Raw genomic sequence first — 71252 nt, forward strand, 5'->3', positions numbered from 1 at the left:
TCTTTCTCCATTCCTCTTTCTTCCTGCTTCCCTCCTTCAGGATCCCACCTTGCTTTGCTGCTCCCAAACACTGTCCAGGTCATTCCCAGTGTGGAAGAATCTGGCATCAGTTCTGCTGTCACCTTTGGCTAGACGCTGCACCTCCTTCTTTCTTCTCTTCCTCTGCTGTAGACATGCTTTTTTCCTTTGGTAATTCCAGCTTTTCTATTTTGGGAGAAAGGTGGGCTATATGGGAATCCACATCAGTTGTGAGCAGGTTTGGGGTGAGTTGTCGACCATAGGCATCTTTGACAGTGGCCACAAACTAGTTTCAGTAGTGTATTCTCATGGTTGCCAACAGGAAAGTGGGCCCATTGGCACTGGTGATGCATTCGTTTGTTCGCGGCAGTGGTGTTAGGGAGAGAGGGAGAGAAGAAAGAAAGGATATTGTGGACAGTAGCAGCAAGTTCAGGAGGATCAGCAGCAGCCAGTCATGTGCAGAGCACGCCGGCAGTGGCGCCAAGAAAGAATCTTGACCTGTCCAGATAGAGTATACTCTCTCAGGACTTATGGCTCAGGACTTATGGATAGTTGGTGTCCAAGCCATGTTTGTCTCAGTCTTGTGTTAGCTGTAGAGCACGAGTCGTGTTGTTAGTATTCTATGGCAGGGACTTCTCTAGATAATTAGAGAGGGTTCACTTGGTGTTAGACAAGAAAAAATTAAGTCTGTCTCCCTCTTCTAGTACCCTAATTCCCTTCAGGCCATGTCATCTCTCCATCCTCTGCACAGCAATCATCCTGAACCAAGGTTCACGGCAGGGGACTTGTTGTGTATGCTGATGTGTCTCACAAGTGGCATCCACAGGAGCGTTATATGTATGTGCCATGTTTGCTCAAACCACGGAGTTTTGCGTAAGGTCAAACCTTGTATTGAATGTCGAGACGTTTATCCCCTTTCCGATCCTGGAAAGGTTAAACAACCACAACCACATCGTGTGTATGTGATCAAGCGCTCAATTGAAGCAACATGCTATTTTCTTCTAATTACATACCAATAAAATCCCTCTCCTCTTTGGTGTATTAATACAACTTGACAAATCTACTTATTTTAGTTTATTGTCTTTACATTGGGTTTGTATCATGTTTCCCGAAGTTTTGGAATTCAATGCTTGTGAATTTAATCTGTACTTTTCTCCTGGCAGTTTCCATGGAAAGAAGTTTTCCTTTTACCCGTGCAGTGGCATGCTTTAGCCCTTGGTTTGTTTGCATCGATAATAGCTCCATTTGGAGGATTTTTCGCAAGTGGCTTCAAGAGGGCTTTTAAAATAAAGGTACATACTGCTTTGTTATTTTTCCATCTTTCAGGAATATTGAAGTATTGACTATACTGTTTCATTCCATATATGTACGAATTTTATAGGATTTTGGTGACAGTATACCTGGGCATGGTGGAATCACTGATCGAATGGATTGTCAAGTAAGTTGAACCTGAAGGAACTTCTTTATGATTCAATATTCTGGCCTGTGTAGTTTAGCTGAATTTTTTTATGTTGCCGTGCATTTTCGCAGATGGTTATGGCAGTTTTTGCATACATATATCTCCAATCATTTATCTCGCCCCACAATTTCTCTGTTGATGCAATCTTGGATCAGGTCAGTGTTGTGTCTTGTTTCCATATGCTCTTATCATCCTTGGTGATTCTCATCCATCACCTATACTTTTGTCCATCCAGATTCTAAGAAACCTAAGCTACGAGGAGCAGAAATCCTTATACCAGCAACTTGGGGAGATGATCCTTGAAAGGCAATTTATTCAAAGCTGAGAAGTTTCTTGCTTATAAAGCACAACCCAACGATGTGTGTGGTTCATTATGTAGCTCTAGCTTCATGTACAGCATCATAGCTCCACTGTACCGTGATAGAGTGATATGTCCTTATCCAAACCGTTGTACAGAATGGAGTGTGGATGGGGTTTAGGTTCGTGATTTGCTCTCCAGTTATCCTCTGTACCGATTCCCTCATTTTCAGTTAGCATCTGTGATCTTGTAAAAATGGAGCTGGACAAGCTTATCCGTGTATATGACTTGGCTGGCCTCGCGTCAAATATTTGGGGTATGCGAGAAAACAGGGCAATCAGGTTTCCGTTTTGTACCTTATTTGTTGATATGATTCTGTCATAATCCTTTTCGTAGCATGCTAGTGTTCACTTGTATGAGAAGAGTAAAGTTTGATCTGACTCAAGTTAAAGGAAGAGCTGGATAACTTTTTTTTTTTTTTTTTTTTTTGAACAAGAACGGCCTCGAAAGGCCTGGAAGCATTAATTAAAAGCGGTGGGTACAGAAATTACAGCAATGCCCTTTTACATCTCTAGCCCTAAAAAACCTGAAATTTGAAGAAAATACATTGCACTTTACAGAAAGGACCCTAGCAAGAAATCTGGAAAAGCAATCAGGTGCTCGGTCCCCTTCTCCACCGGTCGCCGGCGACCTCGAGGCGCAAGACGTCGAGGTCAGAGAGGAAGTAGCTCGGGGCGCTCTCCAATCCGACGAAGAACTACCACCGATGGCCATGTCAACACCACCGGGGACGAACCACTTGGGGGTGTAGCCACGGCGAGCTCCGACGCTGTGTAGCAGAGGGCCTCCAGAGGAGGTTGGGCTTCTGGTCGAGGGCCGCCCTTCGGCCATCGAACACGGGGGCGAGGCATCGATGCCAGCAAATGTCCCCCAAGGAAGAACTCGCCAGACAGCACGGCAGCGCAACAGCATGCCAAGATCAACCAAAGCTTCCAAATAGCACCACCGAGGCATTTTATTGCAGCAAGAAGGGGTGGGGAAAACAAGAGCAAGACCAGCCAAGAACAGATCTCGCCATGGACGCGGCAGCAAGGTGGTAGCATGAGATCCACCGATGCTTTTCTCAGTTCCAAGAATCAGAGATTGAAGAACAAGAGAAATAGCATCACCAGATCCGGATCTGCCCACCTTTTTATTCGCCGGGGAGAAGCTACAAACTATAGAACCTAAAACTAGAAGAAGCCAGACCTCTCTCCCACCCACCGTCAGCCACCATGGCCGCCGGCGGCGAGGGGGAGAGAGGCCGGCGGGAGGAGCAAGGAGAGAAAGGCTCAAAGAGAGCAAACTCCACACAGGTACTGTAGCACAACGAGAGCTGGGTGGGGGGTAGATTTTCCGAGCTGGATAACTTGTTTGAATCTATTCGATGTTGAGCTAGTTTAGAACTTTTTTTTTTGTATTCCAAGCCAATTTTTTATCTAGTTAGATCATATCAACACCATAAAAACAACATAAACATCGTTCCAATAAAAACAATGAAAATAATGGTGATATTTTTTTCAAAGTAACTTGGCCTATTCTCTCAATTTTAACACTTCCGAGAGAAACTTCAGCCGAAAACAGTTAGAACCAAGTATCTTGTTTTTTTGCGGGTAGAACCAAGTATTTTGTTAGTGACTAAATAAATTTGCCTTGTACACCTACTAGATTTGTTTGCATATAGAAGAAAGAAAAAACCCTACCCACATCATAGCATATAAGGTAACAAATTATCCTAATTCCTTTTAATATACTCACATCATCATTACACTACTGTACATAATCATAATATACTCACATTATCATTCCTAATTCCTTTTTGGGCCAGCAAAGGCCGTTTCTTCATCCAGCGTTCCCGGGCCGAACCCAAATGGGGTTGGCGGGTGCACCGGCAGGACGGGCGCAACGGCTAGTAAAGACGCGACCCCACCTGCTAGCCACAATGACACGTCGTCCTTGACACCTCGCTCAAGCTTTAAGTTTATTTCTTGCAGGTTATATCTTCTCTTTATGTGTTCTTTTAGCAACTCTTCTCTTTACTTGTGGTTCGGAATATATATAGAGAATATTCTCTTTTATTCGATTTTGCCTACAATTGCTGGCAGGAAGTAAGCGGAAACTTTCGAAAAGGAAACAGAGCAACCATATCCTATTTCCAGTGATGCGAACTCCTTGTGTCACCCCAGGAGCCGCAGATTACTCGCACCTTCCCCAGAATGAAGCCCAAACGAACTAGTACTGTAATGACATTCCGGAATTCACAAACTCATAACTCTTGGACGATGTGTTGGTTAAGCAATGCAGCTTCATCAGAGTTCGTATGGCTGTACTTGCCTAGTAAAGTTTCCTTTTTTTCTTTGGACACGACACGACACGACAGTACTGGTACTGGTAGCAGGGCTTGAGATTATCAGCGTGACTCACTGTAGCTGGGCTGGAGGCCTCTATCTAGTCCAATAAGTCCAGCTTGCACAAGCGACAAGTGGCGCCCTATAAATAGGTAGCCAGCCCCCACCCACACACACGAGACACTCAAGAACCCCCCACCGCCGTCTCAAGAATTAAGCAAAGCTCTTTCTTTCCGTCAGGTTGATCAGAAAAGTACAGTTCTTCCTCACGAGAGGAGGTGCGCGCCTGCCCTTTCCTTTCCCCTCTCTATCCCTATCTCTTTTAGAATGCGGTTTAATTGGGTTCCTCTCCGGATTTCCTTCCAGCAGTAGTGCCCTTGCTGGATTGTGGAGCGGATAGGCCGGATAATTTTTCTGATCGGAACTTGGTTGTTACATATATTTGGGGATAAAGGCCCGTCCTTTCTTGGAATCTCCGTGATTAGGTCTCGCCGCTCGCGTCAGGATTTCGTCGATCGTCTTAGCCGCAGCGAGATCGGGTCGTCCCCCGCTGGGGTTTGCCGGTTTTGATCTGTCGCCGCTGTTGCAGGGAGGGAGGGCGAGAAGGCAGGGGGAGAACGAGGGTTTCTTGTTTGGTAAGGGGGTTGGAGGAGATGGCGCGCAATGCGGTGGACAAGGCGACGTCCATCGACGCGCAGCTGCGGATGCTGGCGCCCAAGAAGCTCTCCGACGACGACAAGCTGGTGGAGTACGACGCGCTCCTCCTCGACCGCTTCCTCGACATCCTCCAGGACCTCCAGGGGACGGACATCAGGGAGAGGGTAAATTAATGATCTTCTCGATTCGTCCCTGTTAACTTATTTTTTGCGTCTTTCTTTCAGTTACCTGTTGATTGATTTAGGTGGTAATTGAATGCCATGGCCCTTATTTTCATATCTAGTACTGCATTGCACGTTGTGCGCAATTAATCAAGCTAAAGATGGTAATTCCGTCTCTCGAAGTTCCACTGATCCTGTTCTTAGCAAGTTTGTGTCTCTCTGTGTTCCACAGTTCCACTGATCCTGTTCTTAGCAAGTCTGTGCCCTAAATTTGGTAATGTTGCAGTTGACAAAACATAGTGCAAGTCCTTTAACACTGGGGATCTACAATTTAGTTATATCCTGTACCATATTCCTGGACTAGTATTCTCTGTACAGAGCTATTATTGTGTCTTAGCCTTTTTTAGTACATGACCATGATTTTCAAAATTTGGGCTATGCGCGCCAAGACGTATGGCTTGTGACGTAACGTATTGTAGAAACATGCCCCGATGTTTTACGCAACGCCTCTTTATATGTCTTTTCAGAACCCGCCAAGTCAACGTTGTAAAATCTTTGACCGCTAATTAGGGTTTCGCTGATCCTGTTCTTAACATGTTTGCGCCCTAAAGTTGGTGCCGTTGCAGCTAAGAAAACATACTGCCAAGTGTGGCTATCTACAATTTAGCTATCCAGTACCACATTCCTGGTCTAGTATATATTCTCTTTACAGATTTATTGTGTTTTAGCCTTTTTTTAGTACGTTACCAGGATGTTCCAAAATTAGCGGTACACCATGACGTATGGCTCGTGCCGTAACGTATTTGTAGAAGAATGTCTCTTTGTTTTACGCGACAGATCTTCGTATTTCTTTTCAGAACACGCCAAGTTAACGTTGTAAAATCTTTGACTACTAATTAGGCCTGTGTCGGTTCCGTAGATCCTGTTCGTAACATGTTTGCGCCCTAAAGTTGGTACTGTTGCAGCTAACAAAACATACTGCCAAGTCCGGGGATCTACAATTTAGCTATCCAGTACCATATTCCTGGTCTAGCATATATTCTCTTTGCAGAGTTATTGTGTTTTAGCCTTTTTTAGTACATTACTAGGATGTTCCAAAATTAGGGGTACGCCACGACTTATGGCTCGTGCCATAACGTATTATAGAAGAATGTCTCTTTGTTTTACGCGACAGATCTTCGTATTTCTTTTCAGAACACGCCAAGTTAACGTTGTAAAATCTTTGACTACTAATTAGGCCTGTGTCGGTTCCGTAGATCCTATTCCTAACATGTTTGCGCCCTAAAGTTGGTACTGTTGCAGCTAACAAAACATACTGCCAAGTCTGGGGATCTACAATTTAGCTATCGAGTACCATATTCCTGGTCTAGCATATATTCACTTTGCAGAGTTATTGTGTTTTAGCCTTTTTTAGTACATTGCTAGGATGTTCCAAAATTAGGGGTACGCCACGACTTATGGCTCGTGCCATAACGTATTGTAGAAGAATGTCTCTTTGTTTTACGCGACAGATCTTCGTATTTCTTTTCAGAACACGCCAAGTTAACGTTGTAAAATCTTTGACTACTAATTAGGCTTGTGTCGGTTCCGTAGATCCTGTTCCTAACAAGTTTGCGCCCTAAAGTTGGTACTGTTGCAGCTAACAAAACATACTGCCAAGTCTGGGGATCTACAATTTAGCTATCCAGTACCATATTCCTGGTCTAGCATATATTCTCTTTGCAGAGTTAATTGTGTTTTAGCATCTTTTAGTACATTACCAGGATGTTCCAAAAATTAGAGGTACGCCACGACTTATGGCTCGTGCCGTAACGTATTGTAGAAAAATGTCCCTTTGTTTTACGCGACAGATATCTGTATTTCTTTTCAGAACACGCCAAGTTAACGTTGTAAAATCTTTGACTACTAATTAGGCCTATGTCGGTTCCGCAGATCCTGTTCTTAACATGTTTGCACCCTAAAGTTGGTACTGTTGCAGCTAACAAAACATATTGCCAAGTATGGGGATCTACAATTTAGCTATCCAGTACCATATTCCTGGTCTAGCATATATTCTCTTTGCAGAGTTATTGTGTTTTAGCATTTTTTAGTACATTACCAGGATGTTACAAAATTAGCGGTATGCCACGACGTATGGCTCGTGCCGTAACATATTGTAGAAGCATGTCCCTTTGTTTTACGCAACAGCTCTTTATATTTCTTTTCAGAACACGCCAAGTCAATTTTGTAAAATCTTTGACTACTAATTAGGGATGTGTGGGTTCCACTGATCCTGTTCTGAACATGTTTGTACCCTAGAGTTGGTACTGTTGCAGTTAACAAAACATACTGCCAAGTGTGGGGATCTACAATTTAGCTATCCAGTACCATATTCCTGGTCTAGTATATATTCTCTTTACAGAGTTATTCTGTTTTACCCTTTTTGCAAGTATATTACCATGATGTTCCAAAATTAGGGGTATGCCACAGCGCACTTCTCGTGCTGTAACATATTATAGAAGCATGTCTTTTTAGAACATGCCAAGTCAGCGTTTTAAATCTTTGACCGCTAATATACAGAAAAATATTTGGATCTGCCAAGTGTCTAAACCATCACTAGTTTCATAAAAAAATAATTATATTTTGAATTAAGCTTATTGATGTGTAATTAGAGAAAGTAGTGGTATTTATCGGATGTTTCGTACTATTACTAAAGTAATAAAGAGCCGCATGCATCGATTGATGCAGAGGCTGGGGATGTCCCCTTATCTAAAAAAAGGTATTTATCGGAGACTATGTCCATGTCCAAAACGATAAACATAATAGCACAGAGGTAGTACCAATCTTTTGTCACTGATTAGAGTTAACTTGCGGGTATGATGTGTTCCATCTTTCTAGCACTTGACGGATCCTGTTCTTAACATGTTCGTGCCCTAAAGTTGGTAATGCTGTAGTTAACAGAACATAGCGCAAAGTCCTATAACACTGGGGATCTACAATATTTTTATCCAACTGTCCATTACCATATTCCTGGACTACTATTCTCTACAGAGTTACGGTTTTTTTAGCCTTTTTTTTGTAGACATTAACATGATGCTCAAAAGTTAGGGGTATGCCACGACTTGTGGCTAATGTCGTACTATGTTGTAGAAATATGTACCTTAGTTTTACGCAACACCTCTTTATATGTATTTTTAGAACATGCCAAGTCAATGTTTTAAATCTTTGACCGCTATACATAGAAATATGTGGATCTGGCAAATATCTATATGATCACTAGTTTCATATAAAATCATTATATTTAAATTAAATTTATTAATGTGTAACTAAAGAAAGTAATGGTCAAATCCTATTTATTGGAGACTGTCCATGTCCGAAAATACATGGATGTGATGTACTCCCTCTGTCCCAAGAAGGATGTCTTAGATTTGTATAAATTCGGATGTATCTAGACACTAAATAGTGCCTAAATTCATCGAATTCAGACAAATCAGAGACATCCTTTTCAGGACAATGGAGTATTAATTCGTGGATATGATGTGTTGCATCTTTTTAACAATGGATGATATTTCAAACTCCAGCTTGCACTATGTTGATGTATGATGTTCAACTACATTGCTGTACCAACAGAGACAACTGCTCTGTTAGACTGTACTATAAGCCTGTGGTTTGCTTTCCTTGTCGAGTATTTTGGACATCTTTTAGCTTAATGTGATATCAGGGTGAAAGTTTGATGGATGACTTGATCAGATGTTTGTCAGTCACTTTCTTGTGGATGGCTCGATGTCTGTCGATCACTTTTATTGCTATCTGTAGTTCAGTTCAGTCTGGGTCTAGTGGTGTCTGCACTTTGTTCTTTCTTTCCTTTTGAACGTTGTATAGTATTGAAGTCCATACCTGCTAGCACGGCGTCATTATTTTCTTATTGCTATTTTACTTAATTTATGACAAAGCATATAACTTACCAAAACGTTTTCCAATTTAGTTTTGGAATGCAATGAAGTTTCTTTCACTTACTAAAAAATCCTAAATGAGTTTGCACTTATATTGGTGGATGCAGGTCCAAGAATGCTATGAGTTAGCTGCTGAGTATGAAAATAAGCTTGACCCTAAGCAGCTAGATGAGATTGGGAATCTGCTAACCCGCTTGGATCCTGGAGACTCTATTGTGATAGCCAAGTCATTATCCCACATGCTTATCCTGGCAAACTTGGCTGAGGAAGTCCAGATTGCGTACCGCAGGAGAATAAAACTGAAGAAGGGTGATTTTGCAGACGAAAATTCTGCGACGACAGAATCAGATATTGAGGAGACCTTTAAAAGGCTCGTTGGTGAGCTGAAGAAGTCTCCGCTGGAAGTGTTCGATGCACTCAAGAATCAAACTGTTGACCTGGTATTGACAGCACATCCAACTCAGTCAGTTAGGAGGTCATTGCTCCAAAAACATGGCAGGTAGTTTCTGTATTTCTAAATCCCTGTTGATACTAAGACGATATTTGTGAAATAAAATTGTTGCTCGTTGTGTCACTGCACCCTTGCATGGTTTTCGATATAATATGTGTGCGCGGTGCCAAAGAAATGTATGATACTAATATGCATGTATTGATGGCTATTAAGTTTTTCACTTCTATTTGCAGGATAAGGGACTGTTTAACCAAGCTTTATGCAAAAGATATAACTCCAGATGAGAAGCAGGAACTGGATGAGGCGCTTCAGAGAGAGGTAATTTCTGTGAACTTGTGTAGGCATGTTGCAACCTTGGTGACTTTCACTAATCAATTAAGACTTTGATTTCCATTAAACATTACGTGATCATGATTCTGATTTCGTATATCATTTCTTATCTGCAGATTCAAGCTGCCTTTAGAACTGATGAAATCCGACGAGCACCTCCTACTCCACAGGACGAAATGCGTGCTGGAATGAGTTACTTTCATGAGACAATATGGAAGGGTGTACCCAAGTTCTTGCGGAGGGTAGATACTGCTCTTAAGAACATTGGCATAAATGAGCGAGTGCCTTATAATGCCCCTCTTATTCAGTTCTCTTCTTGGATGGGTGGAGATCGAGATGGTATATGACAGCTCTTATATCCTGTTTGCAAGATATTGTTTTTATGTTGCAAATATTGTTCTAACATTGATGTGGATGGCAGGGAATCCAAGAGTCACACCGGAGGTTACAAGGGATGTATGCCTGTTAGCTAGAATGATGGCTGCCAATTTGTACTATGCACAGATAGAGGATCTAATGTTTGAGGTAAAACCTAAAAATACTTCTTAATGCAGTGTTGTATTAGTGTGTTGTGGTCTCAGAGGATACTTTTTTTTTGTTACCTGCAGTTATCTATGTGGCGTTGCAGTGATGAACTACGTGTAAAAGCTGACAAGTTACACCGTTCCTCGAAGAAAGACACGACAAAATACTATATAGGTACTTATTTGATATTCTACAATGAGAAAACTGAATATAACCCTTTGCATGTTCTGTTATAAGCAGTCTTGATTATCGTTGATTATCAAGTGTTTGATCAAATTAGTTAATAGCCACAAACTTTAACACATTCTTATGCATGTTACCATTAGTTATCGATGTGAATTCTCTTATAAGTAGGATATTTTTGCACAATGTTTGTCAGAACCTGGATACGAGTAGAAGACAATAGAAATGTGATCCATATACTTGATTAATATGAGAGTTAAGATGGAACTAATTTAGAGCCTACTGCATAAATATTGGTCCCAACAATTTTTGTATTAGTTTTATTGTGTACTCCGTCCCATTATATTGTGAGACGGAGGTAATAGTTTTCTGAATTAGGTGAAACCAAGTGCGTACTAACATGCTTGTCTTGAATGCAGAGTTCTGGAAGCAAGTTCCTCCAAATGAACCCTATCGTGTGATACTGAGTGATGTCAGAGATAAATTGTACAATACACGTGAGCGATCACGCCATTTATTAACCAGTGGGTTTTCTGAAATTCCCGACGAAGCAATCTTCACTGATGTTGAGCAGGTATCTAAAACTGAAGTGCGAGTTATTTAAATATGCCATGCTTAAATACATGCATTTTGTTACTAGCTTATACTTTCAACACCGTAAATATACTGGAGGTCAAACTTCTCCAGGATATGTAGTACAGTAGCTGTTTCCTTTATCTAATATGAGTTGGTATTTTTCTTCCTTTTCAGTTCTTGGAGCCTCTTGAGCTCTGTTACAGATCCCTCTGTGCATGTGGTGATCACGCTATTGCAGATGGCAGTCTTCTTGATTTCTTACGTCAAGTGTCAACATTTGGACTATCCCTTGTTAGACTAGATATCAGGCAAGAATCTGAAAGACACACTGATGTTATGGATGCCATAACTGATTACCTTGGAGTTGGATCATATCGTGAATGGCCAGAGGAAAAACGCCAAGAATGGCTACTGTCTGAACTCAATGGAAAGAGGCCGTTATTTGGTCCTGATCTTCCCAAGACGAATGAAATTGCTGAGGTTTTAGATACGTTTCATGTGCTAGCTGAACTTCCCTCTGATAGCTTTGGTGCTTATGTGATATCCATGGCAACAGCTCCTTCAGATGTTCTAGCAGTTGAGCTTCTGCAGCGTGAATGCCATGTGAAGAAGCCACTGAGAGTTGTGCCATTGTTTGAAAAACTAGCAGATCTGGAAGGTGCACCAGCAGCTCTAGCTCAGCTTTTCTCAGTTGAGTGGTACAGAAATAGAATCAACGGAAAGCAAGAAGTGATGATTGGGTATTCAGATTCTGGGAAGGATGCTGGCCGTTTCTCTGCTGGTTGGCAACTGTACAAAGCTCAAGAGGAGCTTATTAAGGTTGCGAAGACGTTTGGGGTTAAGTTGACTATGTTTCATGGACGAGGGGGTACTGTTGGAAGAGGTGGTGGCCCTACCCATCTTGCTATACTGTCACAACCTCCAGATACTGTCCACGGATCACTTCGGGTAACTGTTCAAGGTGAAGTCATTGAGCAGTCCTTCGGAGAGGAGCATTTGTGTTTTAGAACGCTTCAACGTTTTACAGCTGCTACTCTTGAACATGGTATGCATCCACCAATCCCACCTAAACCAGAGTGGCGCGCTTTGATGGATGAAATGGCTGTCGTTGCCACAGAGGAATACCGTTCCATTGTTTTCCAAGAACCAAGATTTGTTGAGTATTTCCGCCTTGTAAGTCTCCATTTACTCTTATTTGTATTCCTTTTTAGGTGCCTTTTTTATAAATTTATTTTTGCTTCGTCATGTTCTATGATATATGATTTTTAATAGAGCACTGTAGGTTCTACTTAGCGCACAAAGTTTCACTTGCAAATTAGGAACTCAGCTAGCTACTAATAAAAGTTAATCTGTAAACCATTTCAGTGAACTTATTTATAGTGTTACCATCATTAGCTACAAAAATAGGAAAACTAAGTGTGGTGACAGTCCTTCAAAATTCCTAGGCTAGTTGTTATTCTAGGGGTCTGCATAAAGTGTTTTGCACTTTCTCTGTCAAACAGGCAACACCAGAGCTCGAGTATGGTAGGATGAATATTGGAAGCAGGCCATCAAAACGTAAGCCAAGCGGAGGAATCGAATCATTGCGTGCAATTCCTTGGATATTTGCTTGGACACAGACTAGATTCCACCTGCCAGTGTGGCTTGGTTTTGGTGCAGCCTTCAAGCATGTCCTGCAAAAGGACATTCGTAATCTTCAAACCCTTCAGCAGATGTACAACGAGTGGCCGTTTTTCAGGGTTACCATAGACCTGGTTGAGATGGTGTTTGCCAAGGGTGATCCAGGTATAGCAGCTCTGTACGACAAGCTGCTGGTTTCTGATGATCTGTGGTCGTTTGGGGCGCGTCTTAGGGCAAATTATGAAGAGACAAAGCAGCTTCTTCTACAGGTGATTCTCTAACACTTTTACTAAATCTGGTCCTGATCACTGAATTCTCACTATATCTTGTGCCTCACCGCAATGTGACTGTAAAACTCAGGTTGCTGGCCACAAAGACCTCCTGGAGGGCGACCCTCACCTGAGGCAGAGGCTGCACATCCGTGAATCATACATCACGGCGCTGAATGTCTGCCAGGCCTACACGCTGAAGCGCATCAGGGACCCTAGCTTCCAGTCGTGCCCCGGACCTCATCTGTCCAAGGAGATCATGGAGCCCGGGGAGTTGGCGAAGGTCAGCACCACAAGCGAGTTCGCCCCAGGTGGCCTCGAGGACACCCTCATCCTGACCATGAAGGGCATCGCCGCCGGGATGCAGAACACCGGCTGAAGCGCAGACCCGAATGCTGTTTATGCTGTGCGAGCTGATGCGCATGGCGTGTTTGTAGTACTAGTGGCGGTGGTGTTATGAGATGACGCTCTTGTTGGTGCATCGTCGTCGTTTATATTGTCTGAAGTCTGAACCAGTGGTTGCTAGTACTTAACCCAGATCGACATTGCATGCGTTTGGGGTGTCTGAAGTCTGAACTTTCATTCGCAAAAAAGAAAAAAGAAAAACTATGTTGAACTTAACTTCTTTGCATGCGTTCACTAGCAATCAGCATCTGTTCATGGTGAGTTTGACGTCGTGAGTGCTCTGACCGTGCTGTTTGGTTAGAGGATGAGAGCGTTGGCTACCCAAATGTTCCTGTACTACCAACGCAGCATTGCTTGATCACCGCACTTTCGGGTCTCAGTTTGTAGGAGTAAATTCTACTGACGGGAAGAAAACCCGCTCCCTTTTCTGTGGTTAGCACTTAGCAGGACTACAAGATTGCAGTATGGCTCCCTGAACTCCAAACATGAGTCCATTGTTTCCGCGAAATTATTCATCCTGCCCCGTCCGTCCTTGCAGGCCACAGCATTTGGGGAGTCCGGAAATCCCGTGCTTTCCATCATAAACACTCATGTCGCCCATGATCCTTTCTATGAAATGAAAATATATACTCCAGAAGACAGCTCGATCAAGTGGCACATACGGAGTATATGCAGGCATAGCTCCACAACTCATCATGTCCTGAAGACGAGGAATGAGGATACTCCACAACTCATCATGTTCTGAAGACGAGGAATGAGGATCCGTCCTCTCCCAGCTGGTAGCGACATCACATATGGATGAGTTACCTTTCATTCCCATGGTCAGGCAAGGGATCCCCACCCCACCTTGGGGGTTCCCACGAATTGATGGCCGTGCGTCTCGCCGCGGCAGGCAGGAGGATGGGGTAGTTGTAGTGGTCGTCGGCGATCATATAACTGCGTGTCGATGAGGCCAGATCAATGTTGACCATATGCGCCCCTCTCCCTCCTTGTGCCGTTGTGCGACTGAAAAGAGTCACAGACACACGCGGCCGGCAGAGACGCAGGACCAGGAGGAGCCACTTCCCCCAGAGGCCAGAGCAAAGATCGTCCATTCACTGTGGGTGATACGCCCACGTTTCTCTTGCCCGCAACAAAGAAGAGTTCAGTCACCACCGCAAGCAGAGCAAACAGGTTACAGCCGTCCAGGCATGCAGCTACGGTGCCGTGACCCTCAAGGGGAAACACCGAGAGGAGCCCGTCGATTTGAGTTCGCCGGCAACGGAGCTTTCTGCTTCGAAACCTTCTTCAGCTACAAAAGGCACCTTTGCCAACACCTAACACCTAACAATTGTTGCATACACTGCACCGGAAGGCTTGGCAGTGACCTGCAGGTGACTATGGGAGGTACGTACGTGGTGCATATCATTTGATGCTCCTGCTATTCGAGGCATCCAAAGTTCAGCAACCTAACTACCTAGAGCATCTCTAGGTTGATACTGCTGAACTGCAAAACACGTGTATAGGAATATACCGCATCACCATTTTGCGGTTTTGAAATCGTCGCCACACCGCATCGCACAAAATACTGGTTCACGCCAGATTTTTGAAAGCAGTTCATAGCTTCTGCATAATTTACACTCTTCGCATAATCTTTATGTTACACACTTGTAACTCTTGGCTAAATCATCTATTGCTACAGTTTGAATCAATTAGGCCTGGCCATGCCGACAAATAATGCCACACATATGCAGCGTGATTTGTTTTAATTTTCTGTCCCAAAATATAAGATGATCTGGTAGGCTAAAACAACATACTAAAATGTTTTATATTTTGAGACGGAGATATGATCGGCACGATGAGGCGATGAGCTCATGTAAGTGAAATGTAAAAATTGGAGGCGAAAGTGTTGGAGAAGTTGTTAAAACCCTTTAAGTATCTCAGCATTTTCACCCAAGCGCAAAATTCTAAAGCCTCGCATTAAACCGCCGCTTTTCTTCGGGGTTAGCAAGAAATGGGCAACTCCTGTTGTGTTTTCCAGCCTAAAGCAATTCCTACGTTTGCTGTCACAAAAACAAAAACAAAAGATACTAGTACTCTACTAGAAGGAAGGCACGGATGGGCACCAAAAGGTATCTCATCCCAGATAAAGGAATAGATAGATTCGTCTTTTAGTTGTACTTTAGGAAGGACCAATGTAACCAGTTGATTCGAAGTATGGAAGGTGCCTTTCACACATCTTTTAAGTAGGTCTTGGTTGTTTACTTTTCTTTTGACAAACAATACCATGTTATATTTATAGTAACAAATAGTGCATGATAGAGATGCATGAGTTGTCTTCGGCGATTACAAAATAAAGTTTTTAAAAAATGAACAAATCTTCGCAATCTTCAAATTGTTCTCATGTATCTCTCCTCTACCATGTACTATTTGCTACCATTATAAATATATATGGTATTGATCGCCAAAAGATATAATCTTGTACTTTTCTTGGGAACAAATGCACAAAAACTGCGAAAATTAGTTATATTCTCCAACGATCAATACATAGAGCTGTAGCAGTAGCTTATAGTCAATCCCCAAACCAAACATGCACCCACGTTGAGATTGTATCCAAAAGCTTAAAAGAAAGCAAAAAAGGTTGGACGGGAATCCATGGACTTCCGTGTAAAATAAGCGACACCTTAGCGAACCCTAGAAAAAGAAAGAAAGTGAAAATTGTCACTGGCGTGCTAGCTTACTCTTTATGCTTTATTCTACTAACCAAAAGTATAACCACCAGATTAGTTTAAGTCGAGGCCCAAAAGTGAACAACAAGTCATACATCTCGGATTTCCCGAGATTATAAGTTGTAAACAGGACGCGTACGGAATGCTCATCTTCTGTGCATCCACCAATTCTGCTATGTGTACGGTAAATTAGCAGTGTACTAGTGCACCGTTTTGGATCCAGGTCTCCACATGTCTGGCATTCTAAAAACAAGTATGTTATGTACGGTGAATTAGCAGTGTACTAGTGCACTGTTTTGGATCCCGCTCTCCACATGTCTTGCGTTCTAAAATATATATGATGTGCATTTATGAAGTTTCAAAAATTGACCACATAAAAAGAAGTTTCACGAATTCTGAAAAATCTTGCACATGTGCATGGCATGTTCTACTCGTCTGAAATTTCGTTTATAAGTATACCTAAGTTTTTAAACCACACAAAGAAGACAAAATTAAGGTTCATATATAAAAATAGCAAAAGGTACGTCCATTTTTACCAACTTCTTCACATTTTATTAACTGTGCAAACATAAATAACGGAATTTTTTCGTGCATAGTTTACCTCCGCAATTTGTATAGTACAATTTTTCTACATCATTTTCAACCAATGTACCTAGTATCAACCATTGTTGTGTGGTAAATCATATTAATGTAAACTAGATGACGCGTAAGAGCGGCAAAGCTTGCATTGCTTTGATGGGGTGTCACATCATCTGCATTCACATCCAGCTGCGAGCCGAAACCGGATATGCCGAAGGCGGTGAGGCTAGATAGGGGGGGGGGGGGCACCTCCAATGGCCTTCATCTCTCAACTCCCACAGACGGCGAGGCCAGAAGCGGACCCAAGAATTTTTGGAAGACCGAGCAAACAGTGTGAAACAGTACCAAATAATGTCAAATACGTGTTAAATACGTATAAAATACTCACTACCGGCTGGCCGGAAGCCCGGGCGAGCGCCGGGGAATAGGGGCGCTGCGTCCGCCCCTGGACGAGGCCAAGGAGCCTAATGGATATGGCAGTCGGCGGTGCGGGTGGCTACGGGCGTCGGAGCTGCACGTTGCGGGGAGTGCGGTTGACATGGTGTTTCGTTAGTAAAGTATCCAAGATTAGTATATAAACTTATATATATCGCGATGTGCATCTAGCTATATTTTTTATGCGGCATACATGTTTCTACTATCTTTTTTAAAGTTGGTCAAACATGGGTCCATATGCTCTCTATATTTCGAAATGCATCTTACATACATTTTAAACTTTTTTTAAATTGAAACTAAAAGTTCGCACGTACATCTTCACGTGCTACGTGCTCACAAAGTCGTTTCATAAAAAATCGACTTGGTATGTGACGTGTGTAAAAAAGACAAAATTCAGTGCTAAAAATAATGCTTTTCATAAGATAAACTTTCTCTTTTTTATATAGACCACACAAAATATTGGTTTTTCATGAAACTTGACGAACGCACGTATATTATGAAGATGTACATGTAGAATTTTTTGTCCAAATTTTTCGACATTTTAAAATATAATTTTTTAGTAGAGGGAGCATACGCACCCGGGAGCCGAATTGAATTTCCGGTCAAACTTAATTTTTTAACTTAAGAAAAAAAACCAAAAGTACACATTTATTTGTGGACCGAGATAGTTGTGTAATCTGAACAAAAATAGGCTATAGGAAGAAAAAAATCTTGACAAAAAGGGCATCTAGTGTGAACCATTTGAGAATCATTTCGAATGAAGGTACCCATGCATGGTGCATTCAGGGCAGCGGCGCGACGCAAATGGACGCTGAGCGATCGTTTGTGTCCGCCATGACCGAAAATGCGTCGTGCACCCTCTCCAGCGGCGCGACGCAAAGTGACCGGGCCGTCCGCAGAGACGCAAACCTGGCCCAAATATGCGCCAGGTTTGCGTCTCGGCGGACGCTGCGCGGACGCGCAAAGTGACCGCTTGGTCCTGGCACGGGCCCGCCTGGCAGCGTCACAACTGCTTCGTCTTCGGCGGCATTACTTGCGGGCGGCGCGCCGCAGCCTTTGCAGGGCCGCGTTAATGGCGTGCCTCGGCTTCCGCGAGCATGCGCAGCTAGCAGACGCAGCGTCGATGCGTCTTCTCCGCCAGTACTGGCAGCGAGGCGTCGCTTCGGCAGTCTACGGCTGCCTCGCGTGCCGCGCGTAGTAATGGCGATGTCCCGCGTGGCGCGGCCGTCGCCCTGCCTCCGACCTATATAAACAGGGGCGCCAGCATCTCATCTCCTCCGCACTAAACCCTAGCCGCCGCTGCCGTAGCGCCACTCAGTAGATCCACCATGAGCAGCGCCGGGCGCGGCCAGGCTGCCGCGCCTCCACCTCCACCTTCACCTCCCACTCCACCTCCCCCGGCCTCGAGCTCCGACGACGGGTTCGACTCCGATGATAGCACCGACCTCCTCCACCCGGTCAGGGACGCCGCGGACCTGGCTGAAGCGGAGAAGGAAGCAGAGGAGGAGCGGGTGGCCCATGCGGCTGTCGACGCCGAGCTGGAACAGCGCAGGCTGGTGATGTCTACGGGTGCTTCTATTCTTGTAGACAGTGTTGGGCCTCCAAGAGCAGAGGTTTGTAGAACAGCAGCAAGTTTCCCTTAAGTGGATCACCCAAGGTTTATCGAACTCAGGGAGGAAGAGGTCAAAGATATCCCTCTCATGCAACCCTGCAACCACAAAGCAAGAAGTCTCTTGTGTCCCCAACACACCTAATAGGTGCACTAGTTCGGCGAAGAGATAGTGAAATACAGGTGGTATGAATGAATATGAGCAGTAGTAACGGCGCCAGAAAAGTGCTTGCTGGCGTGCAGATGATGGTAGTAATATTGCAGGAAGTAAAGATGCAAAGAAAAAGAAACAAGCAGCGATAGCAGTATTTAGGAACAAGGCCTAGGGATCATACTTTCACTAGTGGACACTCTCAACATTGATCACATAACAGAATAAATAAATAGATGCTAGACTCTACACCCTCTTGTTGGATGATGAACACCACTAACTGTGTAGGATTACACGAACCCTCAATGCCGGAGTTAACAAGCTCCACAATATTCATTGTTCATATTTAAATAACCTTAGAGTGCATAACAGATCAACATAACCAAACCAAGTACTAACATAGTATGCACACTGTCACCTTCACACTACGAAAGGAGGAATAGATCACATCAATACTATCATAGCAATAGTTAACTTCATAATCTACAAGAGATCACAATCATAGCCTACTCCAAGTACTACACGATGCACACACTGTCACCATTACACCGTGCAGGAGGAATAAACTACTTTAATAACATCACTAGAGTAACACACAGATATATTGTGATACAAAACACATTGCAATCATAAAGAGATATAAATAAGCACTTCACTATGCCATTCATAACAGTGAATAAGTATTCTGTGAAATATAGCCTAAGAGACCCACACGGTGCACACACTGTCACCTTTACACACGTGGGACAAGGAGTCTCCGGAGATAACATAAGTAAAATCCACTTGACTAGCATAATGACATCTAGATTACAAACATCATCATATGAATCTCAATCATGTAAGGCAGCTCATGAGATTATTGTATTGAAGTACATAGGAGAGAGATGAACCACATAGCTACCGGTACAGCCCCGAGTCTCGATGGAGAACTACTCCCTCCTCATGGGAGACAGCAGCGTTGATGAAGATGGCGGTGGTGTCGATGGAGAAGCCTTCCGGGGGCACTTCCCCGTCCCGGCGGCGTGCCGGAACAGAGACTCCTGTCCCCCAGATCTTGGCTTCGCGATGGCGGCGGATCTGGAAGGTTTTCTCTGGTTTCGTCGAACGTGGTAGGGTTTTCGCGACGGAGACTTTAAGTAGGCGGAAGGGCAAGGTCGGTGGAGTCCTGGTGGGGCCACACACTAGGCCGGCGCGGCCAGGGCTTGGGCCGCGCCGCCCTACTGTGTCCCCACCTCGTGGCCCCACTTCGTTTCCCCTTCGGACTTCTGGAAGCTTCGTGGAAAAATAGGACCCTGAGTGTTGATTTCGTCCAATTCCGAGAATATTTCCTTACTAGGATTTCTGAAACCAAAAACAGCAGAAAACAGGAACTGGCCCTTCGGCATCTCGTCAATAGGTTAATTCCGGAAAACGCATAAATATGACATAAAGTATGCATAAAACATGTAGATATCATCAATAATGTGGCATGGAACATAAGAAATTATCGATACGTCGGAGACGTATCAGCTGGCGGCCGCCGCTGCAGCCGAGGACTCTGATTCGGAGATTTCATGGTCATCCGATGACCCTGATGCGCCGACGCCGGAGGAGAAGGCGGCGGAGCAGCGGGCCCTCGTCGAGTCTTTCGAGACGCTCAAGGACGAGGCCGCCAACGCGAGGCTGGAGCAGGCACTGCAAGAGGACGCGGCGGCGCACCGAGCCATAGCGGCCGCGCGAGAGGCGGCGGAGAAGCAGGCCACGGTGCGACGCAACGACGGTGCCGGCCCGTCAGGAACCAAGTAGTCTAGGTCTTGTATAGTTTTTATGTACTTTCTATGTTTGGTTTTCATATGTAATCAATCGCTCGTGGTAGAAAACCAAAGGAATTGTATGAAGATCAAACTATGTTGCAATTCAAAAATGGGTCGCCCCGGTGGGAGCACACCCATACGCAAACGGACGCGCGGTCAAAATATGTCCACTGGGCGACGCAAACGGATGCTGCCGACCACTTTTGGACGTCCGAAATGCGTCGGGTCGGTGGAGATGCCCTCATTCATCTATTTAGCATTGGTATCCAATGACGATGGGATTGCACTGTGGCGGGTAGTAGAAGATCCAGCGTTTACTGACAAGAGTCGGCATGTGTTCAGCAGTCAAGTCAAACGCTTCAGCACTGTAGTTTATCGAGTGAGTAGTAGGATGCGTGTGTGGGCTGCCAGCTGCGGCGAATCTATGCTCGGCTCACTTTCCAAGGTAAAGGCAAGATACGTATAGCCTTTTTGAAACTGCGATGAGTTGAGACTTCCGAACCAGCGAAGTCTCTTCCCCACCTCCCGAACAAGCCTTTCTCTAAAGCACTTTTTTGGATGTGCCTCTTTCCCTGCACTGTTTTCTGCAGATTTTTTGTTGGTAAAGGCGACGGCTACCTTTTTGCATGATGGCTCCAGCCTCAAATCAATCCTGGGAAAGTCTTTGTTAAAAGTGAGCAAGCATCTGTACTCATCAGCGGTTCATTTCCGGGGGTAAAATGTACAGCCCTCTCCCTCCTCTGGCGACACGGGGAAACCCTAGCGCCGCCGGCCTTTGGGCCCTCCCTCCTCCTTCCCTGCATCGCCGCCGCCGGAGGGGGCGCCGGCGAAGCCACGCGCGCCTCAAGGAAGGTGGCGGCGGGGCGGTTCCCCTCTGTCTCCTCGCGTTCCCGGCGCGTGGGCGCCGCTTGTCGGCGGCGAAGCTACGGGCGGAGGGCGGCGGCTCGCCGGCGTCAAGGTTGCCGCGGCGTGGCGTCGGGAGTCCGAGACGGGGTGCAGGCGGTGGTCGGCGGCGCGGCGGCGGCGCCATGGGCGGGCCCCGATCTGGGCCTGCTAGGGCCGTGCGGGCCGCGGCCGCTATGGGCGCGGTGGCGTCGCGATGCTAGCCATGGCCCTCGGCCGGGAGGTCTGCGCAGCGGCGGCTTCGGGTTGGCTACAAGGATGCTGCGTGAGGGCGGCGTGGTTGTGTGCTGGGGCCGTGCGGCGCGGTGGTGGAGTGTCGTCGCCGGCGTGTGCAGGCCAGGGCGGGTGTGGCTAGTCCATGGGAGGAGGAGCAGGGTGAGGGGCGCGTCGGGACGGCGGCACCGGTTTCCCCGACGGTGAGGCGGCTGCGATGGCGGCATGGCGGCCGGATCTAGGAGTTCTTGTCTGCGGGCTTCGGCGTTCGTCCTCGAGCCCCGTGTTGGTGTTGGTCGGCGTCCCCTCTATGTGGCGTTCCGGCGGCGCCCACGGTGTTCTTCGGCGGTGCTCCGTTGGCTACAGGCGCGTTGCTCCGGGGTTCGCGATCCGGCAGTTTGCAGGTGGTGGTATGTGCCGGTCCTTTTTTAGGCGGGCGTGAGTTTCTTGGGACTCTTCGTTGGGCGAAAGCTTCGTCTTGGCGGCTGGCCAGGACTGACGACGGTGACGCCCGTGGGCGCCGCATCCTTCTTGAAGGCGTCGTCGAAGCGGGTCTCTCTTGATCTCCGCCCTGGCTCTCCGGGGGAAACCCTAGATCCCTCACGGGATCGGGCGTGGGCGACGCTCTTGTGTCGCTTTGCCTCTTGGGGCCTCGCTTTGGATGTCCACTGGGGTTTGTGGTGTGTTTTGGCGGTTCGGCGGAGGCGAGTTCGTCTTCGGCCAGGTGGGACGCGGCCTCGGGGTCGGTGTGGTAGTTGGAGCGGTGGCTTCGGTCTTTTTCGCCTCCGCCTGTTGCGTTGAGGTGTGGTGTCGACCTGGTTGGTCGTCGACCCGTGTGGAGCGCAGCCCCGGGGCTGGCGTGTGGTGTCGTGTTGTAATGGTTTTCGGCCAGTTTCTCCTCATAAACGGGCCAACTCTTTTCTCCTATATCAATGAAAGGCAAAGCTTTTGCCTCATTTCAAAAAAAAAAAAAAAATAGTACAGTATAGTGTCAAAACTTTTCTGTTGGGTTTAAAGGGACATCTGTTCTTGCCTTGAAAGGAAAGCCAAAATATAATTCCTCAGTCGTCAAAATTTGAATCTATCTAGACATTAAATAGCATCTAGATATATTTAAATTTTAATAAACCTTAAATAACCTTTAAGGGGCGGAGGGAGTACTTGTGATTTCGTGGATATCCATGAACATTAGTTAAATTGTAGAGGAGGAGCAAGACCCTGTGTACGTAACAACGTATTTTCAATGAGGTTAATTAGCACTGCGGAAGTTTTTTCGTTCCACTGAAGTTTCGGGAAAAGCTTAAATATCTTCATTTGAAATCCAAATGTGAACACTTTGCAAATAAGATTCAGTAGTTCTACATAGACGTGGAGTATACACGTCAATACTAAGATGCTCAAACAATACATGGCAAAGGATTTCTGTACAAATTTTAGAAGGTAGGAATCCTTAAAGACTCTTTTGTTTCATAGGATACAAAAAGAGTAACAAGGGAAATAATAAATGAATGAGATGTCATGTCTAATTAAATTTTGTAGAAAGAGTTCACTTTTATTATGGTGAAGGAACTTTTCATAAGGTCTAACCTAATGCTATTTTCTATGAAATTTACGCTACAATATTTCTACGGGAGTATTTCCTAATGGAAATGACCCTATAATGTTGAAATCAGAGATGGATTTGTTTTCTTCTTAGTTTCTTTATGCACAGAATGTGCTGTAATACACGCATGTTGTATCAACATTCTAGCTTTTTTTTTTTGAAGGCATCAACATTCTAGCTTTGGTAGAACTTCTATGAGTTGTAGCATGTTCATCTGGTTATAGTGCGTGCATGTATGCCAAACAACGTAAGAGCATCTCCAGTCGCGTCCCCCAAAGCGTCTCCCAAAGGGATTTGGGGCTCGCCGGACCAAAAATGCGTTCCAGCCGCGTCCCCCAAAGCCCATTTTTGTCCGGCGCGGCCCGATACGGTGTCCGGCGCCCCGAGCCCGTCCCCGTCCCACAGGGGACGCACCGGGGACGCCGGACACACCGAAAAGCGAGGCGAACCGACGCGGGCCCGACCCGTCAGCGGCACAGGGAAAATTCGTCTCACACTCCCGCCAAATCCCGCCGCTCCCGCCAAATCGCGCCTATACCGCCGCACATTTCAGGCCTCCCAAAACATATCCCGCCGCCGATTCATTTCTCCTATCCCGCCGATTTCTTTCTCCCTCCCGCCGTCCACCCGCCGCCGCTACCCTCTCCACATGGCGCCGCCGACAGCCCCCAAAAAGATGGCGAAGAAAGCGGCCAAGAAGCCGCCGGGCAATGGGACGAAAGGGGCGAAAGCGCCGTTCGCGAGGCCGCGGAAGGCGCCGGCTGCGAAGAAGAAGCCTGAAGGATGGACCGACGATCAATGGCAGCAAGATTGCCTGCGCCGGAAGCTATCGACGGCGGAGCGGAAAGGACGGAGGGCGGCGGAGCTGGAGAAGAAGGCTCAGGCGGCGCGCCAGCACCAGCACGTAATGGCCGGGTGTATCGCCGCCACCAACGCGAGCCCATGGAGTACGTCCGTGCCGGTGTACGTTCCGGGAGTGATCTCTCCGTCGCAAGCCGCCTTCTACAACGACGGCCCCTCCGCCACTCCCGGGTGCGTGACGCCTAACTTCTCGCCGCACTACCAGGATGCGCTGCCTCACGGCGGCTTCAACCCCAACAACCTCTACTCCCCGGCGTACGAGCAGCGCGAGCCAGGACCCGGTCCGGACGGCGACCCTTTCACCGGCCGCAGGGGTCCGCTCGAATACGATGGCGCCGGTGCTGAGGAGGACGACGAGGTTGAGGAGGAGGACGACGAGGAAGAGGACGGGGTGGAGGACAACGAGGAGGACGACGATGAGGACGAAGAGGGTGGCGAGGAAGAGGACGACGAGGGTGCCGGTGACGATGATCTCGTGGAGGTAGACGCGGACGGCGTGAGGACGTGAAGAAGAAGAAGAAAAAGAAGAAGGCGTCGGGCACACGAGGCCCGAAGTGGACGCCTCTGGAAGATCTTTGTCTGTGCGAGTCGTGGGCGACGGTGAGCCATGACTCCATCATCGGCGCCAACCAAAAAAGCGGGAAGTATTGGGCGAGGATCAAGACCGAGTTCGATGAGCGCAAGCTGATCAACATCGACTACCAGAAAGTGCCAATGAAGAGGAGCCAGAAGGCAATGTCGACGCGATGGGCCATCATCCAGGCGTCGGTGAACTCCTTCCATGGGTACCATTAGGACTTAGAGACCAGAGGCGACAGCGGCGCCGACGTCGCCCAACTGGTACGACTCTTTCTTCCATAATCCGTAGCACCTACATTGTGTTCGATGAAATGACTCTGCTTCCTTTAGTTAGTTTGATAGGGCCATGGATTTGTACTCGAAGAACTCGGAAGGTCACAAGTCTTTCGTGCTCATGCATTGCTATGGCAAGCTCAAAATGAATGAGAAATGGCGGTTGACGCGCTTGTCGCTGTCCAAGGGGAAGGACGCCATTGATCTGGACGCGCCGCTGGTAACTTCGACAGGGCGTCCTACTGGCAACAAGGCTGCCAAGGCCGCCTTGGCCGACACTGCGTCGTCTGAGAAGACGCAGGCGTCGATCACGAAATGCCTCGCCGACGTCTCCTCGACCTTTATCTCCCGCGACAAGAAGGCCGACCAAAGGTGGGCCGAGCTGCTCAAGAGGCAAGAGGAGAAGCTGGAGCTCAAGAAACGCAGGGACGACATGTCCCTGCTGAGAACGTCAACAAAGGGAATGTCTCCCCGGACGCGAGCGGCGCACAACTTCTTCAAAGGCCAGATCCTCGACGACATCGAAGCCAAAATGGCGGCGTCGGACGCGGCGGCCCTGGCAGCGGCATCGGCGGCAGCGGCAGCGCAGCAAGAGCAGGCTGACGCGTCTTCTACTGCTACACCTGCGTCGGCCTCTGCGTCGGCGACGGAGCAGACGCACCATGCACAGCAACAGGCAGATCGCGACGAGGTCATCGTGCTCGACGGTCCTGCATCGACTCAGGATACGACGCCATCGCCCTACCCCTTCTTCTAATTTGCATGCACCACCGGTCTGTAATATGATCGCGCGCCCAGTACTTTGATCGCCGCTACTCTGATCGCGACGAATCGGCGGGAACGATCTCTTTTTGAATGCATCTATTTGAATTTCTGATTGAGGGCGGCGTTTGGGGGACGCGGCTGGGGAGCGACGTCCCCCAAACGCGGCACGAACAAAACACGTCCCCCAAACGCTCGATCCGGCGCAAAGCGTCCCCCAAAGCAATTTGGGGCGCGCCGGACCAAAAAATGGTTCCAGCCGCGTCCCCCAAAGCCGAATTTTGTCCGGCGCGCCCCGATATGGTGTCCGGCGCTCCGAGCCCGTCCCCGTGAAAAGCGAAGCGGGAAGTGGCGGGGCCGACCCGTCAGCGGCACAATAAATTTTAACCTAACCGTCGCCTACCTCGCGACGGAAGTTATTGGCGCGCAGCGACGGTGCTGTTCCCGCAGCGACGGTGAAGTTCCCGCAGCGACGGTGCAGTTCCCGCAGAGGCGCAGCGACGCGTCTCATCGCGCCTAGCTCTGCGTGCCGGTGTTAATGAGCGCCACCGCTCCCCCGCCTCCCTCCGGCCTATAAAAAGGGCCACCTCTCATCGCCCCTCCCACATACAAATCCTAGCGCCTCTCTCCCCAACCCTAGACGCCACCATCTCAACAAGAGTCGACGCCATGTCTGGTAGAGGCGGATGCTGAGCTCGCGGCCGTGGTCGTGGTCGTGGCCGCGGCAGAGCTGCACGCTCGCCGTCGCCTGCCACGCCGTCGTCTTCATCGTCGGAGATGGACGTGGAGCCGTGCGTGCTGTTCGAGTTCGTCCTCGTCCTCAAGGGCGACCCACGCGGCATCCAGAGGCTACCGGACTCCTTCGCCGAGTACGTCGCCGGCGACGACCGACCGCGCACGATGCATCTGTGGGAGGCTTCGTGCGACTACTACCGGTGGATCGTCCACGCGATCTACGACGCGCGCGGCAAGATGTACCTCAACATCGGCTGGGAGAAGTTCGCGTGCCACCATAGCCTCGAAGCCGGCTTCATCCTCCTGTTCTCCTACTTCGGCGACAGGGACATGAGCGTCAAGGTCTTCGACGAGACGCGCTGCCGCCGGGACTACCACGGCGACAGCACCTACGAGGAGGACGACTGATGAAGAGTGTTGTTTCTTCGCAGTGAATACGTGCACGGATGTCTCTGTCTGTTCTTCTTCCTCGGTAGAACCAACAAGGGCACCATCTCCCGCTGAATTTTCCAGTTTGGGTGACTGGGTGCCCTCGAGTGTTCTTTCTTGGCAGCGAACACACGAAACCTTCGATGCACGACCTAGTTAGGTTTTTTTGCAATATTTTATATTTGTGTCCACTATGGTTCAAACTATGTATTAGTTTGTGGAAAATCATGTTCCAAACTATGTCTTCGTGTAAACCACGTTCCCAATTATGTATTAGTTTGTGGAAATTGAAATAAAACTCCCAAAAAAAAGTATTTTTAATGTTTGGGGGCGGCGTTTGGGGGACGGGACTTGGGAGCAACGTCCCCCAAACGCGGCACGAATGAAACACGTCCCCCAAACGCTCAATCCGGCGCGGTTTGAGGAACGCGACTGGAGATGCTCTAAAACTTCATACTAGTTGCCCTTTTGGGTTTTTTGCTTAGTTGGAAGATAGAGAATGAACAAAGAGAAAATTATCTTTGGTAAGGTAAAGGATGATCTCTTATAAAATAAGAGAAGATTATTTTGTCCATTGTACTGTATCATATTCCACATGTTTATATAATTATATTTACTTTGTGTTCTAGGATTAGTTAAAGTCACCAAATATTTTGGAAAAAGATCGACATCTACGATATAAATTTTATGATATTAGAGTTGTCACAAAGTATATTTTCACGTCATATGCTTTTGTTATTATGGATTTTAATATTGTTCCTATATTTTTAGTCAGATTTTACAAAATTTAACAATGACTAATCTCAAGTAAACAAAAACAGAGAATGAAGCAACGAAAATTTAGCTAATTACCATTAATTGCTAGGGATGGCGACCAGAGATAATATTTTGGGGTACCTAGTATTCCCTAGATAATGTTGATAGCTACGATAGAGGCGAGAGTAAAGTTAATAAATTGTCTAAAAAATATTACACTTCCAGCTTCCATGCGGTGAGTTAGATGTATTTTTTGTGTACTATAGCAACAGAGCATGAAGCAACGATTTAGAAGCCCGATTGATTTTGCCAGATTTGCAATACACAGGGATGGGAAAACCCATAGGATTAGAGTGGCATGCCTTGTTAAACCGTACATGATTAGAAAGATAAAGGGATTCCGATCACGTATGTGTTCGGATGGCAAGAAAAGGCAAAGGAGTTGTAACGTTGGAAAAGTAAAGGAATTTGAATCAAGTATCCGTTTGAAGCGCAAGGAAAGCAAAGAAATTCTAACGTTAGGTTGGAGCGGATAGAAATATTCTTCAAAATAAAGGGCAAAGTATTTCTTTATGGACCAAAATCTTGCACAAATCCTTTAAATCTCATTTGAAGCAAGGAGCTCTAAATGGTTTATTTTTCCTTTTTGTAACGAAAAGGATCAGCCAGGGGGGAGCAGAGAGAAAGCGCAGAAATACACGCGGTTTAGAAGCGACCATGGCGGCCGCGCGCGCGCTCGGAGCGCGAGCCTCCATCCCTTCGTTTGCCCGCAACAAAACTGCAGGTCCAGCATGGCCATGCGTGCCCTGCCCTCCCATATCCAGCTACAACTACAACAGGGGAAGATTTGTATAACCGGGAGATTCTCCTCGAATCGCAAACTCCACATGCGAATCAAATTCAGCTCGAAACATATTTTCCTACTCTTGTACATCCCGCCGTGCGCGTAAGTGCATCTCTAACGGGGCGACGCATTTTGGACCTAAAAGTGGTCGCGAGTGTTCGTTTGCGTCGTCCGCAGACATATTTTGTCCGCACGTCCGTTTATGTCTGGGTGTGCTCCCACCGGGACAACCCATTTTTAGATTTGCAACATATTTAAAAATATAAAAAGTAATACATTTAAATGCATAAAAACTATACAATGTAGATCTAAAAGCCTAGATTACTTGCTTCCGGACGGGCCGGCCCCGTCGTTGTGTCGCTCCATCGCCTGCTTCTCCGCCACCTCCCGTGCGGCTGCTATGGCTCGGTGCGCTGTCGCGTCCTCTTGCAAGCACTGCTCCAGCCACGCGTTCGCGGCGTCGTCCTTGAGCGTCTCAAAAGACTCGACGATAGGCCTCTGCTCCGCCGCCCTCTCCTCCGGCGTAGGCGCATCAGGGTCATCGGAAGACCAAGATATCTCGGAGTCGGAGTCCTCTGCGGCTGCGGCGGCCGCCAGCCTACGCTGTTCCAGCTTGGCGTCGGCCGCCGCATGGGCCGCCCGCTCCTCCTCTGCTTCCTTCTCCGCTTCAGCCAGGGCCGCGGCGTCCCTGCCGGGTGGAGAAGGTCGGTGCTGTCTTCGGAGTCGAACTCTCGTCGGAGCTCGAGGCCGGGGGAGGTGGAGTGGGAGGTGAAGGTGGAGGTGGAGGCGCGGCAGCCTGGCCGCGTCCGGCGCTGCTCATGGTGGATCTACTGGAGGCTGAGCGGAAGCGGCGCTACGGCAGCGGCGGCTAGGGTTTAGTGGATAGGAGATGAGATGCTCGCGCCCCTGTTTATATAGGTCGGAGGCAGGGCGACGGCCGCGCCACGCGTGTCATCGCCATTACTACGTGCGCAGAGGTAGGCGACGGCCGCGCGCCACACGAGGCATCGCCATTTACGCGGTCGCAGACTGCCGAAGCGACACCTCGACACCAGTACTGGCGGAGAAGACGCATCGACGCTGGGTCACTGCCAGGCGGGCTTGACAAAACATCCGCCAGACGCGAGCGGACACTTTCCGCGTCCGCAGAGACGCATCCGAGGCGCATATTTGGGCCAGGTTTGCGTCTCCGCGGACGACCCGGTCACTTTGCGTCGCCCCGCTGGAGGTGGTGCCAGACGGATTTCCGATCACGATGGACGAAAACGGTCGCTCAACATCCATTTACGTCGCGCCGCTGGAGATGCCAACACATTTGCTCTTTTTCTCCGGCGGTCCACCCAAACCCATATGTGCGCCGGCTGTGCTTTACTCCATGGTGTGACGAGTGACCTATCTTTCTTTCCATCCGGCTATCTGCTGTGCATTTAAGTAGCAACGACCCCTTCTTCCCCATCGCCTGCCTGCCTTTCACTCACCAGTCACCACCTCTTTCTTCCTCCGTGCCGCACCCCACTCTCTCATCGCATCGCATCGCATGCTCTCCCACGTCGACATGGCGCCGGCCGGCGGCTTCAAGCTCTTCGGCAAGGTCATCACGCAGTGCGCCGACGCTACGCAGCCCGCGCCCGGGCTCCTCTCGCAGAACGACGCCGAGCCCACGCGCCGGCCGCACAGCGAGCCGCTGGACCGGACGACGGCGATCAAGCGGGAGGAGGCTGCGGCAGAAGCGGACGAGAAGCAGCAGCATCAGGAGTCCGCGGAGGCCCCGCGGCGGACGCAGCTGCAGGAGTCGGCGGAGGCGCGCGCGGCCGCGGCGCCGCTGCCGTGCCCGCGCTGCCGGAGCCGGGAGACCAAGTTCTGCTACTTCAACAACTACAACGTCAACCAGCCGCGCCACTTCTGCAAGGCCTGCCACCGCTACTGGACCGCCGGCGGCGCGCTGCGCAACGTGCCCGTCGGCGCGGGGCGACGCAAGAACCGCCCGCTCGGGCCCATCGCCACCGTCGCCGCCACCGGACACCACCACCACCAACACCTCCTGCACCACCACCGCTCGGCCGCCGGCGGCTTCGTCCTCGGTTTCCCTGGTGGCAGCCCGTCTTCCTCGCCCACCTCCCCGTCGCCGATGTTCGCTGCCGACCGGTGGCAGGTCGGCCCTGTCGACCGTCGCTTCTGATCCGGTCCGCCCGGCCATTGACTCGCCTCCCGCGCGCCGAACCGGCCGGAAGACGAGGTTGCCTGGTTTGACTCGTGAGGCTTACGCAACACTGGGAAAAGCAGGAGGAGAAGAATTCGAATTCTTTTTCTTCTCGTCTGCTCTTTTGCTAGCTTCGCACTCCTTATTAATTCCTACCACTTCCTCCCTAGTTTGTTTTTTAGCTTCCTTTCCGCTACTTCCATTGTTTGTAAGTGTGATGTAAAATGGAACTGATCAGCGTAGCAAGTTGCGAGCTCTATGGAGAATACTTGCGTCGTCTCGTCTCACTGCGTGCGTATGTATGTCCATGCGGGACGCTGCTTCCATCATGGCTCCGATGACTGAATGTGATGCGCGATCCCATGCTTGTCCGCATTCAGATCTTGGAACCCAGTGCTCATCATCACCTTTCTTACTCAGTTGGTGAAAGTGATTGGTGGTCTTGTGTTGCTCGCAATTATATTATTTGTTCTTACCGTACCTCCCAAAGATTACTACTCTCTCCAGTCCATCGAGGCGTCGAGCTGTACTAAGAGCATCTCCACTCGTCTCCCCACAGAGCCCCCACGGCCACTTTTTTTCATCCGGACGGCCCTTGGTTCCTCGTTTTGATCCGGATTTGAGCCTATTTTCGTTCGGACTCCCCATGCCATCCCCGGCCCCCCGGGGAGCGCTCGGGGACTCCGGATGAAGCTAAACCAACCGCCCACGCCCACGTGTCTCCTCTTTCGTCCGGATTCCCCGAGCCGTCCTCTTTTTCCCCGAGAAACGCCGCTTGGGGAGCACACGACTGGAAATATACTGCCCCCCACGCCAAATCTTCCTCCAATCCGGACAAAAATTTCGCCGGATTTGGGCGTGGGAAGCGCCAACGAGTGGGGATGCTCTAAGTTCCCATATAGATGACTCAACTTTATTTAGATACGGATATATATAGGACATGCTGTTTCTGCTCCCGGGAGCACATGCTCCTGTTTTTTAAAAATAAATTTCAACATATTATATAATGTCAAAAAATTCTGATAAAAAATGTTACGGATACATCTTGATGTTCTATGTGTTTGCAAAGTCGTTTCACGAAAAATCGATACTTTTTATGTCATGTGTAAAAAAGTTAAAATTTGGTGCTAAATATAAGCTCTTCACAAGACGTTTTGCTTGTCATTTTTACACAGGACACAAAACCTATCGGTTTCGCGCGAAACTTGGCATACACATATGGATTGTTGACATATACACGTGAAATTTGTGTTCGTATTTTTTGTGATATTTTAAAATGTTTTTCTCTGTAGCAGGAGCATATGCACCTGAGATCAAAATTGCATATTTAATATTTACATACTAAAATGTGTCGATCTAGATATATCTATACCTACGCAAAGCTAGGTCTACCTCCTTAACCGTTTGATGGTTGTTTAAAGATTTGTATTTTTTTTAAACGGGGCAAAAGCTTTGCCTTTTATTGATATAGGAGAAAAAAGTTGGCCCGTTTATGAGGAAAACTGGCCGAAAAACCGTACAACACGACACCACACGCCAGCCCCGAGGCTGCGCTCCACACGGGTCGACGACCAGCCAGGTCGACACCACACCTCAACGCAACAGGCGGAGGCGAAAGACCGGAGCCACATCTCCAATTACCACGCCGTCCCCGAGGCCGCGCCCCGCCTGGCCGAAGACGAACCCGCCTCCGCCGAAACCACCAAAACACTCCACAAGTCCCTTTGTCCGGTGGACATCCAAAGCGAGGCCCCAAGAGGCAAAGCGACGCAAGAGCGCCGCCCACGCCCGATCCCGCGAGGGATCTAGGGTTTCCCCCGGAGAGCCCGAGCGGAGAACAAGAAACACCCGCTTCGACGATGCCTTCAAGAAGTATGCGGCGCCCACAGGCGACACCGTCGTCGGTCCTGGCCAGCCGCCAAGACAGAGCTTTCGCCCAGCGAAGAGTTCCAAGACCTCGCGCCCGCCAACAAGGACCGGCATAAACCACCACCTGCAACCGCTGAGCAACCTCCTAGCCAACCGACGCGCAGAGGGCAGCACAGCCCGAAGCCAACGGACTACCGCCGAAGATCACCGTGGGCGCCGCCGGAATGCCACATAGAGGGGACGCCGATCAACACCGACACGGGGCTCGAGGACGAACGCCGAACACCGCAGACATGAACTCCTCGCACCACCCGAAGCCGCCACCGCACTGCCAACCCTGCCCAAAGCCATGGACAGCACCGGGCCACCCTAGCGCCAAGACGGAGACGCCGCCAACGCCAACAACGGCCCGCATGGCCCGACAGGCCCAGATCGAGGCCCGCCCATCGCCGCAGCCTCCCGAAGCAGCACCGCCGCCATGGCCTCCGGCAGGCTCCTCTGCCGTGGCCCCCTCCGCCGTGGCCACCCTCAGGCACCTTCGCCATGGCCTCCTTCGCCGCGGCCTCCCGCTGCAGCCCGTCGCCGTGACCATCCGAAGAAGCATCGCCGCCGCGACCACCCGAAGCAGCTCCGCCACCGCTGGCCCGAGCGCGCGCCGCAGCCGCCGCGCCGCTGCTCCACCGCCGGCACCGCCACGCCTACGCCGCTGCCCGCCACGACCATCACACGCCAGCGCCGGCGCGCCTCCACCGCGCCACGCCTCAAAGCCGCCCGCCCCGAACAAAGCAAGCATGGCCCAGATCCGGACCAGCGGCGCGCCACCGTCCCGCCACGAGCCCCCAGACGCGCCGTCACGCAGCACCCCTCCGCCGCGACCCAACAGCCTCGCGAGCAGCCTCCCGCGCCGCCGCACACCACCACTGCTCCGTCGCCGTCGCGCTCGGTCGGTAGAAACTCCACTCGCAACGAGGAGAGGAACCGCCCCGCCGCCACCTTCCCCGGGGAGCGCAAGGCTTTGCATGCCCCCCCTCCGGCGGCGGCAAAGCAAGGAAGGCGGAGGGCGGGGGTTAGAAGAGGTGGCGGCTAGGGTTTCCCCCGGAGTCGCCCAAGGAGGGCGACGCGGGGGTCGGGCCTAATGTTTCACACTTCAGTATCTGGAAGTATGATGGGAGTGAGCAAATCACTTTAAAGATTTGTATTGATGTGTTCCACAGATCTTATCTATTTCTCATCCCCTCTAACCGCACATCCTTCCACCTCGTTCCCAACCGAACCAGAACACAAAGATGGGAGAGGAGTTGGGGGGAGAGCCACCGAGCCAGAGCCGATGACGATGCGGTAAAGACGGTGATGCCGAGGAAGAAACTTAGGGTTAGGGGTGCATGTTGGGTTTACCGACACCGGAGAAAAAGGGATGGGGCTTAGACGATGGCCAGGGTGTCGATGGACCGGCGGAAGAGGAGCTTCGGCAGAACGGGGGCGACGAGACGTCGGGCAACACTTCGGCCACGGGCGGGAAGGTTGGCGGTTGGGCCGGTGGTTATAGCATGCGGGAGAAGCAGAAGATGATGATGTCGGTTGGCTAGAATTGACCTAGTTGCCAGTCTACTTAGGACATGTACAATGGTGTTATCTTAGGAGTGCCACGGGGGATGGACGCTGATGTAGAGGAAAGATAATGTAAAAAAAGGGTTTGCCTTCTCCTAATTAAGAGATGATTTTATATCACAATTTCTCTCGGCACAAATTTACGATATCTGGTTACTTAAGATAAGACTAAAAAATAATCCAGTGTACAATATATTTTGTTGTTATATCTAAATTATGTGGTGACGTTAAGATAAGACAACCTTATAACCATTGCAGATGACCTTAGAGTGACCCGAGTCATTATATAGAATGGAGGAAGTACCATTACATTTTACTTGTGGTACCTTTACATTTTCGCCGCACGCACGGATAATCGCCATATTGTGCTGCCTGGTATTTACGGGAAGAGGGTACGCCGCATAGGTTTAAAGGAAGGAAAGAGGCGGATAAGAGCCTGTTGTTCACGTGCTACTACAATGTGTGGCAGTATAATTTCTCGATCCAAGTACGGTACTTGCCAAGCTTATTCAATCGGCATGCCCTCGATCGGCCCGGCGCGCCGTAGCAGCATGAATCTCCCGCGGGACGACAGACAAAAGTGGGACTTCCGACATTTACATTTCTGTAAGGTGGCCGAGAGCACTTTTCACCGCTATCCTTTTGGGAAGTTTCGTCATGGATCAATCACAAAGAGAAAGAGGTGGAGGTGGACAGGCACCTGACTGGGGACTTATTACTAGTGGCCATGAATGCGGTGGGGAAAAAGATAATGGAAGCTTTTGCTAAAAGGACCGGGAGATAATTATTCCAACCGTCGGCTTGTCAGGGTCAAGGAGGGAGAGAGGGGCTGCCTTTGAACACCCAGCTAGCGAGCTTTAATTGCTCGCAAAGTTACTTTTGTAGGTCGTCATGGTTGGGAGTTGAGCTGGGACTGCGGCGCCGGGGCCTTTTCGTTGCTGCTGCTGCAGCAGCTAGGTAGGCGTCCCCCACAGAGACAGACCTGCTGACGTAGGCCGTAGTATTATTATGGATACTAGCTGCTAACCTAATTAAGCTGATCGAGGGACCTCTGGCCTTTCAGCTTCGTTCATAGGAGCGGCTAATCATCAATGGATTTCGAGCGGAACATCACTCATGGTGTCCCCCTCCTCCTCCGGCCGATACTAATCGCGACGGGCCTTCACTATAGCAACATCTAGAACGGTGACATGTGGAGCGAGCTCGCCCTACATGCGACGCCACAACCGCCCAACACTAATCACCAACGAATGCGAGGGACGGTGAGAACACCGGCGAGATGCGAGGCCGAGATTGCTTCACGTACCAAAACCTAACGTAAATTCTGTTACATAGTTACTAGTATGGTGTTTTGGTTGTGCACGCCATTGCATCGCCCACGCGCGAAAGGTTACAACTTTTGTTACTCATCAATCGAGGGGAAAGAGACGCCAAGCTATCTAAAGCAAAGAGAGGAGAAACGCAACAAGGAACCAGGCAAGTGTCACTGCCAGTCAGTCCAGCACAAGCTCGTTTAAGAAAGAAAAAAGGGCAGCAGGAAGGAGCGCTATTTCTGCAAACTACACGTGCTCTGTTGCGCGCGGTGCTAATAAAAGGTGTGGAGGCAGGCAGCCACAAAAAGCGCAGCACCAGTTGCCCAGTCCGCCAGAATGAAGTGCATGCACTTTTCTTTCCCGCGCGCGGTAATAATAAGGAATAAAGATACTGCACAAAAGTTGGCGGTAAACTTCACCCACCCATTTCTTTAACGATGGGATTATATTAATATATATATAATCCTTAAGATATTAATTACTTTTGGTCTTTGCACCAACGGTATAGCCTAATGGTAATACGAATGCACACATCTAAAAAAGAAGAAGAAGAAGCTAAAAATTAAAATTTTCACTATAGTGTTCCAGTCTTACGGCGACATCATAAACACCACCATAAGACGGAAGGCTCGAGCAGAGCCCGACTTTAAATTAATAAAGCCCCAACGGCAGAGTACAAAGCCAACACCACCAAAGTCTTACAACACACCGATAACAACCGGGCAAGAAACCGCCCCCAAACTGAAGCACAAACACACGCACACAAGGCCGGAGGGTGCCCCGACACCACCGAAGCCTAACGCCGGAGATACAGAGCCACCAGAGAGGGGTCGCTAGTCACCGTCGCGGTCTCTGATGGTCGAGTGGAGAGTGCGGATCTGGGTGACCGCCCACTCCACAGCCTCGCGGTCCTTCTTCCTAGCCACTAGCTTCCACACCTGCAAGTACATAGACATTTTGTATAGGGCATCAGCAGGTTGGCGGGGGAAAACCCCGTCAATCGAGAATTTGTTCCTAAGGTTCCATAGCGTCCAAAGCAAAGCAGCGCACGCCATCCCATTGGATTGTCCCCGTTGAGCGTGGAGGATCCTAAAGATATCCGCGAAACACGAAGGGTTCCAAGAGCGGCCGAGCAGTTCCCGAACTACACTCCACATGAACCGAGCAAGGGGACAGTCGAAGAAGATGTGATTGTTATCTTCAACCTCCCCACATAAGGCACAAAGACCCAAGGACGCCCCCTACCCCGTCGGATATTCTCATTAGAAGGAAGGCGTTTCCTAGCAAGTTGCCAAAGGAAGATCCGGACCTTTAATGGGATCGAGAGCTTCCAGAGGTCACTAAACACCACCATAACAACACCTGAAGTCCATGCACAAGCCACGTCATCGTTCGATCATAGATCTTCGGTTTTTATCTTGAAAAAAGTTCCTCTCTCAAAATAATTCCTTCAACGAGACCATTGCCAAGCACAACCTATTAAGGCCGTACATTCAATTTTCACCCTAGGACATTGAACTTCTCCTATGCTGACGCCCCACTCGAATGCCGCTCTTACAAAGCCTGGAACACCAAGCAAGTTCACCATCGACGCATGCCTCGAACCACCAGCACTAATCCACAAAATCCGACTTACATGCCATTCTATGCCTCTGACTTCATAATGAAACCAAAAAGACGTGTCCCATGATGCCAACAAATGGCAGAACAACGCACCGCTCCCTCCTGAAACCAAACGGTTAGAAAAAAATATGGGAACGCACGACCAAGTCCCATCTGATCCAACAATATCTAGGCATGGGTAGACCAAATCCCATCTGATACATCAATCTCCATCGCCGAGAGCGCCACCACTGTGCACACGCTGGAGCTTCACCCTCTTGCGGAGAGAATCCAGCTGATGCGACTCCTAGCCCCTCCCCCAGCCCCCGCAAGTTTGGATGTAATGCAGACTCTAAATAGTGTCTAGATACGTCCAATATTTAAAAATCTAATACTTTTCTTTGTGAGGAGGTGGGAGTAAAAGTAATCTCTCGGGCGGCGGTGATGAGGAAATATCGAACCAGGTGGACCTAAGGAGGCGAGTCGGAGGACAAGGACCATGTGACCCATGAGGCGTTCATGGCCGCCTCCCTAATGGGCTTATACGTAAAGGGGTGGGCCGGCTTGGTGGCCCCGTAAAGCAATGAGAGGGTCGACGTGAAGCAAAAGCCGATGACTTGGCGATGAAATAGTCGCATAGGATCTCAACCTATTTGGTCTTATCATTTAAACTCTAGGCCGGGTCATCTATATAAGGGTGAACTAGGGGAATACGCCCTAGATTACATCACATCCATCCGTCCTTTCTCTAGCCGACTCACCGCACCTAATTACTCTCTCCGGTCTCTTTTAATTGACTCGGATTTAGTACAACTTTAAGGTAAATTTGAGTCAATTAAAAAGGACCGAAGGAAATACTTGTAAACAAATCTATCTAGACAAGCAAATAGGAAGTTGGTTTTTACCTCCACCGCGAGGAGCCAAACCTTAAGCATATCACACGCGTGGTGGCATATTTTAACATTAAGAATGTGTGCAGGGTTTATATTTGTAAAAAAATATCGGAACGGTCTCTCAGTTGCTTTCGAGGGAAGAGTACGTACACCATGCCGCAGCATGTCACGTTGGTGACTTTCTCCTGTGCTTTTTTTCTCCACGACACGCGAAAGAGGCAGGGAAAAGAAGGCAACTGAACTTGGTTGCGTCTAAAAACAACACGAGACACGTAGGCACGTGCACGCGCGCTGGTTGTGTTTCGTCGGTCTCCGTCTAGGTTTCCCTGAGGATATGCACGTACTACGTGTAAAAGCATCTCCAGCCGCGTCCCCAAAACGTTCCCCAGAGGGATTTGGGGCGCACCGGACAGAAAATACGTTCCAGCCGCGTTCTCCAAAGCCCTTTTTTGTCCGGCGCGCTCCCATTCGGTGTCCGGCGCCCCGAGCCCGTCCCCGTCCCACAGGGGACGCACTGGGGACGCCGGACACAACGAAAAGCGAGACGGGGAGTGGCGGGGCCGACTCGTCAGCGGCACAATAAATTTTTAACCTAACCGTCGCCTACCTCGTGACGAAAGTTATTGGCGGCGGTGCAGTTCCCGCAGCGACGCAGCGACGGTGCAGTTCTCGCAGCGACGCAGCGACGCGTCCCGTCGCGCCTAGCTCTGCGTGCCGGCGTTAATGCGCGCCACCGCTCCCCGCCTCCCTCCGGCCTATAAAAGGGCCGCCTCTCATTGTCCCTCTCACACACAAACCCTAGCGCCTCTCTCCCAAACCCTAGCCGCCACCATCTCAACTAGACTCGACGCTATGTCCGGTAGAGGCGGAGGCCGACCTCGCGGCCGTGGTCGTGGTCGTGGCCGCGGCAGAGCTGAACGCTCGCCGTCGCCTTCCACGCCGCCGACTTCATCATCGTCGGAGATGGACGTGGAGCCGGACGTGCGGTTCGAGTTCGTCCTCGTCCTCAAGGGCGACCCGCGCGGCATCCAGAGGCTGCCGGACTCCTTCGCCGACTACGTCGCCGGCGACGATCGCCCACGCACGATGCATCTGCGGGAGGCTGCGTGCGGCTACTACCGGTGGATCGTCGACGTGATCTACGACGCGCGCGGCAAGATGTACCTCAACATCGGTTGGGAGAAGTTCGCGCGGCACCACAGCCTCCAAGCCGGCTTCATCCTCCTGTTCTCCTACTTCGGCGACAGGGACATAAGCGTCAAGGTCTTCGACGAGACGCGGTGCCGCCGGGACTACCACGGCGACAGCACCGACGAGAAGGACGACTAGTGTTGTTTCTTCGCAGTGAATACGTGCACGGAGGTCTCTGTCTGTTCTTCCTCGGTAGAACCAACAAGGGAACCGTCACCAGCTGGATTTTCCAGTTTAGGTGACAGGGTGTGCCCTCGAGTGTTCTTTCTTAGCAGCGAACACAGGAAACCTTGGATGCACGGCCTAGTTAGGTTTAGTTTCTTTGCAAAATTTTATATTTGTGTGAACGACGGTTCAAACTATGTATTAGTTTGTGGAAAACCACGCTCCCAATTATGTTTTCGTGTAAACCACGTTCCAAATTATGTATTAGTTTGTGGAAATTGAAATAAAAAAGCCAAAAAAAGTATTTTAAATATTTGGGGGAGGTGTTTGGGGGACGCGGCTGGGGAGCGACGTCCCCAAAAAACGGCACGAACAAAATACGTCCCCCAAACGCTCAATCCAGCGCGGTTTGGGGGACGGTTTGGGAGACGCGGCTGGAGATGCTCTAAGTGCGCTGGCACGCTGCCATGATCGACCCTGAGTTACGCCTCGCGTCGCTTTTGGCCGCCGCTCGAGCGGTTTAGCCCCGTCCCCGATAACAACTCCATACTATGAAGAATCAATCAATGGATCGTTGTATTTGTTAATTAAGTAGTGCAGCGACAGTGAGCTACCCGGCCATGCAAGGGTTGCTTTCCTGATCAGTTAAGCTCGCCAGAAAGAGCCCCGAAAGAGGGTACGTGTAGGCATCAGCGAAACTAGTGTGCTTCACGCCCATGTCCGCATCCGGTTACAGTTACAGTTACATTGATGCGTTTTGTGGCCAAACTAATTACTAATCGGGTGCCGTCGTCTAGCGCCTACACGGATTGGTTACGGCTTGAATGTGGATGTGACGCTGAGCTCGCCGTTTATGGGACAGGGGTCTACCGTCGAAATAGCGAATGTTGATGTTAATTAATTCGAAAGCTCATTCCTTTTTTTATGTGTGCTTGTTGTAGTTGTTGTTCTTCGGTTCATGTTCACTAATACCGGCAACAGCCTTATTTATTAATTTATGACAGTGCAGTACGAGTGTCACTACTCACTACTGATCGCTAGCCTAGCTAGTACCTTTTGCTCCACCACTGTTCCGCGCACGTAGGACGTGCCACCCGATATGTCAAAATGCAGCGCGGAAGAGAGGGTAAAGCTTGCTTTCTTTCAACTCTAGTACCGGTGAGCTTTTATCGAATAAGAAAACAAAAGCATGAGAAGGCCTGGAAAGATCATGCTTTGACCGATATATCCGCGCGACAAGTCTTACTTTTCCCTGTCCTTTTGGAAGTTAGCTCGAAGCTGCTCAAGAAATTACTCGTAACCGACGTCTTTCCTCTCTGCTAGACGTGAAACTGACCAACTGAATCACACGACGTCTAAATAATAAAGGCTGTAAAGCATAAAGGGCAGTATTTGTAGAGTCAAACGAGGAGAAAAAAAAAAGCTGTTCGAGGATCTCAGGTCTTTTTTCTTTTTGCAAAGGATCTCAAGTCTTTTTTTTTAGCAGAAGGATCTCAAGTCTCTTCTTTTTTTGAGGGGTTATCTCAAGTCTCTTTTTTTTAGCAGAAGGATCTCAAGTCTCTTTTTTTTTTGAGGGGTTATCTCAAGTCTCTTTTTTTTTTTGAGGTAACACATAGCTCTTTATTCATTCATAAAGAGAAGTATTGATACAAAGACCATCCGGAGGCTCTAGCAACCACACCTGACGTCCAACATTGCTCGCCGTAACAGAACGAGCTAGTCTATGCGCTTGAGAGTTTGAAGCTCTATTGTCTCTTGTGCGCGTCAGCGCAGCGTGATGCCAATTTCCGGGGGGAGCTGCTATATGCCGACCGGGTCGGTAGGTACGGGGCGCCGCACACCCCTCCGACCCGGCGGCTGTAACTGGGCCGCGGCCCATTAGGTAACCTCCTTTTCTTTTTCTTTTTCTTTTTCGTTTTTTTATTTTTTATTTTTTTCTGTTTATAGTTTTATTTTTAAAAACTAACATTTTACAGGTTTTTTATGTCTACAGATATTAAAAATGTTCCATTTTAAATTCGTTCAAAATTTGAAAATCGTCCAAAATGTAAAAATTGTTCAAAATTCAAAAAACGTTCAAAATTTGAATTTGTTCAAATTTTGAAATTCGTCCAAAATTTGGAAATTCGTTCAAGATTAAAATTTTATTCCAATATCAAAATTCGTTTAAATTTAAAATTCGTTTAGAATTTAAAATTCGTTCAAATTTGAAAATTCGTTCAAGAATGAAATTTTGTTCAAAGTTCGAAATTCGTTCAAATTTTGTCAAACCTGAACATTTTTCAAAATTAAAAAATTTCGAAAATTATTTTTAGCAGAAAAATAAAACGAGAGATAAAAAAGAAAACAGAAAACGGAAAAAAGAAAACAGAAAACGGAAAAGAAAAAAGAAAAAAGAAAAAAAGAGAAATAGGGAAAATCGCCTAACCGGGCCGGCCCACACCGCGCGCGGGGGTGTGCGGCGCGGTGCAGGCGCCGACCTGGTCGGCATATAGGAAACGCCATTTCCGGGTTCCTCAAGTCCTGAACCCAACTCACGTCTGCATTCGGCCCATTCTGCAATATGGGAGGGCAAAGGAAATTGGCTTCATCAGCCCATCCAGTGAGGATGGAAGGAAATGAAAAGAGTGGGGAGATGGTTGGCCCTGTTTGGTGGGCATAGGCAAAGTTTTTTAATTTTTTTTAGGGAAACGCTGTTGTTCCCCCGGGGGAACAGCGTTTTAATCGTCCTGCTGCGTGGCCGTTGGATGGCACAGCGCGGACGTTGCTAGCTTCACGTGATTGCCTCTCGTTCGCGCTCCACGTGCCAGTATGGGTCCCACCCATGTTCTCGCTTCTTCCTTATCTTCTCTCCCAAATCGATTAGAGTCGCACAGCCACACCGTTGTCGCGCACCGCGCTGCCGCCATGCGCAGCAGCAGTTCCTCTTTAGCGGATGCGACGCCGCGAGAACCTCCCCGTCTCCCTCCAACCCCCGCTCGCCGACCTCTACCACTCATGCGTGAGGAGGCGGTCGTTCTGTGCCGCGGCTGTGTGCGGCTGGTGGTGCTGCCATGTGCAACGACGGAAGCGAGTTGTGGACAGGCTGCTGCGACGGCGGCGCCGCGGTTGTTCGCTGTCATCGAGTACGGCGGATGTGAGGTGCGACGGACCAGACCTGCGGCTTACGCGCTTGCCGGTTGTCATTATCATCGAAAATCGCGGAGTCTTTATCCAACGGCGTCGGCGGCGGCCGCAGCGGTGATCTGTCGGCCGGTGGGCGACGCTCCTACAAGCGACCAGCATCACTGCTACAAGCGCCCGGCGGCGCTGCTACACTATTCCGGCGGCGCTGCTACAGTCCTCCGGCGGCGCTGCTACAAACGCCCGGTGATGCTGCTACATTATTCCGGCGGCGCTGCTACATTCTCCGGCGGCGCTGCTACAATGGCCCGCCGGTGCTGCTACATTCTACAATCGACATGTGTTGCTGATACAAGCCCCGACGACGCTGCTACAATAGCCATGTAGTACCGCTACAATAGCTGGGCGGCGCCGCTACAATCAACAGGCGGAGCTGCTGCGGCAGGTCTGCTACAATAGCTCGGCGGCGCAGCTACAATAGCTGGGCGGCGCCACTACAATGGACAGGCGGAGCTGCTGCGGCAGGTCTGCTACAATAGCTCGACGGCGCAGCTACAAGCGGCAAGCGGCGCTGCTACAATAGTTCGGCGGCGTTGCTACAATCCACATGTAGCGCTGCTACAAGTGGCGAGCAGAGACATCAAGCGCCCATGCTGCAAAGTTGGCTGCCGTGCTGCCAGCGGCAAGTCGCCGGAGCTACGCTGACTTTTTTCTGCGAGAAATCGTGGAAGAAGAGAGTATGCTGTGGGGAATTTTTTCCATGAAGAGAGAGGAGATGAAAGTGACAGCGATGGGAGGGGGAATTCCTCAGGTGGGAGGGGAACGAAAGCGACCCGTGGGCTCCATCTAGGTGGGAATCAGAATATCAGTTTTGACCGATTCGTTTTGGAAAACACTTCGGATCCCCCGGACGATCGCTGGCATTCTATCCTCCGGGTCGCAGGCTCGCCACGCGTCCTTGTTGCTAGCAAAACGTCTTCCGCGCGTCCTCCTGTGATGTGAGCGAGAGAGAGCGGGACCCACCGTCCTTATCCTTTCCTTTCCTTCCCAATTTCTTCTTCCATCCCTATCTCTTCCGCATCCTCCTCCGCACGCCGCTCTCCCACGCCCGAGCGCCCTCCTGTGGACTGGATCCCAGCGGAGAGCTCGGACCGCCTCCCCACCACGCCTTGCGGCCGCCTCCCAGCCACACGTCGCCGGCCCAAACCCCGGCACCTCCTTTTGCCCAGCTCCGCCCACACGAGCACCATCTCGTCGTCCTCTCCTACTGCGACGCGGTCGACAACTATAGGGACAGCGAGGTTTGCCGTCATGGAGCAGGGCCAAGCCGCCACTGATGGCTGGGGGCGGCGAAGAAGCTGTGAGGCGCGAGACCGGAGTTTGCTGGTATGATGATGTGACCGGCGTTGGCGTCTGCTACTAGCGGAGGCTACGGCTGCTACAACCGGCGTCGGCGTCTGCTATTTGGGGGCGGCGTGGCTGCAAGCGGCAGGGGCGTCTGCTACTCGTGGCGGCGGCGGCTGCTACAAAGGGCGTCAGCTGCTTGCGGCGTTGGCGACGGCGGCTGCTTCAAAGGGTGGAGGCGTCTGCTACTTGTGGCAGCGGCGGCTGCTACAAAGGGCGGCGGCGTCTGCTGCTTGCGGCGTCGGCGATGGCGGCTGCTACAGAGGGTGGAGGCGTCTGCTACTTGTGGCAGCGGCGGCTGCTACAAAGGGCGGCGGCGGCTGCTACTTGTGGCGGCGACGACTGCTACAAAGGGCGGCGGCGTCTGCTACAAGGGTGACGATTTGCTACAAACAGCGACGGACAGTGCGCTGACAGTTGCTGCAAACGCCGGTTGTTGTTGCCGGTTGCTACAAGCCTACAAACAGACCGCCGCCGTGCTGCAAGGAGGTCGACGAGGCTTGCCGAAGTGCTTCCCCAGGCCGGCGATGAAGCTACAAACCCAGCACGGAGATGCTACCGGAGCGAGCAGCGGTGGTGCCGGTGCCGGAGTGGCTTCTGCCGGAGCGGGCGACGGTGCTGCGGAAGCGAGCGGCGCTGCTGCCGGAGTGACTTCTGCTGGAGCGGGCGAGTGGTGCTGCCGAAGCCAACGGCGGTGCTGCCGAAGCCAGTGGCGGTGCTGCCGGAGCAGCGGCCGTGCTGCCGAAGTGGCTTCCGATGGAGCGCGGGACTTGACATCGCCGATGTGCTACACGGTCGTGCGGGTCAGAGGAGGAGGACATTTGTTTTCTTCGACGGATGAGTTTTTGTTTTTTTCCCATGTGGAGGTGTTGACTTCAATCGGACGGGTGTTATCATTTACATCGAAGGGCTGGCGACCCGGGGGATCGGGGATTTGATCCCCGGGGGACGCTCAGCGCTGCCCATTCGTTTTTGCCTCATCGGATGATGTCCATCGAACGGCTGAGGAACCGGGGGATCGGACGATTTGATCCCCCGGGGACGCTCAGCGCTGCCCTTTTTTTTACTTAAAGACTAAATCCTTATAGAAAGTTAAAAACCAAAATAAAATGTAAATTAATAAACTATAAAAAACCATAGGAAATTCAGGCTATAGAATCTATGTAAGATACTCCCACTGCCAAAATCCAGTAAAAATATGCGAGGTTACCTCAAATACATTTGAATATAATCAAGGGCCAACTAAAATATACTATGACTTTCCATGCTGTAACTTCCTTCGCGTTGAAAAATTTATTGCTGCACTAAATCTATTATCAACCTACTACATGATTATAAACCTTGTAAAAAGAAGCAATAAATTTAATTCGGCTCCCGGATGCATATGCTTTCTCTAGCAAAATTACATATTTCAAAGTGTTGAATTTTTTGATAAAACATTCTACATATACATCTCCATAATATATGTTTGTTCGTCAAGTTTTCTGAAAACCCAAATAATTTTTAGGGTCTACCTAAAAAAGAGAAAATTTATCTTGTGAAATGTCTTAGTTTTAGCACCAAAATTTGTTTTTTTTCACATGCTACATGGCAAGTCGATTTTTCATGAAACGACTTTGTGCATGCATAGAACCTAAATATGTACATGCAAATTTTTTGTTTTAATTTTTTAACATTTCAAAATAAGGGAAGCATATGCTCCCGTGAAACAAGACACCACTTCCCAAAACTAAAATGCAGATGCAGATTTGGTGCACATGAGCACTAGTGCTCCCGATTTTAAAAATATTTAAAAATTATATTTTTATATTTCAAAAAATTATAAAAATATTCCATGAATACATACATGTCATGAATACTCATGGAAGTGTTGAATCTTTTTTGGAATCCTAGAAATTGTTTTCTAAATAAAATCGGGAGCATTGTGCTCATGTACCAAAGTCACTTTTCGATAAAATGCTTCCTAGTATTATCTGGTAGTACTTGTGTTTTATTTCATTTCCTCTCGTCTCTCTCGTGGAAAATAGAGGTGGCACTATGAGTTCACTCACATTTTTCTTCTTTTTTTGCCATGCATGTGACAAGAATCAAATGAGTCCTAGTATTAGAGCATCTCCACCGGTGGCCCCCAAATAAGCGGCGGCAGGGGTGCCGGCACTGCCGTATGGGAGGCGCCGGCAGAGCATCCTCTATTTGGAGATGCTGCTCCCACACCGACGGCCTCGATAGATTTAGAAAGTCAAATTCAAATTTTGAAAACGATATTCATACGAAGTTCGAACGAAATTTGTACAAATTTAACGTGAATTCAAACTAAAAAACTAAAAAAAAGTTCTAGCAACGCTGGGAGTCGAAGGCGCTGAAGTCCAGGTCGTCGCCGTCGGCGCTAATGACCCGAAGGACCAAATGTCGGCCTCGTTGGCCTCCCCCTCGTCGGCCTTATCCTCCTTTGGCGCCGGCAACTCGGATGGTCCAGCGAGGTTGACGTAGTTGGCGCCATGGTCCCTAGCGGACCACACCGCCGCCTGCCGCGGGTCGATCGTGATATGCCGGTAATCTTCGTCGACGGAGTGGCCGAGGATGAAGTTCTGGCCGGGGAACTCCTCCTCGTCGCCGTAGCCGCGGAGGGTCGCATGCGCCTCGGCCTCCTTCTCCCACCATTCCTTCTTCGCCGGCGGAAGTGTTGGCGAGGCGTCCTCCTCCTTGATGCGGGAGCGGCGGCCCGACCCCGTCGTCCGACGGGCCGGAGGAGAGGACGCACGCCTCGCCTCGTCGCGGATGACGATGCCTTCGGAAGGAGGCGCGCGACGTTAGACGACGATCTGGTGCGCAAGCTTCCGGACGCCGCGGTCCTTTCCGGCGCCCTCTGTAGGGTCGGCGCCGCCGCCATGTTCACCGCCTGCGGGAAGTACACCGGCTCCCGTTGCCCGCGGACGCACGAACGGAAGCCGTACTGGCGGAGCGTGTCGTCGATGTCGCGGCCGTACCACCAGGCACGACGGCCGACGTTGTTGAAGCGGCCGCCCGAGCGGTTGTCCATCCGCGCGAGCTCGACGACGCGCTCATCTTCGAAACGCCGTGCCCAGGCCGGGCTGTCGAGGGCCTTGCCTGGCAGGCTCCTCTCCTCCGCGTCATCTGGCGATGCCGTTCCCTAGTGAGGGCCTGTGTATGTGCTCCTGGCGGTGGCGGCGGAGGCACGGCGAAGCCGCCGTTGGAGACGTGCCAGTTGTGCGTCAACTTGTATTGTATTGGTACGGGGATGCGGTGTCAGTACAGTACGTCGGCCTCGTCGAAGGTAAGCTGCGTCGAGCGGAGCACGCCCCCGCCATTGCCGCTGGCCTGGTCGTTGTGCGCCATCGTCGGCGGGGTGCGTGGGAGGTTCGCGCGGAGGTTGGACGTCGGCGGCTAGGGTTGGACGGCGGGGAAAAGCGAGAAGTGCGCGTCGGTGGGGTTTTAAGGGAGGTGACGGACACGCATTGAAGGCGCGTGGGTAAGGTAGGTGGACGCCGCGTGGCCAGTCGCCGTCCTCGCCGTTTGGATCTCCGCGTGGGAGGCCATTACCGCCGATGACCAACCTCCCCGCGTCGTTTTCGATGCGAACCGTCGCGTCCTCTCGCTGACAACGCGCCCTCACCCGTGAAAACCATCGTTCCGCGGGGCGCCGGCGCGCCCGATTCACGTCCTTGGCGAAGGGGCCGGCACGGGGTTGCCGGCGATTCTATTCGGCTAAAAAAATAGGCGGCGCCATTTGGGGTGCAGCGATGCGAGCCTATTTTCACTCCCGGCTCTCAAAACGCTATCGAAACCACTGTCAGGGCCGTCGGTGGAGATGCTCTTAGCTGGTAGACGGTAGTACTTGTGTTTTGTTTCATTTCCTCCGTCTCTCTCATGTTTGCTGGCGTTCTGTACCCCTTATCTCCAAACCAGAGGCTCTGGCATTCTCACTTTCTCCTTGCCCCTCACTTTCTCTCTCTCTCGCCATGCCAATAAACCGGATCTGCACCATCCCCTTGCCGTTGATGCCAAGAATAGCTTGGCGTAGATACGACTATCGATGGAAGGAAGTGCGTGATATCAATGCTTACGCCGTGCTTGTGGCGTATGTGCTGTCCGCAATCAGAGGGATAGGCTTCCTGGTGGTTACATGGACCACGGTTGTTCTTCTCGGTGGCTTCGTCTCTATGATAGATAAGCACGACTTTTGGCGTCTCACGGTGATTACACTCATACAGATAATCTGGTTAGTATATCTATCTATCATCTCGTTTATTTATATGCATCTTTACTTCTTTACTGCTCAATTTATTCGAATTAACTTATTTAATTTCTCTGTCCCATGAAACATGTCAGAGGTTTAGTGTTTTATTACAAGCAAAATGTCATCAAGAAAAATGCCACGTCTACTGTTTCTCCATTCTTGACTACCATGTGCTCCTATTCACTTTGGCTTCGGTCTTTGCCGGTATAAACATTAATCCAATCATGTATCGTCCCCTTAAATCTCGTATAAAACTATTTTCTAAGCCTGTTGCTTGTTCTAAGAATCTGAGTCAGTTCTTAAGTACTGAAGAGTAGCTACTCCGATGATCTTGCATAAAATGGATTGGAAGCCATGCATCTTTTTTATTTCCATCATGAATGACTAAACCTTGTGACCAACGTGGTTGGGATATTTTCTCAAAGATGTGTAGGGCACACGACAGGTCCACGTGAGCTTCAGAATTTCCCCAATAATCCTACACCTACGGGCTCTACTTACGGATTTTGCTTACGGACAAAGCCGTGGCCTGATGCGGTTGGGCCTGGATTGAGGTTGGTTAATTTTCTAGCGCACAATTCCCCAACACGTCATCCCGTAAATCCATTCCGTAGACAAAGTGCCCGTAGATGTAGCATTACAGGAATTTCCCTCAGACATCCTCTTCAGGATCTGCCGTGGGAACTTCAGTGATACATTACTTGTCCACAGGCTGCTTCTCCTCCGGTTGTACCGGTTCTAATGCATCGTGAGTTGTTGTATTCGGTAACTTCAACATGCGATAATCCTCTTGGCTGACTCATTGCTCATCGTGAGTTGTTGTATTCGGTAACTGGCTGACTCCAGTTCTTTGAGCACATGAAGCGCCTCCCTTTCTTTAACCACGAGCTCATTCTCTAGTTGCCAAGTCTGCTCCTCCAGGTTGACTCATTGCTCATCTGCAGTCCCCACCACACACTGATCATGTTTCTGCCCAGGAACAAACAAAATTGATAAGGATGACACACGAATCTAACCACATAAAAAAGGACAGTCGCTCTGGCCTAACTAATTGAATGAATTGTGAACAAACACAAAGTCCAAGGCGGGGTGCAGAGATATGCATGTACTGAGTAGTTAGAACCTGATCTGGTAAATCGGGACCAGATTAGCGGCGGCAAGGAGATAGTTGGAGGACTTGGAGGGGCTCTCCGTGAACGCCGCCGGTGAACGTACGTCCACACGCGCATGAAACTCCGTGGCAAGGAAATAAATTGTCTAGGTCGGTTGCGTCGGCCCATTATCCACGCCCCCATCCGGTGGTGGTGGGAGCGAGGTCAAGACCAGGAATCCCCCCCTTCGGACATAGCCGAGATGGCGTGAGGCTGGCTGGGCGCACGAAGACACCGAGAGCAGCAGCGTATGGCGTTGGCGCCTTGCGCAGAAGATCACCGGCGTAGCGGGTGGCTGCAGGTGTGGCCTGCGACATGGTCATTGTAGGGAAAAGAGAAAATCAACAGGTTAGTTGACTTGGGGGTGGCATATCCTGTAATTGTTTCAAGTTTAGGGACAATTTCTGGACAACTTACCAACCGTCAAATCCTGTTTCAATTTAATACTCCTCCGTCCATGAAGGTTGTCTCAGATTTGTCAAAATTTAAATATATCTAGATGCTATTTAGTGTCTAGATGCATCCAAATTTGAACACTCGGACAATCATCGTGAGACGGAGGGAGTAGTAAAGAAGATTTTCGAGAGCTAGCTAGCTGACCAATCAATGGATTGGTGCCGCCACGATGCCTTACTCCATTGAAGCATTTCCTCTGCTTGGTCGAATCTAGCTTCCTTCGATCTTTTCTTGCTCCTCTACCGCCTATGCCAGCTATAGCTTCAGCTTGATCAACTGTTGTCTATTGTCAACGGATCACTTGCAAAGAAGAAGAGAAGGCTAGGGCTTTGAGTACACTGGAACTCACTTCGTTGGCTTGTCACACATCCGTGAAGTAGGGTTGAGATAAAATTGCACTAGGGCTGGACTCGACCTCAAGAAAGCTTCCACCAAATAATCAAAAAGTTTTTTTAAAGGGCATTGACACGCTTGCACAAATTTTGGAAAGGGCAACTGATCATAGCTTGCTACACAAGTTGAAAGGTCGTGGAAACATCATTAGGATTTCGCTATATGCGGATGATGCGGCTATCTTTGTGGTTCCGGTCAAAGAGGATATTCAAAACCTTGCTTGCATCCCCCATAACTTCGGAAAGGTCACCAGGCTATCCACAAACTTCCTCAAAACCTCCGTGGTACCCATTAGGTGTGCCAACCTTGACCTCGAGGACATCCTTCATGGAATCCCGGCGAAAAGGGAGTCCTTCCCGATTCGGTATCTTGGGCTCCCCCTTACGGTTAGGTGCCTCAAGAGGGGAGACATCCAACACCTTGAGGATAAATGTGCCGGGAAGCTACCCACTTGGAATGGGAAATACATCACCACGGTCGGACGGGCCGCTCTTGTCAAGTCCGTCATTGCCTCTCAAGCGATTTACTACCTTACCCCGCTATCTATCCCAGCAAGCACTATCACCTTCATCAACAAGATCGAGCGTGCGTTCCTTTGGGCCGGGAAGGACCACACCACGGGGGCTAAGTGCAAGGTGAATTGGGAAATGGTTTGTCGGCCTAAGAAATATGGGGGCCTTGGCATTTTGCACACCGACAAATTTGCGACGGCTCTTCGCCTCCGGTGGCCATGGCTAGAGTGGAAGGACCCCAACAAAATTTGGAGGGGATCCGAGAACCCTTGCACGGAACAAGACATGGATTTATTCTATACCGCCACTTGCATCACGGTTGGAAATGGGAAAAAGACCCCCTTTTGGCATGCTCCTTAGCTTGAGGGAAAAAGGCCAATCGACATTGTGCCATTGATCTTTGCCTCTTCTAAGAGGAAAAATTGGAAGGTTGCACAAGCCTTGCATGATAGTGCATGGGTTCAAAAGATTGTCTTCAATCATGACTTCTTCCCCGACCACCTATCCCAATTCGTGGAGCTTTGGAACCTCATACAAAATTTCCATCTCGATGACAACATCGAGGATGATATGTCGTGGAGGCTCACTGAAGATGGGCAATACAATACCAAATCCGCTTATGAGGTGCAATTCCTTGGGTCCACTATCTCAACTCTCCACAAGTCGGTTTGGAAGAATTGGGCCCCTCCCAAGATCAAGTTTTTCATTTGGCTTGTTTACCAAAATAGGATTTGGACGGCCGACCGTTTGGCCAAGCGCGGATGGCCGAATTGTGGTCTTTGTCCCCTTTGCAAATGTTGCATCGAGTCCGCCGACCACCTTTTCGTGCATTGCCGCTTCACCTTGCGGTTATGGAACAAAGCTAAGGAGTGGTTGGGCCTCCATGCACTTCGCACAAACAATTGGGCGGACCTCTCTTTTCCGGAATGGTGGAATATATCGACCTCGGGTAATGGCCGAAGAGGGCTGGCCAGGCTTTTTATGCTCATCATTTGGGAGGTTTGGAATGAGCGAAACGATAGGGTATTCAAGAACAAGCAAACACCGATACAAATCATCTTCGATAGGGTCAAAAAAGAGGCACGTCTTTGGGTTCTTGCCGGTGCGAAACATTTGGGCCATTTGATGCCGGGAGAGTAATACTCTTTTGTAATAATAGTCTTTTATTTTCTTGTAAACTCCTTGCTTAATCAATGAAATGGGCAAAGCTTTTGCCCTCGTTTAAAAAAAAAGTTTTTTTAAAAAAACTTCCACCACTTCAGAAACGTCACTTTTGACGTTAGCAAGCTAGGGTACTTCTTGATCTCCGTCTTAGAAGGGGAGGATGATCATCAAACATAGTGGATCTGGCAGTGGCTAAAAGAAGATGAGCCGTCAAAAGTCAATGCCGAGCAGTGGTGATCGACCACCATCCACCGGTTGGGCAGAGACAATTGGGAAAGCGGGTCAATGCTGGAGGAGCAAGAGGACAAAACTGTAGAGAAAAGATGAAAAGGCACTAGACAAGCCAAAACTGCCAAAGTTAACCATGTCGAGTTTGCTAATGCAACTCTGCAAGTGAAAATAGGAGGGTATATAAAAGTCTTTTTTGTAATGCGTAATTTTGTTTCTCTTCGCTCATAAGTGTATCTAACTTGGAACATACCTATGACAGGATAAATGCGTCTTTCATCGAAAGGCTGCAAACTAGTTCTTATACGTTATCGAGCTTGAAGATGGTGAAAAAACTATTGACGCGCAAGTGGCAGCTGGCTGATAATGCACGTAGTGGTCACCTGAAACTAGCAGTCATTAAGCGAGTTGTTTTAGCGCTACGTGTGGTGGTGGGATGGGTTCTAGCGCTAGTTCACAGTGTGTTGTTGGTGTTCTGCATTTCCTTCGGCATGTGTCTCATTGTCTTTGGGGTGCTCATCACCATTTCGCTTTCGATCTACGGTTTAGTGAAACACGATTATTACCGTGGCACGGCTGAGGGCAGAACAAATATGTACCAAGCGCATAACGTCTTGTACATCCTGTGTGTGGCCCAATGTGCACTACAGGAATGGGGCTATATGCCGAGGGCCGGGAACCCTCGGCGTAGCATGCTTTGGCCCTCGGCGTAGGCTATGCCGAGGGCCGCCCTCGGCATAGCTCCTCGGCGTGTAAGTCCCTCGGCAAAGGCACTATCGCCGTCGGCGTAGTCCGGCCCTCGGCGTAGCACGCTACGCCGACGGCAAAACCCTCGGCATAGACTTTTAAAAAATTCAAATTTCCCATGTAGTTCCCAGATTCGGCGGGACACCGTAGGAAGCCGCATGGATTCCCAGATAGCTAGCGCGCACATATGGCATGTGATATGGGGTGCGAAGGCGGTGTCCTACCACTACGCACAGGTCTCGCGCAATACTAAAATGCTCCCCATGTAGTTCCTTCACAAAAAAACCTGTTTTGGCACCCCGAAAATGAAAAAACCATCGCCCATGGGTCGGATTGGAAATGCGCTCCCGGGGCATTGCTTCCCATCCCAGGGACCACGCACGTGCCAAATATGGTCTCGTTCCGGCAAACTATGCGGTGTCACGGGCCGTTTCCTACTCATTGCCCTAAAAGCCATAGAAATCCGGACTTGATAGCCCTGTTCGTGAAGGGTTTTCCAAAATAATTGTCGTATCCCAATTCCATCTTTTGAAGTGGTTACTAGGACACATAAAATGATGTCATGCGGGTCCGCGAGATTTTCTGACTTCGTTTAAATTGCCATCTGGCTAAAACGGGAACCTGAGAACATATAAGAAAGTGATTGAATTGTTTCTACGTTAACATGTTATTCTACATGATTCAAATATGCATGATTTTGACATAAACGGATAGAGGATGTTTTTCTGAACATTTTGATACCTCATACGCATTTTTCTGACATCATATGAATTAGTTATGATTTTTACAAAATTAGACAAATTTGAAAAATAGCCTACGCCGAGGGTGGCCGTCGGCGTAGCCCTGTCTACGCCTAGGGCCAAAGATATGCCGAGGGCTGCCCTCGGCGTAGAGGTCGCTACGCCGACGGCCACGTTTCGCCGAGTGTTGAAAGGGCAGGTGGCCTGGCTGGGCCATACGCCGACGGCCCCGACTTTTGGCCGTCGGCGTATAGCCTGGCCCTCGGCATAGCCTCCCATTCCTGTAGTGAATTGTTCCTATATAGATTCCTCTTGTTGCTATGTGAGAAGAGGATAGTGGACCAAGTGAGCCAAGCATACGGCTTCCAAGATGGTGATCGTGCAGTTTGGGGCTACTGTCAACAAATAAGGTCGGATTGCATAAGAAAGCCATCCTCCGTTAGAGAAAGGAACCTCATCACTTATGCGATAGAACTCATGGAGTCCAAGTCGCCTAGTAGCTTCCTTTCCGGGACGCTGATACTGGACAGACTACTCACCAGACAACATTTGGACAAGATAAAAGCCCCTGATTTGATTGAACATGAAGAAGAGCAGCAGCATCAAATAGATTTTGTGGACAAGACTAGAGCTCATCTGATTAAAAAGGAGAAGACGGATAAGAGGGAGGAGAGGAGAAAGAATTTGGAAGAGAGGAAGATGACGAAAGTGGGAGACATGAAGAAGATCAAGGAAAGGAGAAAGAAGAAACATCAGCAAACGGAGGACGAGATCATTGTGCAGCAGTGTAGGGTGATAAGGCAGCTTTTAGGCTCTGCATCCGCCACCCACATTCTCCAAAAACTGCTTGAAACACTGGATTCAAGACACTCATATGACAAAAAGATGAGGGGAGCCGCTGCGAGGATAGTGGATCATGTTGCCGACAGGATTCGTTTAGACCAGTTCCCGCGAGGAATTCAATCGATATCTTCACTCATCAACTCCTTCGAAGAATACTATCAACTCCGACCACGTCAATCAGCATCATCACTGTCACTAAGCACAGACGACACCACCACAAGGCCCCCAGCTTCGTCAAACACAAAGAGATATCATGATCAAGAAGAACAAGGAAGCAGCAACACTTCGTTGTTTGATACAGAATCAGAGTACTCAGAATCAGACTCGGACAGCGATGTCGATCATTCATCACCTGAGGCGCTCCATGGCTACAAAGAAATGGTGTTGACTGGTTTAAGTATCCTTTGGAGCCTCGCGGGCAGTGAGGACAACTGTGTGATCATAAGCAACACCAAAAATCTTGTCTCCAAGATCATGGTACCCGTTAGCTGCAACCTAGTGCACCGCTCAGGTCATACTGAATGGTCTACCAAGGTTTCAGAGAGATCACTGGGGGTGATGCTTCGGCTGATTGTGACAGCCAAGGGAGACACTAGGGCCGACCTGCATCAACAGATCACTAGCGACAAGGGGCCAATCACCACCATGGAAAGAATTGTTACCTGTGAAGGATGTAAAGGCGGAGAGCTGCACATGAAGGCCATGCAGATCCTCACGCAGTTATGCATGGACAAAACTGAAAACAGAGGTAATCTAACGAAGATGCTCATAAGAATCTTCGTTAATGGTGATAGCAGCGATGACTCCATCAGAAAGACTGCAGGTGAAACACTGGTTGTGTTGTTCCTTAGCACCAAAAGTGTTGGCTCCCTCCTGACCAAGGAAGAAAATGATAAGTTTGTCGGTGATCTTGCTAAAATACTTTTACAAGTTGGGGACAACGACACATGCAGTAAAAGTGCAGCAGAAATTCTGGAGCATCTGTGTATACAGTACACCGGGAATAAACTACTCAAGAATACTATAAAGGATTTGATGCCAAAGGTACTTACCTAATCTCTTCTTCATTCATTTCTGTAATATCTATTCCTTCTTCCTAAAATAATTGATGAATCCTCCAAGCCAGTCATTCATACATTCCCCATTCGAAACAATTAATGAGTGCATATCCTTAGCGTTTGCTTGGCCACATTCATGTACCCATAAGAATTATTGTTACTACGTTGCAGGTGCTGAGAGAAATACTATCTGGGTGGACAGGAGAAGAAGGAAATCCCGGTTATACAACATCAAGTACTGACATCGAAAGCCAAGTCACCAACAACAACGACAAGAACAATAAAAAATGTATTTCCCGCTCTTCTGGGCAAAAGAAACATCACAAGTTGTATGTTGCCATGCTATCCCTCTGTGTGACGGCATGTGAGAAACTAAACCTTGATATCAATGCCATTTCGGTGGGAGAAAAAGACCAAGAAGATAAAGGAGAACATGTTGCGTTCAGGTTTGCGATTAAGATGGTGCAAAAAAACAGGTATCTCATCACCCCCGACAGCCTGAAAGCTATGAAGCTTACCACTAGGATGGTGATAGCAGAAATAAAGAAACTCAGTGGCCATGGCACTGTCGTCGAACGAGCTGATCTGGAGAGCCTCATGGTCTTGCTGTCCAGCGTATCAGAGGCCATGTTGGATATCGAGAGTTCCATGATTTTCAACACCGGAACGACGACACTGCCTGCTACTACTGACACCCTTGATTCCCTCGTGAAAAAAGCACAGGAACTCCATGGAAAAACAAAGAACCCAGAGTCAGAAATAGTGACATCTAGCTAGCACAGTGCACACAAAGCTAAAATATTTGTCATGGATTTTCTTCAGACTTCTTTTTATGAGATATGGATTGCGTCAACTCATTCGCCCTTACTGCACTTGTACCATGTTTCAAGCATGTCATGTGTGACTGTGTGAGCACATTAAAATTTCTTTTCTTTGGTATTCAAGTGATGGAAACTACTCTTTCAAAGTCTGTGTGGCGTGTGCTATATATATATTTGTTCCAAAGTTTCTGTGCAGCTGCGACACAGCCAACGCATAGATAATCCGAATGTGTTAGATCACACAGCAGGCCACCAGTTAATTATCACTGAGGATAAACTTGGTGATGACATTTCAGTAGTGTATTAGTTGGTAAAGGCAACAGATTAGACACCCAATTACGATGAGACACTGTTACAAAATATACAAAGTTCCCCCGTAATATCATTCACAGATGACAAATTTCTGGAGGAAATTTATGAATTAGCAATGGATTTTCAGAAAACATCTTATGCACCTTTTTTTTCTCGGAATTCACAGGCACACCTTATAAGTACCAAACACAAAACATGATCAGGTGAAGTGAACAAGATTTTTCAGAGCAATATCTAAGTGAAGTCCAAAATCATTATAACTTTCACCACTCCTCCGAACAATATATTGGTAGAATTGCTTAGTCGGAGTAGCCTACACATGCTAAGGTGGCAAAATCACAAGTTCCTACTTCATCTCGTATAGAAAAGTTCTCACTAATGCTGCTATTTCATTCATTCTAATAAATACAGTATTGTAGTTTACGTAAACAAAACAGGGTATTATTTATGGATGTACCGTGCAAATCCATGTTTTCATCAATCCAATAAAAAAACCAATATGGTCCAGGTGTTGAGGATATAGCCAGAATCTACTTGATGCATAGGCCAACTAGTCGCCCCCGTTAAATGCAGGGAGTGCCTTCCTGACCTACTAAACAAGAACACATCTGCAAGACATAGTGGGGAGGGATTTCAGGATAAATATCGGAAAGGGGTGGTACCTGCGTATGAGGAGGCGGCGGCTTCATGGAAGGTGGGAGAGCCTGCTGCCGGAAGGAGAGCCGCCGGTGGCGGCGTCTGGGTGGGGGCAGCGACCGGCCGCCGAGAGAGGAGCGAAGGTAGGATTTTATCTTCTTTTTCTTCGTGGCCGAAGGTAAAAAGAAAAGAGAAAAAAAATGAAAAATAAATGCCGAAAGTCTAAAAAACCACCGGTGTTATAAAATTCGCCTAAGTATGAACAGGTTTTGTCTAATTTCTATTCAAATTCAACCAAAACTTCACCACTTTGCTGATACGAGTTAGGGGAACCCGATCTATAGATGGGTTAGTGTTTGGAGGCAATTGATGGTGTTGTTTTGTAGCAATGGTGATGAAGTGGTGGAGCTTTGTGGTGGTGTAAGGTGCGGCATGGTGGAGATGTTGTTGTGTGCACATGGTGGAGCTGCTGCTGCGGCATGGTGGTGCTGCTGCTATAGGGTGGTTTCAGGACGTCTCACGGAGAGGCTCCTCGCGCTTCAAGCGTAAACCCTAATCATTGGCTATTAATTTTAATTGTTTATGCTTATGCGGGTTGTTGTTGGTGTTCGGTACATGGTTAGTTATGGTCGTGTATATTTGTGCTCACGAGTAGTTACATTTGTTAGTTGATCGGTTAATTGTTGATGTGTACGATTTTTTTTAGGTCAGAAGAGATGTCGGATATTGTGAAGATAGTATTTTACTATGGTTTAGGTATTGTCCGATCAAATGAGATGGGAGTTGATCTGAGTGAGTTCAAGTCAGTAGAGATGAATTTGACAGTCCCTAAAACATGGACAATGGAGCAGGTGAAGGACTGGTTAACATAATGCTTCGGGCTTAATTCTGAAGAGTACACAGTGAGTGTACATGCTTTGTGGGCTAAGTCGCTATCAAACATTTTTCTGGTATCTAAGCTCGGTAGATGAAAGCTCTAAGTGGGTGTGATAGTTAAAAGGGTCCGAGAAGAGAGGAACTCACCCTGTGGCTTTAGTGCTTCCAGTGGCTAAGGAGGTCGCTCCTCAGGAAGGAGGTTACGGTGGAGGAGGTGGTTACGAATCAGGCCAGAGCAGGCAGACACATGGTGGTGGCGGTGGTTACTCACCCGAACAGAGCAGTGATGCACACGGTGGAGGCGATGGTTACGAGTCAAGATACATGAGTCATACAGAAGATGGTTATAGTGGTGAGGCTGATGGTTACACATGAGAAGATGGTTCTAGTGGTGAGGGTGATGGTGACGAGGAAAATAGACGCACGTAGAACCATATGAAAGAAGAAGATACAGGTGGAAGAGAAAGTTACATGAACACATATAAACATCCAAGACTTGTTCTTGTGATAGCACACAACTTATAGGGTTCTGCATCGAGTTTTTTCTCATTCGGTGTATGCATCGAATCTTTCAGACACTGTCGACCCGTGTTATGTGTGGACGACACTTTTCTCACTGGGGCAGTTGATACGTCTCTGACGTATCGATAATTTCTTATGTTTCATGCCACATTATTGATGATATCTACATGTTTTATGCACACTTTATGTCATATTTATGCGTTTTCTGGAACTAACCTATTGACGAGATGCCGAAGAGCCGATTCTTTGTTTTCATTGCTTTTGGTTTCAGAAATCCTAGTAAGGAAATATTCTCGGAATCGGACGAAATCAACGCCCAGCATCTTAGAATCCCCGGAAGCATCCAGAACACCCGAGAGTCGCCAGAGGGGAGCCCTGGTGGGCCCAGGAGGTAGGCCGGCGCGGCCCAGGCCCTGGCCTCGCCGCCTTACCATCTCACCGCCTCTTCGACCCTCTGACCCCGCCTCTTCACCTATTTAAGCCCCCTCGACCTAAAACCTCGACACGGAAAAGCCACGGTACGAGAAACCTTCCAGAGCCGCCGCCATCGCGAAGCCAAGATCTGGGGGACAGGAGTCTCTATTCCGGCACGCCGCCGGGACGGGGAAGTGCCCCCGGAAGGCTCCTCCATCAACACCACCGCCATCTTCATCAACGCTGCTGTCTCCCATGAGGAGGGAGTAGTTCTCCATCGAGGCTCGGGGCTATACCGGTAGCTATGTGGTTCATCTCTCTTCCTATGTACTTCAATACAATAATCTCATGAGCTGCCTTACATGATTGAGATTCATATGATGATGCTTGTAATCTAGATGTCGTTATGCTAGTCAAGTGAATTTTACTTATGTGATCTCCGGAGACTCCTTGTCCCACGTGTGTAAAGGTGACAGTGTGTGCACCGTGTGGGTCTCTTAGGCTATATTTCATAGAATACTTATTCACTGTTATGAATGGCATAGTGAGGTGCTTATTTATATCTCTTTATGATTGCAATGTGTTTTGTATCACAATTCATCTATGTGCTACTCTAGTGATGTTATTAAAGTCGTTTATTCCTCCTGCACGGTGTAATGGTGACAGTGTGTGCATCGTGTTAGTACTTGGCGTAGGCTATGATTGTGATCTCTTGTAGATTATGAAGTTAACTATTGCTATGATGGTATTGATGTGATCTATGCCTCCTTTCGTAGCGTGAAGGTGACAGTGTGCATGCTATGTTAGTACTTGGTTTGGTTATGTTGATCTGTCATGCACTCTAAGGTTATTTAAATATGAACATTGAATATTGTGGAGCTTGTTAACTCCGGCATTGAGGGTTCGTGTAATCCTACACAGTTAGTGGTGTTCATCATCCAACAAGAGAGTGTAGAGTCTATCATCTATCTATTTATTTATGTGATCAATGTTGAGAGTGTCCACTAGTGAAAGTATGATCCCTAGGCCTTGTTCCTAAATATCGCTTATCGTCGCTTGTTTATCGTTTTATCAGATTGCATCTGTCTGCAATATTACCACCATCAACCACACGCCAGTCCTGAGCAAAGCACTTTTCTGGTGCCATTGCTACTGCTCATATATATTCATACCACCTGTATTTCACTATCTCTTCGCCGAACTAGTGCACCTATTAGGTGTGTTGGGGACACAAGAGACTTCTTGCTTTGTGGTTGCAGGGTTGCATGAGAGGGATATCTTTGACCTCTTCCTCCCTGAGTTCGATAAACCTTGGGTGATCCACTTAAGGGAAACTTGCTGCTGTTCTACAAACCTCTGCTCTTGGAGGCCCAACACTGTCTACAAGAATAGAAGCACCCGTAGACATCAGCAGTAGAAGGGTCAAATCTTGACCGCCATTGGAATGGACGGCAACAAGCAAATCGTGCCACTCGCTTTTGCTTTTGTGGAGAGCGACAACACTTAAAGCTGGTTATCGTTCTTCATGCAGCCAAAAATATCAATTGTGAAGGACAAGCCGAATGTTTGCATCGTTCATGATGGGCATGGAGGTATACTCAAAGCTATTAAGACACTGAAGGAGGTTGGGGAACAAACACCATGGATTGACATTCAGAGCCGTTGGTGCATGCGCCACCCAGGGGGCCAAATTTTACACACAATTCAAGAATAAGAACCTTATGAATCTCTTCAAGAAGCTGTGCATCTAGAACCATGAGTGAAAGTATAGTTTATTGCGGCGCAAACTTCAGGACTACATAAAGCAACAAGATGTGCAGAGGAAAGTAGCACTAGATGCAAACATAGCAGCACATATGCAGGTAGTTGCAGCACAAACAGCAACATGGCAACACTAGTTTACGAGGAACCACAAGGTCTGTGTGACTTGCCCAGATTTGACTCGCCCGGTACAAGAGAAAGCGGGGAAGGAAGATAAAAAAAACTTTGAGCAGTGGATAGAGCACGGGCATGTGGAGAGGTGGTCTTTGTTGCACGACACACATGGAGGTAGATACGTGTGTTCCCTATCGACGGGGCCTCTTCTGCCGTGGGCAGGGACGGAGCTCCCTTATAGCCAATGGTGTCAGCTGACCCCAGTGGATAGTGAAGGAGATATGCCCTAGAGGGAATAATAAAGTGGTTATTATTTATATCTTTATGTTTATGATAAATGTTTATATATCATGCTAGAATTGTATTAACCGAAACATTAGTACATGTGTGATATGTAGACAAACAAGAAGTCCCTAGTATGCCTCTTAAACTAGCTTGTTGATTAATAGATGATTAGTTTCATAATCATGAACATTGGATGTTATTAATAACAAGGTTATGTCATTATATGAATGATGTAATGGACACACCCAATTAAGCGTAGCATAAGATCTCGTCATTAAGTTATTTGCTATAAGCTTTCGATACATAGTTACCTAGTCCTTATGACCATGAGATCATGTAAATCACTTATACCGGAAAGGTACTTTGATTACACCAAACACCACTGCGTAAATGGGTGGCTATAAAGGTGGGATTAAGTATCCGGAAAGTATGAGTTGAGGCATATGGATCAACAGTGGGATTTGTCCACCCCGATGACGGATAGATATACTCTGGGCCCTCTCGGTGGAATGTCGTCTAATGTCTTGCAAGCATATGAATGAGTTCATAAGAGACCACATACCACGGTACGAGTAAAGAGTACTTGTCAGGAGACGAGGTTGAACAAGGTATAGAGTGATACCGAAGATCAAACCTCGGACAAGTAAAATATCGCGAGACAAAGGGAATTGGTATTATATGTAAATGGTTCATTCGATCACTAAAGTCATCGTTGAATATGTGGGAGCCATTATGGATCTCCAGATCCCGCTATTGGTTATTGGTCGGAGTGAGTACTCAACCATGTTCGCATAGTTCACGAACCGTAGGGTGACACACTTAAAGTTGGATGTTGAAATGGTAGTACTTGAATATGGAATGGAGATCGAATATTTGTTCGGAGTCCCGGATGAGATCCCAGACATCACGAGGAGTTCCGGAATGGTCCGGAGAATAAGATTCATATATAGGATGTCATTTTATGTGAATTAAAATGTCGCGGAAGGTTCTATGGAAGGTTCTAGAAGGTTCTAGAAAAGTCCGGAAGAAACCACCAAGGAAGGTGGAGTCCACATGGGACTCCACCTCCATGGGAGGACAAGCCTAGTTGGGGAGGAGTCCCAATTGGACTCCCCTTAGGGGCCGGCCACCCCCCCACATGGGAGGTGGAACTCCCACCTTTGGTGGGAGTCCTAGTTGGGCTAGGTTTCCCCCTCTTATGGAAGGTTTTTGGTTCGGGTCTTATTCGAAGACTTGGACACCAACACTTGGGGATCCACCTATATAATGAGGGGCCAAGGGAGGGGGCCGGCCCACCCAAGACCACAAGCTGGCCACCCCCCTTGAAGTGGCCGGCCACCCCCTCCCAAACCCTAGCCGCCCCCCTCTCCTCCATATAGCCCGCGTAGCTTAGCGAAGCTCCGCCGGACTTCTCCACCGCCACCGACACCACGCCGTCGTGTCGATTCAAGAGGAGCTACTACTTCCGCTGCCCGCTGGAACGGGAGGTGGACGTCGTCTTCATCAACAACCGAACGTGTGACCGAGTACGGAGGTGCTGCCCGTTCGTGGCGCCGGAACCGATCGTGATCAAGATCTTCTACGCGCTTTTGCAAGCGGCAAGTGAACATCTACCGCAGAAACAAGAGCCTCATCTTGTAGGCTTTGGAATCTCTTCAAGGGTGAGACTCGATAATCCCCTCGTTGCTACCATCTTCTAGATTGCATCTTGGCTTGGATTTCGTGTTCGCGGTAGGAAATTTTTTGTTTTCTATACAACGTTATCCTACAGTGGTATCAGTGCCGTGTCTATGCATAGATGGTTGCACGAGTAGAACACAATGGTTTGTGGGCGTTGATGCTCTTGTTATCTTTAGTTTGAGTACTTTGCATCTTTGTGGCATAGTGGGATGAAGCGGCTCGGACTAATTTTACATGACCGCGTTCATGAGACTTGTTCCTCGTTCGACATGCAACTTGTATTGCATAAGAGGCTTTGCGGGTGTCTGTCTCTCCTACTATAGTGAAGATTCAATTTACTCTTCTATTGAAAACATTAGTATCAACGTTGTGGTTCATGTTCGTAGGTAGATTAGATCTCTCTCGAAAACCCTAAACCACGTAAAATATGCAAACCAAATTAGAGACGTCTAACTTGTTTTTGCAGGGTTTGGTGATGTGATATGGCCATAATGTGATGATGAATATGTATGAAATGATCATTATTGTATTGTGGCAACCGGCAGGAGCCTTATGGTTGTCTTTAAATTTCATGTTGAGTAGTATTTCAAAGTAGTTGTAATAGTTGCTACATGGAGGACAATCATGAAGACGGCGTCATTGACCTTGACGCTACGCCAACGATGATGGAGATCATGCCCGAAGATGATGGAGATCATGTCCGTGCTTTGGAGATGAAGATCAAAGGCACAAAGACAAAAGGGCCATATCATATCACATATGAACTGCATGTGATGTTAATCCTTTTATGCATCTTATTTTGTTTAGATCGCGACGGTAGCATTATAAGATGATCCCTCACTAAAATCTCAAGATAATAAAGTGTTCATCCTTAGTAGCACCGTTACCAAGTCTTGTCATTTCGAAGCATCTCGTGATGATCGGGTGTGATAGATTCAATAAGTACATACAACGGGTGCAAGACAGTTTTGCACATGCAGATACTAAGGTGGCCTTGACGAGCCTAGCATGTACAGACATAGTCTCGGAACACGTGATACCGAAAGGTAGAGCATGAATCATATGGTTGATATGATGAACACTTTGAGTGTTCACCATTGAAGTCACACCTTTTCTCGTGATGATCGGGTTTAGGTGCGGTGGATTTGGTTCGTGTGATCACTAAGACAATGCGAGGGATATTGTTTTGAGTGGGAGTTCACCTAGATTTTTAATTATGTTGAATTAAAATTTGAACTCAATTTGTCATAAACTTAGTCTAAACTATTGCAAATATATGTTGTAGAGATGGCGTCCCCAATCAATTTTAATCAGTTCCTAGAGAAAGAGAAACTTAAGAGCAACGGTAGCAACTTCACCGACTGGTTCCATCATGTGAGGATCTTCCTCTCTGGCGGAAATCTGCAATTTGTGCTTGATGCACCGCTAGGTGACCCTCCTGCAGAAGATGAAACCGATGAAGTAAAAGTTGTTTACGCGACTCGGAAAACTCGGTACTCTCAAGTTCAGTGTGCCATCCTGTGCAGTCTGGAATCCGATCTTCAAAAACGTTTTGAGCACCACGATCCTCATGAGTTGATGAATGAGCTGAAAGCTATATTCGAAACTCATGCGGCCGTGGAATGCTATGAAGCATCGAAACATTTCTTCAAATTGCATGATGGAAGAAGGCAGCTCCGTTAGTGAGCACATGCTCGCCATGACCGGCATGCGAAGAAACTCGATGACTTGGGAATAGTGATTCCTAACAGATCGGGGATTAATCGTGTCCTTCAATCACCGCCACCAAGTTACAAGAACTTTGTGATGAACTACAATATGCGTAACATGAACAAGGAGTTACCCGAACTCTTTGGCATGCTAAAAGCTGCTGAGATTGAGATCAAGAAAGAGCACCAAGTGTTGATGGTCAACAAGACCACCAGTTTCAAGAAACAGGGCAAGTCTAAGGGAAAATTCAAGAAGGGTGGCAAGAAAGCTGCCACGCCTCCTATGAAACCTAAGAACGGCCCTAAGCCCGATGCTGAGTGCTATTATCGCAAGGAGAAGGGACACCGAAGCGTAATTGCTCCAAGTATCTCGCTGATCTGAAGAGCGGCCTTGTCAAGAAGAAGTAAGAAGGTATATCTCGATATACATGTTATAGATGTTCATTTCACCGGTTCTCGTTCTAGTACCTGGTATTTGATACCGGTTCGGTTGCTCATATTTGTAACTCGAAACAGGAACTAAAGAATAAACGACAATCGCTGAAAGATGAAGTGACGATGCGTTGGAAACGGATCCAAGGTCAATGTGATCGCAATGGCACACTTCCTCTACATCTACCTTCGGGATTAGTTTTAAGCCTAAATAATTGCTATTATGTACTGCGTTGAGCATGAACATTATATCTGGATCTTGTTTAATGCAAGACGGTTATTCATTCAAGTCCGAGAATAATGGTTGTTCTATTTTTATGAATAATATCTTTTATGGTCGAGCACCACAAAAGAATGGCTTATTTCTATTAGATCTCGATAAAGAGTGATACGCATATACATAACATTGATGCTAAGCGAATTAAATTGAATGATAATTCTACTTATATGTGGCAATCGTCTTGGTCATATTGGAGTGAAACGCATGAAGAAACTCCATACCGATGGATTACTTGAATCACTTGACTTTGAGTCACTTGATAGATGCGAAGCGTGTCTAATGGGTAAAATGACAAAGACTCCATTTTCTCGGTATGATGGAGCGAGCTACGACTTATTGGAAATCATACATACCGATGTATGTGGACCAATGAGTGTAGCATCGCGCGGTGGTTATCGTTATGTTCTAACCTTCACAGATGATCTGAGTAGATATGGGTATATCTATTTCATGAAACATAAATCCGAAACTTTCGAGAAGTTTAAGGAATTTCAAAGTGAAGTAGAAAATCAACGTAACAAGAAGATTAAATTTCTACGATCTGATCCTGGAGGTGAATATCTGAGTTATGAGTTTGGCATGCATTTAAAGAAATGCGGAATACTTTCACAATTGACACCGCCGGGAACACCTCAACGTAACGGTGTGTCCGAACGTCGTAATCGAACTCTCTTAGATATGGTTCATAGTATGATGTCTCTTCTTGATTTGCCGTTATCATTTTGGAGTTATGCATTAGAGACAGCCGCATTCACTTTAAATAGAGCACCATCAAAATCCGTAGAAACGACACCGGATGAATTATGGTTTAATAAGAAACCTAAGTCATCGTTCCTGAAAGTTTGGGGTTGCGAAGCCTATGTAAAGAAGTTACAACCGGACAAGCTAGAACCCAAAGCGGAGAAATGCGTCTTCATAGGATACCCTATGGAAACTATAGGGTACACTTTCTATCACAGATCCGAAGGCAAAATCTTTGTTGCTAAGAACGGAACCTTTCTTGAGAAAGAATTTCTCACTAAAGAAGTGACTGGAAGAAAAGTAGAACTCGATGAGATTGATGAATCTATACTCGTTGATCGAGTAGCGCAAGATCGAAATTGTACCGCATCGCCTACATCGGCAATGAGGAAGCTAATGATAATGATCATGAAACTTCGAACGAGGAAACTATCGAACCTCGCAGATCGACAAGGGAACGTGCCACTCTGATTGGTATGATCCTTGTCTAAATGTCATGATTGTGGATAACAATGATGAGGACCCTGCGACGTATGAAGAAGCGATGATGAGCCCAGATTCCAACAAATGGCAAGAAGCCATGAAATCCGAAATGGGATCCATGTATGATAACAAAGTATGGACTTTGGTAGACTTACCTGATAGCCGAAAGGCTGTCGAAAATAAATGGATCTTCAAGAGAAAAACAGATGCTGATGGTAATATTACTGTCTATAAAGCTCGACTTGTCGCAAAGGGTTTCCGACAAATTCAAGGAGTTGACTACGATGAGACATTCTCACCTGTAGCGAAGCTAAAATCTGTAAGGATTTTGTTAGCAATAGCTGCATTTTTCGATTATGAGATTTGGCAGATGGATGTCAAAACGGCGTTCCTTAATGGAGACATTGAGGAAGAGTTGTATATGGTACAACCCAAAGGTTTTGTTGATCCTAAAAATGCTGACAAAGTATGCAAACTTCAGCGTTCAATCTATGGACTGAAGCAAGCATCAAGAAGTTGGAACCGACGTTTTGATAAGGTGATCAAAGACTTCGGGTTTATACAGTGTCATGGAGAGGCCTGTATTTACAAGAAAGTGAGTGGGAGCTCTGTAGCATTCCTGATATTATATGTAGATGACATATTATTGATCGGGAATGATATAGAACTATTAAGCAGTGTTAAAGGTTATTTGAATAATAGTTTTTCAATGAAAGACCTTGGTGAAGCATCATATATATTAGGCATCAAGATTTATAGAGATAGATCAAGACGTCTAATAGGGCTATCACAGAATACATATCTGGACAAGATTCTAAAGAAGTTTAGAATGGACGAAAGTAAGAAAGGGTTCTTACCTATGTTACCAGGAAAGGTATTGAGTAAGACTCAAGGACCGGCTACGGCAGAAGAAAGAGAAAGGATGAGTAATATCCCCTATGCCTCGGCAATAGGATCTATCATGTATGCCATGCTATGTACTAGACCGGATATAGCACATGATGTTAGTTTGACTAGCAGATATCAAAGTGATCCAGGAATGGAACACTAGATAGCGGTCAAGAATATCCTGAAGTACTTGAAAAGAACTAAGGATATGTTTCTTTGTTATGGAGGTGACCAAGAGCTCGTTGTAAACGGTTACACCGATGCAAGTTGGAACACTGATCCTGATGACTCTAAGTCACAATCTGGGTACGTGTTTATATTGAATGGTGCCGCAATGAAGCTGGGCAAGCTCGAAGCGGTGCACGGTGGCGAAGTCTTCAACAGAATCAGAGTACATAGCGGCTTCAGAGGCTTCATCAGAAGCGGTATGGATGAAGAGGTTCATTGTAGAGCTCGGTGTGGTTCCTAGTGCATTGGACCCATTAATCATTTACTGTGATAACATGGGTGCCATCGCCAATGCACAAGAGCCAAGGTCACACAAGAGGCTGAAGCATATCAAGCTGCGTTACCACTCGATTCGCGAGTACATCGAAGATGGAGAAGTAAAGATTTGCAAAGTACACACTGATCTGAATGTAGCAGATCTGTTGACTAAAGCTCTCCCTAGGGCGAAGCATGACCAACACCAGAATGCCATGGGTGTTAGGTATATTACAATGTAATCTAGATTATTGACTCTAGTGCAAGTGGGAGACTGAAGGAGATATGCCCTAGAGGCAATAATAAAGTGGTTATTATTTATATCTTTATGTTTATGATAAATGTTTATATATCATGCTAGAATTGTATTAACCGAAACATTAGTACATGTGTGATATGTAGACAAACAAGAAGTCCCTAGTATGCCTCTTAAACTAGCTTGTTGATTAATAGATGATTAGTTTCATAATCATGAACATTGGATGTTATTAATAACAAGGTTATGTCATTATATGAATGATGTAATGGACACACCCAATTAAGCGTAGCATAAGATCTCGTCATTAAGTTATTTGCTATAAGCTTTCGATACATAGTTACCTAGTCCTTATGACCATGAGATCATGTAAATCACTTATACCGGAAAGGTACTTTGATTACACCAAACACCACCGCGTAAAATGGGTGGCTATAAAGGTGGGATTAAGTATCCTAAAGTATGAGTTGAGGCATATGGATCAACAGTGGGATTTGTCCACCCCGATGACGGATAGATATACTCTGGGCCCTCTCGGTGGAATGTCGTCTAATGTCTTGCAAGCATATGAATGAGTTCATAAGAGACCACATACCACGGTACGAGTAAAGAGTACTTGTCAGGAGACGAGGTTGAACAAGGTATAGAGTGATACCGAAGATCAAACCTCGGACAAGTAAAATATCGCGAGACAAAGGGAATTGGTATTATATGTAAATGGTTCATTCGATCACTAAAGTCATCGTTGAATATGTGGGAGCCATTATGGATCTCCAGATCCCGCTATTGGTTATTGGTCGGAGTGAGTACTCAACCATGTCCGCATAGTTCACGAACCGTAGGGTGACACACTTAAAGTTGGATGTTGAAATGGTAGTACTTGAATATGGAATGGAGTTCGAATATTTGTTCGGAGTCCCGGATGAGATCCCGGACATCACGAGGAGTTCCGGAATGGTCCGGAGAATAAGATTCATATATAGGATGTCATTTTATGTGAATTAAAATGTCGCGGAAGGTTCTATGGAAGGTTCTAGAAGGTTCTAGAAAAGTCCGGAAGAAACCACCAAGGAAGGTGGAGTCCACATGGGACTCCACCTCCATGGCCGGCCAAGCCTAGTGGGGGAGGAGTCCCAAGTGGACTCCCCCTTAGGGGCCGGCCACCCCCCCACATGGGAGGTGGAACTCCCACCTTTGGTGGGAGTCCTAGTTGGGGTAGGTTTCCCCCTCTTATGGAAGGTTTTTGGTTCGGGTCTTATTCGAAGACTTGGACACCAACACTTGGGGATCCACCTATATAATGAGGGGCCAAGGGAGGGGGCCGGCCCACCCAAGACCACAAGCTGGCCGCCCCCCTTGAAGTGGCCGGCCACCCCCTCCCAAACCCTAGCCGCCCCCCTCTCCTCCATATAGCCCGCGTAGCTTAGCGAAGCTCCGCCGGACTTCTCCACCGCCACCGACACCACGCCGTCGTGCTGTTGGATTCAAGAGGAGCTACTACTTCCGCTGCCCGCTGGAACGGGAGGTGGACGTCGTCTTCATCAACAACCGAACGTGTGACCGAGTACGGAGGTGCTGCCCGTTCGTGGCGCCGGAACCGATCGTGATCAAGATCTTCTACGCGCTTTTGCAAGCGGCAAGTGAACATCTACCGCAGCAACAAGAGCCTCATCTTGTAGGCTTTGGAATCTCTTCAAGGGTGAGACTCGATAATCCCCTCGTTGCTACCATCTTCTAGATTGCATCTTGGCTTGGATTTCGTGTTCGCGGTAGGAAAATTTTTGTTTTCTATACAACGTTATCCTACAGATAGTACCAAAGCCTTCACTAATTAGTGTAAAATAATACTAAATTATAGAGCATGACCCCAATGAAAAAGAGAGGAAATAGAGATGACCCCAGTGCCAAAAATTTCTAGCTTCGTCCCTGGCCGTGGGAGAAGCAGATGTCCTGGTGAGAAGTATGGAGGAAAAACTACGTGGAATCTATGTTGCTATCACGTGCAGTCGTACTTCGGACGTTAGCACCGTCACCTGCCCCGCGCCCTCCACACAAAAGCAGCGACGATACGATCCACATCCACGTCTCACACCGACGGTGACACCGAGACCGCCACCTCCTGACCAGGCGGGAGGTTCGTTGTGGCAGCAACAACATCACTGTCGGGGGTGCTCCCCGGTAATGCCCACCATGCGTGGCTTAGGGTTGACGGAATCCTGCAGGCTAGCACGAGATATCGGTGATTGAACAAACAGGGAGAGAGATTTACCCAGGTTCGGGGCCCTCGATGAGATAAAACCTTTACTTCCTACTTGTTTGATCTTGATTATCGAAAGTATATCTGGTTACAATGGGGTAGCCGATAGGCTACGGTGGTCTCGTCGAGAGGCAAGGGTTCTAAACTCTAGGGTTCAATCTTGCGGTGGTTCTATGCGTGTAAGTTGTCCTCCGGCAGATCCTCTCCTGACCTTTATATAGCAGGCCGGGTCTCAAGAGATCTGTCCGGACTCGACTAGGGTACAAAGATTCATAGTGTAAGGTATCCTTGTATCGCATCTTCTTTCCTTGTCCGTCAAGCATCTTTCCTTCGGATGAGTCTCCTTCATCAACATCGATGCGCAGGCCCACTTTGGATATTCGGCAATCTCCATGGGCCCCCAATTGGGCCGGTGGAGGTAGCCTAATGTTGGTTACCCGAAGGGTAATGCCCACATCAGTAGCCCCCGAGTGACTGGCCGAAGTGAAGCTTCGGGCAGGGACTTTAATTGTCTTCATTCGAACATCTTTATCTATTGAAATAAAGTGAATCTTCGAGTCCTTCGCAGCTCCAAAGTCATTTCTATCGGGTGCGTGCACAGCGCTCCCGATGGGAGTAGCCCCCTCCCCCCCCCCCCCCGAGTCTAGGGACGGATGCTTGGAACCGTGCGTAGACTCAAGTTGTACCACTCGTAAATCTCCGCTATCGATGCTTTCCTTGTTCATCATGAACTTAAATCCTCTTGATATCGGGTGCGCATCCAGCACTCCCGATGGGAGTAGCCCCCGAGTCTAGGGACAGATGTTTGCAATCGTGTGTAGACTCAAGTTGTTCTACTTGAAGATCATGACGACGATGTGTTTTGAATTGTCTTCATCAT

The 71252-nt window shown here is 48.1% G+C and overlaps 4 protein-coding genes across 4 annotated transcripts in view; all 4 read left to right on the forward strand.

Moving 5' to 3' along the window:
• LOC127343951 (phosphatidate cytidylyltransferase 1) overlaps positions 1 to 1975 on the forward strand; it is a 5870-nt gene extending 3895 nt beyond the window's left edge. Inside the window, exons 9-12 of the mRNA XM_051370170.2 lie at positions 1182 to 1310; positions 1400 to 1456; positions 1549 to 1632; positions 1713 to 1975. Of these exons, the coding sequence (XP_051226130.1) occupies positions 1182 to 1310; positions 1400 to 1456; positions 1549 to 1632; positions 1713 to 1802 (360 nt within the window). The 3' untranslated portion in view covers positions 1803 to 1975. The remainder of the gene's footprint in view (positions 1 to 1181; positions 1311 to 1399; positions 1457 to 1548; positions 1633 to 1712) is intronic.
• A 2355-nt stretch (positions 1976 to 4330) lies between these two features.
• Positions 4331 to 13487, forward strand: LOC127343950 (phosphoenolpyruvate carboxylase, housekeeping isozyme). The gene is made up of 11 exons (XM_051370169.2): positions 4331 to 4440; positions 4752 to 4983; positions 9020 to 9411; positions 9597 to 9681; positions 9810 to 10032; positions 10115 to 10218; positions 10302 to 10392; positions 10821 to 10975; positions 11152 to 12150; positions 12480 to 12866; positions 12958 to 13487. The coding sequence occupies exons 2-11, from the start codon at positions 4816 to 4818 to the stop codon at positions 13243 to 13245; spliced, it is 2892 nt and encodes a 963-aa protein (XP_051226129.1). The 5' UTR covers positions 4331 to 4440; positions 4752 to 4815; the 3' UTR covers positions 13246 to 13487.
• Positions 13488 to 29839: 16352 nt separating this feature from the next.
• LOC127343948 (dof zinc finger protein 5-like) lies at positions 29840 to 30970 on the forward strand. Its single transcript, XM_051370168.2, has one exon. It carries the CDS (start codon positions 30042 to 30044, stop codon positions 30681 to 30683), a length of 642 nt encoding a protein of 213 aa, XP_051226128.1. The 5' UTR covers positions 29840 to 30041; the 3' UTR covers positions 30684 to 30970.
• A 21844-nt stretch (positions 30971 to 52814) lies between these two features.
• On the forward strand, positions 52815 to 56392 carry LOC127343947 (uncharacterized). Its single transcript, XM_051370166.2, has 2 exons — positions 52815 to 55408; positions 55594 to 56392. Exons 1-2 carry the CDS (start codon positions 53999 to 54001, stop codon positions 56197 to 56199), a joined length of 2016 nt encoding a protein of 671 aa, XP_051226126.1. The 5' UTR covers positions 52815 to 53998; the 3' UTR covers positions 56200 to 56392.
• Positions 56393 to 71252: the final 14860 nt, after the last annotated feature.

The sequence above is a fragment of the Lolium perenne genome, chromosome 3 (genome assembly GCF_019359855.2).
Source record: "Lolium perenne isolate Kyuss_39 chromosome 3, Kyuss_2.0, whole genome shotgun sequence".
Taxonomy (NCBI): Eukaryota; Viridiplantae; Streptophyta; class Magnoliopsida; order Poales; family Poaceae; genus Lolium; species Lolium perenne.

Excerpts from the sequence above, each read along its gene's own strand:
- LOC127343948 (XM_051370168.2), top strand. The coding sequence starts at position 30,042 with ATGCTCTCCCACGTCGACATGGCGCCGGCCGGCGGCTTCAAGCTCTTC.
- LOC127343947 (XM_051370166.2), top strand. The coding sequence starts at position 53,999 with ATGGAGTCCAAGTCGCCTAGTAGCTTCCTTTCCGGGACGCTGATACTG. Across the intron at positions 55,409-55,593 it reads TAAAGGATTTGATGCCAAAG|GTGCTGAGAGAAATACTATC; the intron begins GTACTTACCTAA and ends ACTACGTTGCAG.
- LOC127343950 (XM_051370169.2), top strand. The coding sequence starts at position 4,816 with ATGGCGCGCAATGCGGTGGACAAGGCGACGTCCATCGACGCGCAGCTG. Across the intron at positions 9,412-9,596 it reads TTGCTCCAAAAACATGGCAG|GATAAGGGACTGTTTAACCA; the intron begins GTAGTTTCTGTA and ends TTCTATTTGCAG. Across the intron at positions 10,033-10,114 it reads GATGGGTGGAGATCGAGATG|GGAATCCAAGAGTCACACCG; the intron begins GTATATGACAGC and ends TGTGGATGGCAG.